The following is a 72089-nucleotide window of genomic DNA, read 5'->3' as shown; positions in this document are numbered from 1 at the left end:
TGGATGAGAATTGTTTTATTTATAGAATCTGATGATCAATATTTGTTAAATGTCTACATGCCACTATTATCTGCCTAATCACAGGGAAACTTGGGAGCTATTCTCTTTTACTTGTTGTGTTATTTCTTTCTAAATGAACCAACCCTTAAAAAATATTTTGTTTATTTTTAAAAGCTTTATATAGGTGTGTTTCCAATCCATTTGTTCCTTGTTTCTTTAGACAATTTTACTTTTATTTTCATTTTATATATACATATATGATCTTCTATGGTTATGTAAAATGTAGAATCCACAAATGAGAGAAAATATGATATTTGTCTATGACTAGCTTAATATTAGTATTATCATTATATCTATTTGCACATTTTTCCTGTAAACCAAATAACTTCTCAACAACTCTCATGTCTGTTTCTAGTGTTTCTGCCTTAGTTTTACATCATTTCATTACATATACTATCATCTGTACTGAAGACCTATTATGTTACTTCTGTTATCATAGCAGATTTTCTCACAGTATATTTTGAGGTGGTATTTTTTAAATTCCCATTTACCTTTACAGTTTATTCCATACAAGTCAGTGTTTAAATATATTAATTTAGTACAGATGTGACCATTATCAAATACCTTCTATATGACAAACAACATTATGGAGCATGTATTTATTGGTTATCATTATTGTATTGTGCAAAAGGGGAATCAAAGTCTCAAAGAGATTAGTTAACACTCAGATTCACATAGATAGTAAGAAAGGTAGGATTCAAGGCCAAGTTTGATTATCAGAGTCTCTGCTCTTTTTTACTATATCTTTATCTCTAATTATTATGACCTTTTTTTTCATCGTACCATTTGACTAGCTCTTTGTATGTTTTGAAATGTTTGCACACATTATTTCTTTAAATCTTATTTCAATGGTCTGAGACTCTGAAGCTCAGAGAGAAGTCTCTTGACTGAGGTCAAAGAGTAAGCTCAATAAAATCCAAAAACTGTTATTCCGTATCTTTTTCCGTTATGTCATGATGTCAGTATAAGTACTCTCAGGTAGGATTACCACTTCTTTTTCATATTCTTTATAGCACTGAGCGCACAATTGAGAAAAATAACTCCTTAATATGTTTATTATGTTTCTTGGTTTTAAAATGATTTAATAGAATATTCAGGGGGATTTGTTTTGTTTTGTTACAAATATGGCTTTCTGACAACCTGAATGATGATGCCTTTCTTTTCAGTTTCTCAGAAAATGGAAATTTTCTTGAATTAATGTATTCACTTGGTACATGGCCAGTATTTAATTACTTATTTCAAATCTTCAATAATTTAGCATCCAACAATCCTTTAAATGGGATCAATTATCTTACTTTATGCTACTGTTTCTAACCAACATCCTTTTATCTTTACTCTAACCTTCAATCTAAAGACAAGTTTTGAGAAATAGCAAAGAACTTTTTCATATACCAATGAATTAATTTCCAACGTTACCCTCCTTTACAATATTCTTATGTCCAAATACACAGTAAACTAAAGATACTTGTCTCAATTATTATATGTCACATGAAGATTTTCTTTTAACCTGTGAACAGTAATACAACTGTTATTGCTACAGACGAAGCAGTTCTGTGCAACAGAGGGAAGGGTTCAGTCTTAGGTGAAAGAGTATAGTGACAATGAGTCAGGAATTTGAAAATGACACACCCCCTGCCAGATTTGCTACAGAATCTCTTGGTGGAGAGCCCAAATCCCTTCCAGTAAGCTGCTCAAAATATTTGTTTTCATTTTTTATTTGGTTGCCAATTTATTAAGTGGTTAACCTTGGACTGCATCTACCAAACTTTTAATTAATTAAGGCCAATTTCGAATGCCTTTTAAGAGTCTTACTAATTTCAGTACACCAAGCTGGCACATTTATTTTAAAAAATCCAACAGTTGTTGAAATACTAAATCATCGCCACTAAGATGAAGTAGTTGCCAGCAGAACATTAATCAACTCAAGAATTAATTAAGATGAAAAAGTAAAAGCAATCCAATAGTTATCTCCCCTCTCCCAACAGTTTGAAGAATAAAAAGTGGTGAAAAGTATATTTTAATGGAATTCTCAGAGCCTATTTAACCTATTCTTATTGGAAAACAGGGAAACAGGATAGCAGCAAAGTTACTCCCTAGGGATCTAATACACAAGTGTCCTTCATTTCCAGAATGACTTTTATTTAGGGAAAATTTTAACCATAACTTCTACATGTGTACTGTGAATTCCAGGAAGGTGATGTCATCATGCCAGACATATTTTTTGACCCAAGTTCTTGCTATGTAGCACTGGTTGGCCTTGACCTAGCAATCATCTTGCTTCAGTCTTCCAAGTGTTAGGATTGAGATTGTACAAAACCACACCTGACTTAACCAGCATTTTCGCATCTCATAAAATAGTTCCAATTTGCATTACTATCTTATTCTGTTTCACATTAATGCAAAAATAATGTGGTTTTAAAAATTATTTTCTCAAATTATTTCTTTCTATTTAACTGATAAGCAATTATTTTCTTTACTATCTTTAGCTACCTACCATCCACGTGCTCCAGGCATCTAAAGTTCAGCTATGAATCATGATTAAATTACAAAACTGACTATAGAAATTGAAAATAATGATAACAATAGAAGGTTTATGAAAGTGCAATGACAAATAATTAATTCAAAACCAAACACATAATGAACCCAAGATTTTTCTGGTAGCACTTGCCCGTGTTACGTCACATGATTTTACTGCAACCTAGTTCTGAACAAACACACAACATGCATACTTTGTACTGCACTTGCCTCATCAAAAAACATGAGCAAATGCTTACTGAAACCCTTCAACTTAGATTCAAGAATATTGAGTTATAAATTTATGAGTTTTTTGGTTTGTGTAGGTTTTCTGTTCTTTTAGAAACATAGTGCTTTAATTATTGAAAAATATTTTAGGATTTTTCTACTATTATTATATAGCCAGTATCAAATTAGTATATTTGGATTAAATTGTATTCCAGCATATATTTTTTAAAAAAACATTTTATATGTTTAGCTATTGGAATTTGTACATAATTTCCATCAGTGTCTTTTTATTATTTTTAAGATTTATTTATATATAGTATTCTTCCTGCATGCATGCATGCCTGCAGGCCACAAGAATCATCAGATCTCATTACAGATAGGTGTAAGCCACCATGTGGTTGCTGGGAATTAAACTCAAGATCTTTAGAAAAGCAGGTGGTGCTCTTAACTACTGAGCCACCTCTCCAGCCCCTTTTAAAATTAATTTTAAAAGAATTTTTCACATACTAATCCCAGTTCCCTCTCTCTTCCCTCCTCCCGTTCCCCCGACCTTCCCCCATACTCCAAACCCCCATCCGTTTCTCAGAGAAGGTAAGGCCTCCCATAGTGAGTGAACAAAGTCTGTCGTATCACTTGAGACAGGACCAAGGCTCTTCTCCCTGTATCTAGGTTGAGCAAGGTGTCCCTCCATAGAGAATGTGTTCCAAAAAGCCTGTTTAGGCACTAGGGTTCCAAGGCCAATGACCCAACAAATGGCCCAAGTCACGCAACTGTCACCCACATTCAGAGGACCTAATTCGGTCCTATGCAGGTTCTCTCACTGTCAGTATGGAGTCAGTGAGCTCCCATTAGCTCAGGTTGGCTGTTTCTGTGGTTTTTCCCATCATGGTCTTTACCACTTTGCTTATATTATTACTCCTCATTCTCTACAACTGGAATCCAGGGGCTTAGCCCAGTGCTTAGGTGTGAATCTCTGCATCTGCTTCCCGCATTTACTGGATGAAGATTCTATGATGACAATTAAGGTAGTCATCAATCTGCTTTCAAGGAAAAGGAAGTTAAGACACTCTCTGTAGTATTGTTTAGATTCTTAGCTGGGGTCATTCCTATGGATTTCTGGGAATTTCCCTAGTACCAGGTTTCTCACTAACCTCATAATGTATCCCTCAATCAAGATATCTCTTTCCTTGCTCTCCCTTTCTGTCCTTCCCCCATCTTGACCTACCCAACCCCTCATATTCTCCTCCCCCTCCCCTTATCTCCTCTCCACTCCCCTTCTGCCCTCCCCACACACTCCTACTTTATTCAGGAGATCTTGTCTATTTCCCCTTCCCAGGGAGAATCCACGTATGTCTCTCATAGGGTCCTCCTTGTTTTCTGGCTTCTCTGTTGTTGTGGACTGTAGGTTGGCTATCCTTTGCTTTATATCTAATATCCACTCATGAGTGAGTACATACAATGTTTGTTTTTCTGTGTCTAGGTTACCCTGCTCAAGATGTTTTTTTTCTAGTTTCATCCATTTTCTTGCAAATTTCAAGGTGTCTTTTTTAGAGCTAAATAATACTCCATTGTGTAAATGCAACACATTTTCTTTATCCATTCTTCAGTTGAGTGGCATCTAGGTTGTTTCCAGATTCTGGCTATTATGAATAATGCTGTTATGAACATAGTTGAACAAATGTCTTTGTGGTATAAGTGTGCATCCTTTGAGTATATACCCAAGAGAGGTACTGCTGGGTCTTGAGGTAGATTGATTCCCAATTTTCTGAGAAATTGCCATATTGATTTCCAAAGTGACTATAAAAGTTTGCACTCCCATCAGCAATGGAGGAGTTCCCCTTACTCCATATCCTCTCCAGCATAAACTGCCATCAGTGTTTTTGGTCATGGCCATTCTGATAGGTGTAAGATGGTATATCAGAGTTGTTTTGATTTGCATTTCCCTAATGGCTAAGGATGTTGAGCAATTCCTTAAGTGCCTTTTAGCCATTTGAGATTCCTCTGTTTTGAATTCTCTAATTAGGTCTGTACCCCATTTTTAATTGGATTATTTGGTGGTATTTTGATGTCTAGTTTCTTGAATTCTTTGTATAGTCCTTCCTCTGATGTGGGGTTAGTGAAGATCTTTTCTCATTCTGTAGGCTACAATTTTGTCTTGTTGACTATGTCCTTTGTCTTACAGAAGCTTCTCAGTTTCAGGAGGTCCCATTTATTATCAATCTCAGTGTCTGTGCTACTGGTGTTATATTCAGGAAGCGGTCTCCTGTGCCAACGCATTCAAGGCTACTTCCCACTTTCTCTTCTATGAGGTTCAGTGTGACTGGATTTATGTTGAAGCCTTTCATCCATTTGGACTTGAGTTTTGTTCATGGCAGTAGATATGGATCTATTTACATTCTTCTACACGTTGATATCCAGTTATGCCAGCAACATTTGTTTAAGATGCTTTCTTTTTTCCATTGTATAATTTTAGCTACTTTGTCAAAAATCAGTGTTCATAGGTGTGTGCATTAATATCAGGGTCTTTGACTCAATGCCATTGATATACCTGTCTGCTTTTATGCCAATGTCAAGTTATTTTCATTACTACAGCTCTATAGTAGAACTTGAAGTCAAGGATGGTAATGCCTCTGGACGTTTCTTTATTGTACAGGTTTTTTTTTTTTGGCTATCCTGGTTTTTTTCCATATGAAGTTGAGTATTGTTCTTTCAAGGTCTGTAAAGAATTGTGCTGGGGTTATGATGGGGATTGCATTTCATCTGTAGATTGCTTTCAGTAAGATTGCCACTTTTACTGTGTTGAACCTACCTATGCAAGAGCATGGGAGATCTTTCCATTTTCTGGTATCTTCTTCAATTTCTTTCTTCAAAGACGTAAATTTCTTGTCATACAGGTCTTTCACATGTTTGGTTAGTGTTACCCCAAGATATTTTATGTTGTTTTTGGCTATTTGTGAAGGGTGGTGTTTCTCTGATTTCTTTCTTAGCACGTTTATCATCTGTGTACAGGAGAGTTACTGTTTCTTTTTTTTTTTGTAGTTGATCTTGTATCCTGCTACATGACTGAAGATTGTTATCAGATATAGGAGTTCCCTGGTAGTCTTTTCTTGTCACTTATGTATATTATCATATCATCTGCAAATAGTGAAATTTTTACTTCTTCCCTTCCAATTTCTATCCTCTTGATCTCCTTTTGTTGTCTTATTGCTCTAGCTGGAACTTCAAGTACTTTATTGAATAGCTATAGAGAGAGTGAATGGTCTTGACTTGTTCCTGATTTTAGTGGAATATCTTTGAGTTTCTCTCCATTTAGTTTGATGCTGGCTGTGGGCTTGCTGTATATTGCCTTTGTTATGTTTAGGTATGTTCCTTGTAACCCTGATCTCTCCAAAACCTTTATAATGAAGGGGTGTTAGATTGTGTTGAAGGCTTTTTCTGCATCTAATGAGATGATCGTGTGTTTTTTCTTTCAGTTTGTTTATATGGCGGATTATATTAACAGACTTTTATACGTTGAACCATTCCTGCATTTCTGATGAAACCTACTTGGTCAGGGTGAATGATTTTTCTGATGTGCTCTTTGTTTCAGTCTGCCAGTATTTTATTGAGTATTTTTGCATCAATGTTCATGAGGGAGATTGACCTGTAATTCTCTTCTTTAGTTGCATCTTCATGTGGCTTAGGTATCAGGGTAACTGTGGCCTCATAAAAAAAATTTGGCAGTGTTCCTTCTACTAGTGTGTATCAGTATTAGCTTTTCTATGAAGTTCTGATTGAAGCCAAAACCATCTGGTACTGGGCTTTTTTTTTTTTTGGATTGGGAGGCTTTTGAAGACTGTTTCTATTTCCTTAGGGGATATAGTTGTTTATCTGGTCTTGATTTAATTTTGCTGTATAGTACTTATCCAGAAAATGATCTGTTTCCTCTAAATTTTCCAATTTTGTGGAGTGTAGGTTTTTGAAGTATGATCTGATGATTCTCTATATTTCCTCAGTATCTGTTGTTCTGTGTAGTGGCATTTAAATTGTATTTTAATAAATAAAGCTTGTCTGGGGATAAGGAAAGTAAAACAGTCACACTGGTCAGTCTTACACCAGGCAGTGGTAACACACCTTTAATCCCAGTTGGCCACACTGGTTGCCATAGAAACTGGGTGGTGCATGCCTTTAATCCCTGTTGTGCATGCCTTTAATACCAGCCCTAGAGAGGATTATAAAATGGGAGGAAATAGCTCCCAGACAGTCTCATTCTGAGATTCCTGGAGGCAGGATCACCATTTTCAGACTGAGGTCAAGTTAAGAGACAGTGGCTGGCTGCTTTGCTTTTTGGATCTTTAAGTTGATCCCCATTTTCTCTCCCTGAGTTTTTATTGATTTTGCTTCAGTTATGTCCCCCTTTTCATTTCTGATTTTGCTAATTTGCATATTCTCTCTATCTTTTGGGAATTTGCATAAAGGTTTTTAATATCTTGTTGATTTTCTCAAAAAAATAACTCTTTATCTCATTGACTCTTTGTATTGTTTTCTTTGTTTCTGTTTTATAGATGTTCAGCCCTCAATTTGGTTATTTCCTTGCATCTACTCCTCCTGGATGAGTCTGCTTCATTTTTCGACAGCTTTCAGGTGCGCTGTTAAGTTGCTAGTGTGGGATTTCTCCAGGCTATTTATGTAGACTCTTAGTGTTATAAACTGTCCTTTTAGCATTGCTTTCAAAGTGTCCCATAAATTTGAGTATGTTGTGGATTAATTTTCATTGAATTCTAGGAGACTTCCTTGTCTTTATTTTTTCCATGACCCAGGTGTGATTCAGTTGAGCATTGTTCAATTTCAATGAGTTTGTGGGCTTTCTGCAATTAGTGTTATTTTTGAATTCTAAATTTAAGCCATGGTGATCTGATAAGATACAGGGGATTATTCCAATTATTTTGTGTCTGTTGAGGTTCACTTTGTTGCTGAGTATGTGGTCAATTTTTGAGAATGTTCCATGAAGTGTGAGAAGAAGGTATATTCTTTTCTGTTTGGGTGAAATGTTCTATAGATGTATGTTAAATTCATTTGAGTCATGACATCTGTTAGTTCTCTTATTTCTCTGTTAAGTTTCTGTCTGGTTGACCAGTCCATTGGTAAGAGTTGGGTGTTGAGGTCTCCTATGGGTTTTGATGTGTGATTTAAGCTTAAGTAATGTTTCTTTTACAAATGTAGATGGGTCCTGCAAACCCAGTCAAACAGTTCAGGCAAGAGCAATTTCTTGCCCAAATGGCTATCAAACTCCATGAGGACACTTCTCAATGCCCACCATCCTCTTGAAGTATATTGGTGCTGCCAGGAGCAGATGAGTCTCACTTTCATGAAAAGTCCTAAGGTCTTAAAACATTTTAAATGCCATATTCTGTTAGTCCTTGAAAGGTTTGAAGAATAAATATCCATCTGAAATACATCTAGAAAACCTAACTAACATGACTACAAGTTTGACTGTTATAGATGACTGTTAGTCTGTATTTTAAATTATACATTATTTTTTAAATAAGCTGCACAAACACAATACTTTAATCAAGAGCAGAAATATACATATAACAAAAATGACTTTAAATTTGTATCAAAAGACCAAGATCCACACCAATACAATGTATATCTCTATAGCACATCCCCATTTAAATGTAAATAAACATTTGTAAATAATATTTGGGAGTTTGGGCATAGTTCTCCTCAAACTGCTTCCTGCTTTTTGCTGGGTGAAGTAATTTGGGGGAGTTCACAGAAACTTTTTGGGGGATCTTGGTCCATCAAACCATATTATTCTAGAAGGAATCCACAGGTTCCATCCTCAGTGGAAACAAAAGAAGAACCTCTTTTCCAAAGTAACATATCCTTAGATCCAAATTTCAAAATCAAGATACCTTTAAAGTATATATTTTGGTTTAACTTAGCAGCCTGTACAATGAAATGTTTCTCTGTACTTAGCTCATTCACAGTCAAAAATTCAAAGAAAACACAGAATATACATAATCCAGACTCTCTCTCTATTCCATCTTTACATGGCTTATTTTTCTTTTCTCCTTTAATCTATGACTGTCTTACTATGTCTATTTAAAGATGTTGTTTTGTTTTTTAAACTATTTGCTTCCATTTATAACTGTCTATACTCTTTGTCTTCTCTCTCTCAAGCCAATGTATATTTTTTTAAAAACACTGTGACCTATTCAGAGGTTTATTTCTGTCTGAATCTGTCTTTATTTCATATCTGTAATTATTTTCTGACCAGGTGTGCTCATTTTTTAAAATGCTAAGAGATGTGGCTAGGATTAAGGCTCATTTGCTAGGTCCTTGGGCAGCAGAGGAGAGGGTGCCTGAACTGGCCTTGTCCCATAGCCACACTGATGAATATCTTTAATATCATCATAGAACCTTCATCCGGCGATGGATGGAGATAGAGACATAGGGAGAAGGTGGCCATCTACAGGCCAAGAAATACCTAGGAAAGACTTCTAGAGCAGATCCTTCCCTCGGATCTTCAAAAGAAGCTAATCAAGACCCTTATAAAATTCTTGGTGCTCAATCTATAAGTTAATCTAAAATAATTTTAAATTTTTCTTTAGAAAAATTGAGGCAAGTTGCAAACTCAGGAGAAAGTATTCAGAATACCAAAAATAATATGTAGAAAATATAAACAGTTATTACAATTAAATAAGACAAAACCCAATTAAATGCAAAGATTTAAGTAGATGCTTTCTCCAAACAAAGATATACAAATGGCACATATGAACATAAAAATATGCCCAATATCATTACCTTTAAAATGCAATTAAAACCACAATTAGGAGCTGGCAAAGGTGGTTCAGTCATCAAATGTACCTATTACCAAACCTGACAATCAGAATTTTATTCCTAGAACCTACATAGTAGAAGGAAAGAACCAACTCCTGATTGTTGTCCTTTGACTGCACATACACATACACTGCGACACACTGACAAACACAAACAAATGTAAAAAATCTAATTAGCCTACTAGAATGACTAAAATTAAAAATAATTGATCATGCAAGATGTTAGTGAGAACTTAGAGTGATTGCACTACTAGTCAAAATATTAAATGCTATAACCACTTTAGAATAAGGTGTGGCAATTTCTTAGAAGTTAATCTTATACTGATAATGTATAACCAGAAATTCCTCTTATAGATGTCTTATAGATATTTGATCAAGAGAAATAAAACTAATTTCCAAGGACATTTATGAAATATCAGAACCAACCCCATGCTCATATCACTTCATTGTAAACCTCAAGCACTACACACCTCAAATGTCCATTAAAGCATGGATGTGGAAAGTTCACAAGGCCTCAACCCTACACAAACATCTATAGACAACTAAGGAATGCTATGAATGGGAGAAATAGTCTTTCCCAGAGAAGAACATCACAACAATTATGTTATGCAATTGCAAATAATCAGCCCTTAAAGCACAAATGTATAATTAACATTATACAGACTCAACAGGTTGTATTATGTATTTAATAATATACATGAATACATATTAAATATATTTTTAATATATATAATACACATATATGTATGCAACAACAATTAATCAAAAGAGAGGTCATGAATTTGAAAGAAAACAAGGAAGTTATATGAGAGGGTTTGGACAGAAGAACTATAAGGGGGAAATTATGTAATTATATCATAATCTTAAAGAAATAAAAACTGACAGTAAGAAAACTATTTAACAGTTAGAATTAGGTTCAGTTTTACATAGTAGAAAATCTATACTTATAGGAGCTTGAATGAGACAGATGTTTTTATCTCATGTAACATATATCTACAGCTAGACAATAAAAACAACTTGATATCTATTGTTTCCCAGTCATCTTAGCTTGACATTTCAATCTTTCAAATCCTTTTATTAACTACTCTTACTTGCAGAATTCCCATCAATGAATCTGAACTACAAGAGGAAAAAATGTTGGAGAAAGGAATTTTTCAGTAAAGCAGGGGGGTTGTAGCCGCAGCTGTCCTGGAACTCACTGTGTAAACCAGACTGACCTCAAACTCATAGATAGCTGCTTGTCTCTGCCTCCTGAGTACTGTGAACAAAAGTGTTTCCCACCATACCTGGCCTGCCTAAAGCTTTTAAGCACAAAACTTATACAATACCTTTAATGAAACTTGAACTTAAGACTTCTTAAATCAAAAAAGCTTGAGAACAAAATTGCTCCTACCTAAAAAGTTCTGGTTATGTGCCAGAAATGTGCATTTAAAAAGTGGATGTCTGCTGCATCTCATCCTTTCTAGTTTTAATCTACAAGTGTCAAACCATTGTTTCTCAACTGAATTTCAGGGAAGGTAAGTGACTATTAATGGCAGAAACTAGTACTTTAAAAAGTACTAATTTGCAAGAATACCCTTGTTTCCTTAACATTGCACTTCCACTATTATACAATACATTCAATAAGAGTGAAGAACAGAAACGGTCAGGAACATGACAGTATCTAATATCACGCTCATTTATTCAAGTATTTCTTGCAAGCAAAATGCATTGCTTGGGCATTTGCTACATTTATCATCTCACACAATGATTAGAAAGCCTATGAATGGAATAGTGAAAAAGCAAGACGATCTGAATATCATATGGTAGCAATGTGAGTCATGTAACATACATTGATTGGAAATAGGACAGACTGTCTTAATCCCAAGTGCCTCTGATCTTTTGTTCTTGGATATGGCCGAAAGTTTAGTTGGTTCACTGAGGATTCTAAAGTCTTTGCTCTTTCCCCACAAAACTCTTTCCTATAATTTTCACTGTGTCAATTCATAAAACATCCCTGCTTGTCATGGTGAGTCCTCATTTGTGTTAAGTACTTTGTTAACTACTTTGATGTGTTATGCTACTGGAAAAGTTACATGTAAAACTCCCTGTGAGTTCGAGGCCAACCTGGACTACAAGAGCTAGTTAGGACAGGCTCCAAAGCTACAGATAAACCCTGTCTTGAAAAAAATAAAAAAAAGTTCAAGATATGGTTATTATAAAAATGTAGTATAGAAAAGACTATTGTCTGCAAGATCAATGTTTAGTGACTGATTATGATACAAATGACCTGTTGATCTAATTTTTACTCTGGACATTCCTAATTCTTTACATATAATAATTTTCTAATGCTTACACAAGCCTTGGGCAATGAAGAGAATATCTGTTCAACAAATATGCATGCTAACATATTTATTCAAGGTCACTGATAGCTGAAACATTGTTTTAAAAACAAGCATTGCTTTTGAAGAACTGTTTCTTATTATGTAACTTCAAAACTGGCTGTCTTCTTTCAAGAAAATCAGTATGCACACAGAAAATCCAGTTTACCCATTTATGTTCATTTTATTAACATCGTAAGTTTTCAGGAAAATATCAGTTTGTCCATTACCCATCCTTAAGTTAATAGAACTCATATTCCTAATACTTATAGACAGAGCTACTACAATCATAATTACAAAAAATTGATTCCATTTATTCAGTGAAGTAAAAAGAAAAAAATTTATATAAAACTAATATAACACTAACACGTACACAGAGGTGGTGGATAGCAAGAGTCCTCCCTCTTCTGAAGGACTTCACCCTTTCATATATAAAAGTATATAATTTGAAAAATTTTAAATAAAACTGTTGAATTTTTGTTGCTATATTTTTATCCAAATACTCTTTCTGTATTCTTTTAAACACTGGCTGGCCCATTGTCTTCAGCCCCTTATTAGCTAACTCTCACATATTAATTAACCCATTTTTAATAATCTGTATATCACCACAAGCCCGTGGCTTACCGGAAAGATTCAGCATGTCTGACCTAGCAGCTTCATGGCTGGCAGCTCTCCTGACTCTGCTTCTTTCTCCCACAAGCAACAGATAGATAGAAGACTCTCCTACATCACTTTCCTCATGTTATATTCACTCTTCCCTTTCCAAAACTAATATAGAAAAATGCAAAAATATTTCTTGTGTGCTGTCTCATTTTGCTTAATTTTTATTGAGTAGTAATTGTGGAAATTAGACTCCAACTTCTTTAGTCTCTTCAATGTAGATGCATACCAGTAACTCTATAGGGTGCTTCCAGACCCTTTACCTTTAGCCTGAAGTATGGTTGATATACTCAGTGAAACTTGATTAGAGAAAACTGATTTTTCTTTTCCCAGTATGTATAAATTGCAAATAGCTTCTTTGTTAGGGGTGGGACTTTGTATTCACTCTCCCTTACTAGTGATGGGATTTTTGTCTAATTTAAGCTTGTGTAGGTCTTGTGCATGATGGGCACCTCCATAGTACAATGAAGAAAATAAAAGGAGACATATAAAGAAAAGATAGATAATGGAGGGTCTTTGTATTTCCAATGAGATACTGTAGGTAATGTTATCCTCTGACTAGAATTATTATTCACTAATCATTGGCAATCCCTGAAAAATAATGAGAAAATCAAAGTTGTGTGAAATGAAATATTGAGTAGTTGAGTATGGTTGATGTTTAGCTATGAGTTATGAGGAAATGTATGTGTTCAAAGTCACACCTAACATTCTGGAGTGAACAACTGATTGGTTGTCCATTCATTGATTGTGACATTCACTGAGATGGGATTTAGAGGAGAGAGACAAACAGGTTAGGGAACGGGGAAAGTAAAATCTATTAGGTAGATTGGGAACTATTATTAAATTTTACGTACCCAAGATGTCCAGTTGATACTGGGACTCAGGAGTATTGTCTGGGCTTCCTGTATTATACATGAGAATCATCAAGATATGAATGACAGCAGTGTAATGTCGATAGCTGATAACACCAAGAAGTGTGTAAAGGATAAGAAAACAAAGTGCACCTCCCATCCTCTCTCCCTTTTTCGGGGCTTAAATTCCTCCATCTCAGCCAGGGTGGGCACCGCGGGCCGGGGCAGGCGGTGAGTGCAAAGGGACGGGAGTCCCTTTGTTCTGATAGCCGGCCTGCAGCAAGCTAAGACTGCAGGCAGGGAGTCTTCTGACCAGCGAGGGGCTCTGATCCTGTGGAGGGGTAAGTGGGTTGACCGCCATACAAGTCCGGTTAGGGAACACACAATATTCCCGCCATCCTTATCTCCCAGGCTACTCCAAAGGGGCAGCTTCCCCCAGCTAATCCCTCTCTCCTGATACACCATCCCAGCTTTCTGCCTGGAACCCCTCCCCTCCCCTCTCCCTTTTTTGGGGCTTAAATTCCTCCATCTCAGCCGGGGTGGGCACCGCGGGTCGGGACAGGTGGTGAGTGCAAAGGGAAGGAAGTCCCTTTGTTCTAATAGCCTACCTGCAGCAAGCTAAGGCTGCAGGCAAAGTGATTCCTGGATAGCAAGGGGCACTAATCCAGTAGAAGAAGACCCAGCGGAGGGAAGAGCCATTGGAGAGCATCTGAAGGAAGAGATGGGCAGGCGCCAAGGCAAGAATTCCTCCAACAATCTGAAAAACAACATGAAAACACCAGGTCCCAGCGATCTTACGACAGAAGGACTTGAACGCCCTATTCTGGAAGAAGTGGAAAACAGTGTCATTATGAAAGCAATAGAGTCTCTTAAACAGGGTATGAATAACTCACTTAAAGAAATAGAAGAGAAATATAACAAAAAGATGGAAGAAATGAGTAAAGAAATGGAAGACAAATATAACAAAAAGTTTGAAGAAATGAGTAAATTCGTAAATGATACTCTGGGAAACCAAGAAAAAACAATCAAACAGGTAATGGAATCAGTTCAAGAATTGAAAACTGAAATGGAGGCAGTGAAGAAAACACAAACCGAGGGCCGGCTGGATATGGAAAATCTAGGTAAACGAACGGAGACTACAGAATCAAGCATAACCAATAGAATACAAGAGATAGAAGAACGAATCTCAGATTATGAAGACACCATAGAGAAAATAAATGCCCTGAACAAAGAAAACATCAAATCCAACAAATTCTCATCACAAAACATTCAGGAAATATGGGACATAATAAAAAAACCAAATCTAAGAATAATAGGAGTAGAAGAAGGAGAAGAATTGCAGATCAAAGGTCCAGAAGATATATTCAACAAAATTATAGAAGAAAACTTTCCCATCCTAAAGAGGGATATTCCTATGAAGGTGCAAGAAGCATACAGAACACCGAATAGACTGGATCAGAAAAAAACATCCCCTCGCCATATAATAATCAAAACACAAAGCAGTTAGATTAAAGAAAGGATATTAAGAGCTGCAAAGGAAAAAGGTCAAGTAACCTATAAAGGTAAACCTATCAGACATACACCAGACTTCTCTATAGAAACCATGAAAGCCAGAAGGTCCTGGATAGAGGTACTGCAGAAATTAAGGGACCATAGATGCAAGCCCAGGCTACTTTACCCAGCCAAGCTTTCATTCACTATCAACGGAGAAAACAAAATATTCCAGGATAAAAACAAATTTAAACAATACGTAACTACTAATCCAGCCTTACAGAGAATATTAGAAGGAAAATTACATTCCAAGGAATCCAACATTGCCAACACTGACTACAATAATTCAGACATCTAGCGACCCTTCACTAGCACAATTCAAAGAAGGAAAACACATACACTCTATTACCCCCCCCCCCCCAAAAATGACTGGAGTCAACAACCAATGGTCATTAATATCTCTTAATATCAATGGACTCAATTCACCTATAAAGAGGCACAGACTTAGAGATTGGATATGAAAACAGGATCCAACATTCTGTTGTTTACAAGAAACACACCTCAACCGCAAAGACAGACACCTACTCAGAGTAAAGGGTTGGGAAAATGTTTTCCAAGCAAATGGACCTAAGAAACAAGCGGGTGTGGCCATTCTAATATCTAACAAAATTGACTTCAAACTAAAATCAATCAGAAGAGATGGAGATGGACATTTCATACACATAACAGGAACAACTCATCAGGAAGAAGTCTCAATCCTGAATATCTATGCCCCTAATGTAAAGGTACCCACATATGTAAAAGAAACTCTTCTAGAACTCAAGGCAGTCATCAAACCACACACGCTAATAGTAGGAGACTTCAACACTCCTCTCTCACCAATGGACAGGTCAATCAGACAGAAACCAAACAGAGAATTAAGAGATTTACTGGAAGTATTGAATCAAATGAACTTAACAGACATCTATAGAACACTCCACCCAAATAGGAAAGAATATACCTTCTTCTCTGCAGTTCATGGAACCTTCTCGAAGATTGACCACATACTCGGTAACAAAGCAAACTCCCACAGATACAAAAAAATATTAGTAACCACCTGTGTCTTGTCAGATCACCATGGATTAAAATTAGAATTCAACAACAATGCTACCCCCAGGAAGTCAACAAACTCATGGAAGTTGAACAGTCAACTACTAAATCACCCCTGGGTCAAGGATGAAATTAAGAAAGAAATTAAAGTCTTCCTTGAATTTAATGAAAACAAAGACACAACATACTCAAACCTATGGGACACTATGAAAACAGTGCTAAGAGGAAAGTTCATAGCAATAGGTGCCCAAATAAAGAAAAGGGAGAAAGCACACATTGGAGACCTAACAGCACACTTGAAAGCTCTAGAAAAAAAAGAAGCTGATTCACCCAGGAGGAGTAGAAGACTGGAAATAATCAAACTGAGGGCTGAAATCAACAAAATAGAAACAGAGAAAACAATCCAAAGAATCAATGAATCAAAAAGCTGGTTCTTGGAGAAAATCAACAAGATTGACAAACCCCTATCCAAACTAATCAAACGGCAGAGAGAGCACATGCAAATTAATAGGATCAGAAATGAAAAGGGGGATATAACCACAGACACAGTGGAAATTCAGAGAATCATTAGATCTTACTACGAAAGTTTATATGCCACAAAGTTGGAAAATGTACAAGAAATGGAGATTTTTTAGATAAGTACCATATACCAAAGTTGAACCAAGAACAGGTGAACAATCTAAATAGACCTGTTAGTCGTGAAGAATTAGAAGCTGTTACCAGAAATCTCCCTGCCAAAAAAAGCCCAGGACCAGATGGTTTCAATGCAGAATTCTACCAGAACTTCCAGGAAGAGCTAATACCTATACTCCTTAATGTATTCCATAATATAGAAACAGAAGAGTCATTGTCAAACTCCTTTTATGAAGCTACAGTTACCTTAATACCAAAACCACACAAAGACACAACCAAGAAAGAAAATTACAGGCCAATCTCACTCATGAACATTGACGCGAAAATTCTCAATAAAATCCTGGCAAACCGAATCCAGGAACACATTAGAAAAATTATCCATTATGATCAAGTAGGCTTCATCCCAGAGATGCAGGGCTGGTTCAACATACGCAAATCTATCAATGTAATCCATCATATAAATAAACTGAAAGAAAAAAACCATATGATCATTTCATTGGATGCTGAAAAAGCATTTGACAAAATTCAACACCCATTTATGATAAAGGTGTTGGAGAGACTGGGGATACAAGGATCATACCTAAATATAATAAAAGCAATATACAGCAAGCCAACAGCTAACATCAAATTGAATGGAGAGAAACTCAAAGCCTTTCCACTAAAATTAGGAACACGACAAGGCTGTCCACTCTCTCCATACCTCTTCAATATAGTGCTTGAAGTTCTAGCAATAGCAATAAGACAACATAAAGAGATCAAGGGGATTCGAATTGGAAAGGATGAAGTTAAACTTTTGTTATTTGCTGACGATATGATAGTGTACATAAGTGACCCCAAAAACTCTACCAAAGAACTCCTACAGCTGATAAACACCTTTAGTAATGTGGCAGGATACAAGATCAACTCCAAAAAATCAGTGGCCCTCCTATACACAAAGGATAAAGAAGCAGAGAGGGAAATCAGAGAAACATCACCTTTCACGATAGCCACATATAGCATAAAATATCTTGGGGTTACTCTAACCAAGGAAGTGAAAGACCTATTTGACAAGAACTTTAAGTCTTTGAAGAAAGAAATTGAGGAGGATACCAGAAAATGGAAAGATCTCCCTTGTTCTTGGATTGGGAGGATCAACATAGTAAAAATGGCAATTCTACCAAAAGCAATCTATAGATTCAATGCAATCCCCATCAAAATCCCATCAAACTTCTTCACAGACCTTGAGAGAACAATAATCAAGTTTATATGGCAAAACAAAAAACCCAAGATAGCCAAAACAATCTTATACAATAAAGGAACTTCTGGAGGCATTACCATCCCTGACTTCAAACTCTATTACAGAGCTACAGTATTGAAAACAGCTTGGTATTGGCATAAGAACAGAGAAATCGACCTTTGGAATCAAATAGAAGACCCGGATATTAACCCACAAACCTATGAGTACCTAATTTTTGACAAGGGAGCTAAAGGTATACAATGGAAGAAGGAAAGCATCTTTAACAAATGGTGCTGGCATAACTGGATGTCAACCTGTAGAAGGATGAAAGTAGATCCATACCTATCACCATGCACAAAACTCAAGTCCAAGTGAATTAAAGACATCAACATTAATCCGTCCACTTTGAACCTGATAGAAGAGAAAGTGGGAAGTAGTCTACAAGATATAGGCACAGGAGGCCTCTTCCTAAGTAGGACCCCAGCAGCACAGACAATAAGAGAAACAATGAATAAATGGGATCTACTGAAACTGAGAAGCTTCTGTAAAGCAAAGGACACTGTCAGTAAGACAAAAAGGTTGCCTTCTGACTGGGAGAAGATCTTCACCAATCCCTCATCAGACAAAGGTCTGATCTCCAAAATATACAAAGAACTCAAGAAACTAGGCACTAAAACTCTAATTAACCCAATTAAAAAATGGGGTACTGAACTGAACAGAGAATTCACAACCGATGACCTTCGAATGACCAGAAGACTCTTAAGGTCATGCTCAACCTCCTTAGCGATCAGGGAAATGCAAATCAAAACCCCTTTGAGATACCATCTTACACCTGTCAGAATAGCTAAAGTCAAAAACACCAATAATAGCCTATGCTGGAGAGGATGTGGGGTGAGGGGAACACTCATCCATTGTTGGTGGGAATGCAAACTTGTGCAGCCACTGTGGAAATCAGTGTGGCGGTTTCTCAGGAAACTGGGAGTCAACCTCCCTCAGGACCCAGCAATTCCACTCTTGGGAATATACCCTAGAGATTCCCTTGCATACTACAAAAGCATTTGTTCCACTATGCTCATAGCAGCAGTATTTGTAATAGCCAGAACCTGGAAACAGCCGAGGTGCCCCTCAATAGAAGAATGGTTAAAAAAGGTGTGGAACATATACACATTAGAGTTTTACTCAGAGGTAAAAAATAATGACATCTTGAATTTTGCATGCAAATGGATGGACATAGAAAACGCTTTACTGAGTGAGGTAAGCCAGACCCAAAAAGAGGAACACGGTATGTATTCACTCATAAGTGGATTCTAACCATAATTAAAGGTCTTTGAGCCTATTATTCGTGATCCTAGAGAAGCTAAATAAGAAGACGAACCTGATGAAGACTATTTAGCTATCCGCCAGGAGGTAGGAAATAGTCAAGAGTCCCAGGTAACCTTGGGTGCATGGGGGTGGGGTGGGAGGGTTGTTGGAAGGGGAGAGGGTTAGAGAGAAGGGAGTAGGGGAGGAATGGTGAAAGCTCGGTTGACCGGGATGGGGGGAAGGGAGGAAGGATGAATATGGGATCAGGGAAGAATATATTTCAACTAAGGGAGTCATTTTAGGGTTTACAGGAAACTTGATTATATATGGGATCCCAGGTCCAAGGAGAGATCCCCAGATTGTTCTCTGGACAGAGGAGAGGGTGCCTGAACCGGCCTTGGCCCATAACCATACTGATGAATATTTTGCTTATCACCATAGATCCTTCATCTGGCGATGGATGGCGATACAGATGGAGACCCACATTGGAGCACCGGACTGAGCCCCCCAAGGTCCAAATGAGGAGCAGAAGGACGAAGAAAATGACGAAGGACTGCGAGGGATGCTATCACCCTCTGATACAAGGGGTCGGATCTAATGAGAGTTTACCAAGGGCAGTTGGACTGCGACTGAAGGAGCACGTGATCCAACCAGATTCTCTGAATGTGGCTGGCCCGGAGTCTTTCTGAGAAGCCATTGACAATGACACTGGGACTAGTTTCCTCTGCATATACTGGATTTTTGGGATCCAGTCTCTTTGGATACTCACCTTCCTGGACCTGGAGAGAGGGGGGAGGAACTTGAACTTCCCACAGGGCTGGAAACCCTGACTGCCCTTAGGGACAAAGAGGGAGGAGAAGAGGGAGGGTGGGGAGTGGGAGGGTGTTGGGAAGAGGGGCGTAAATGGAAACTTTTATAATTTAATAAAATTAGTTTCAAAAAAAAAAAAAGAAAACAAAGTGCAGAGCAGAGGCCTATGCAACGTGTACGCTCCAAAAGTAAATGAGCTGGCATAGAGGTGGGACTCAAACCTGGTGAATGTAGTATCTTTGAAAGAACAGATTTTAGAAAAAAAGGGTTTAAAGGAGAGAAGATTCAGAATATGTGTCTTGCAGAGTTGAATTATAGCATTGGCTGAAAAGTGCTTAACAACATTGTTGAAAACTTTGTATGAAATGAAGAGTTGGAGAATGATCACTCACTTAAGTCCGTGTGTGGTGAGGAGGTTGGAAGTGTGGGGTTGAAAATGGTGCTTTTGGGTCTCTAAATGATGGTAATAGAGTCAGGAAGCAGGGACCTTGTCGGGGTAGTGACAGAGGTGGTGGTGGTAATGAGTAAGAAGAGTTCATCAAAGGAGAAAAAGGATATAGCATAGTATATTCAAATCACAGGGAACTATCTGCTGCTGATTACTGTTGCTGCTGCTACTACTGCTGTTTTTTTTTCTGCCAAAGTATGGGGAAAATGATTGATGAAGAACACAAGGAAGCTACATCTTTTTTTCATAGCTAAAGCAAAAGGGGTGCCTGCCAGAGGAATTCTGTTTTGTCTATAGCAGGCGACATTAACTCCTGAGACTCAGTTGGGAGATGGCGGGGGAAGTTCAACTCCTCATTTATCCTGCTGATTATACTGGCAGATTACTTGTGTTGTCTTGCATCCTCTCGTTTTCTGGGATTATATAGTACAGCGTTAGATGTTGTTGTTTACCAGCTGTTGAGCCTACCTAAGGCAGATGTGACGACATCGTACATCGGAACTACCACTCCCAGAGTGCAGTATAAGTCCTGGGAAATGCGGAGGGTAGGAAACGTCTCAGATCCCGCCCTCTAGCTTGCTCCCATTGGAGGAGAGATCAGGTTCCCAGGAGGCCACGCGTAGGCGGGGCCCTTTACACGGAAGCTTGGGGCGTCAGGTCCTGTCCTTCTTTCGTTTCCGGCAGTGGGCGACACTGGGAGGACCTGCTCCCCTTGGCCAGAAGGCCGAGTTCCCGCTAGAGGGTACCCAGACAGGTAAAAGGAGTGGGACATTTTTGCGGGAGGTGAGGAGACACTTCGGAGAGAGAGCGGAGGGGTGGTGTAAACTAGAAGGTGCTAGGGTGGAGCAAAAGGCAGGGCAAGTGTGACTTGGAGTTTTCTGTTGTCTACAATTCTAATTGTTGAACAGGTCCAGTTTGGACAGAGTATGTTTTACACTGCTGAAGAGGTCTCAGGTTAGTGTCAGAACGCGTCATTTAAGTTATAATTACAGGGTGGAAAATATTAAGTCTCCCTCAATTCGCGTTCTGCAGACTTTTCTATAGCCAAAAAACTCTTTCCACTTTCTGCTTCATATTTTTCCTCTATTCATGCTTCGTTGTGAGTTCCTAGCCTCCCCCTAACCTCCCCCCCCTCCGTACACTCTTAGCGGTATTGACATTGCACTTTCTCATTTCCAGTAGGCAGTAGATTCCCCACTCAAAACTATTGTTTGAGCGTATTACTGTTATTTTTATTGATGGCCAATATCTACCAAATTGATCATGTACTTGACTCGTTGGTTACTATGACTCTGACTCTCATAACCAATGAATTATCAAGTGTTTTTCTTGGGATTTTATTAATCACACTATGACATGTATCTTCATTCTCTTTTGAAAATTCTTTTCCTTTGAATAGCTATGGCTTGAAGCGGTGTACTTAACATATATTTATTAAAGGGTGAATACATATTAAATACTCCTTTAAGTGCATGGGATGCGTTGGTAGTAAACAAGACATAGGAGATGATTGCTATAGGAACTTGCATGTTTGGGGAACAGGGATAAGTAGGAATAGTAAATCAATATGGTGGTATGTGTTGATAAATGTAAAACTTTAAAGGTAGTTGGTTTGACAGTATAAAATTCTATCCTGAGAAAGTGAGAGGGATTTAGTTAGACTTCAAAACATTTTTGAGAAACAATAGTTGTGATAGCAAAAGGAATAATCTTTATCTGTAACTTGACTTTTCATAAACATCCCTTCTTTTTAGTTGTCTAGCTTGACAGTGTTCTTTCTTTGCTATCTGTTGCAAGGTTATCCTACAAATTGTAATATGCAACAACTTGTAGTTTTTCTGACATTGACTTATTTCTTGCTATGTCTCACACTGAAGAGTTGGTGACTGGATTATTATCAATAAACTGTCTTACCTGAATTACAGAGAGAGTTTGGTAGTAAAAAAAATACTCTTCTTGCCTGTTTCTATAGAATATAAAGTTATCTATTATTTGGAATATTTTAAGTACACCCAGTGTTCACTTAACTGTTCAATAAATATTCTGTGCTAGGGATTGTGCTGAGAATTGGGTAGATAAGGTAAAACAAACACTTTGACCTCTCTTTTAAGGAGAAATGTTAACAGTATATGAGGAAAATGCTGCTACATAGATTTGTAACTAGTCATTCTTTATCTTCACTGAAGATTAGAATCAAATAATTATATAGTCTTATTTTTAACAGTTTAAACAATTGTGGTTATTCTTAGGTTATTCATTCTCTACATCTTATTGTATTTATTTATGTCTGTCTCCCTTTGTATTATGATTCCCTTTGTAGTATAGGAGTTCTTTTTACCTTGGTTTCATAACTCCATTATCTACTGCTTTGACTGTCACATCCAGGCTGGCCTTGAACTCAGTATATTGCTGAGACTTACCCTGAACTCTTGATAGTCCTGCCTCTACTTCCCAAGTGCTACAATCAGAGGTATGCACAACCACATCCAGCTATAACATACTTTTCTAAGTCCAAACTATAGTAGATTGCCTCATAGCTATAAGGACAGGTCTCTAAAATCACTGAGGAAAAAGATGAGGTAATTGGTTTTAGAAGAAGAAGTGGCAATTTGGAAGGATGTAAATTATATGGAAAATGGAGAATAGGATTGATTTGAGAACACAGAGTTCTGTTAATTGTGTCTTCCATAAAGCTATGTTGAAGTCCTGACTTTTGACACCTGTGCCTGGTACCTTACTGCATATAGAATTTTGTAAATAAAGATGCCATATTGGAGTATAGTAGACACTTGACTAATATGATTGGTCTCAAAAGGATAGAAGAAACACAGAAACAATGTTATCTGAAGACAAGAGAGCACTATGTGACTAGTGTGGCAAAGATTAAAGTGTTGCAACTGCAAGTCAAAGAAGAATGCTATCAAATTGCCAGAAACTAGGCGAAACTAAAGATTCTTCCCTACAGATTTTGTAGGGAGCATGGTCCTACCAATGTCTTGATTTTTGCCCTCTGGCCTTTTAAGCTTTGAGGTGATAAATTTTTGTCAGTGGTAATCTCCTGGTTTTTGATAATTTTTATGGCTGTCACAGAAAACTAATTTAGAATTTTTAGCAAGATCTAAGTAGAATTGAGATAATGGCTATTGGCCTAAGTGAGAAATGTTTAAGAGAATTGGAAGAAGCAGCACTGAGGAAAATCTGGTATTTCTATTATTTTGCCTCTCTATCTGGCTTATTTGATGCTTTTTCTTTATGAATGTTACTTTATACAGCATTTCATGGTTTGTTAAATAATCACATAGTGCTTATAATTAGTTGAGCTAGGTTTCCTTATTTCAAATACAGTGAGTGTTCTTTCTGCTATGTTGTTTCTGTTGTCTCAACACTCATCAATATGTTAACACATTCAGTTGCAAAAGAGTTATAATGTGGTCGGGCAAGATTTGACTGTATGTGACGTTTTTTAGTAATATATGACATCATTAAAAAAATTCTTATTAGTGACATCTGGAAAGAAAATAAGATTTTTGTTGCTATATATGCAATATCTAACAGTTTAAATTTTAATTTGGAACTACTTTTATTGTGGGAAAAATTTCTATTTTATGCTATTTATTGCACTACTTCTCTGTAGCTTATATTGATTATTCCCAATTTTACTCTCAAAAGTGTGCTCTTTATTCCAATACATATACACTTTATATAAACTTAAAAGATGTTTTACATTCCCTTTTCTTTTTAAACTATCTTTAGTTTCTTAAGTCATCCCCTTTATAACATAATTTCCAAATTTCTCACATGTAGTCTCTCCCTTCCGTACAGTCGAGATACCCAGAACTAAATTCAGTGTTCTCTGTGCAGTATAACTAACATAGCATGGAATAATAATAGGACTTAAAGAGAGCAAATTGCCTCATATCCTAATACAATTTAAGATTATTTAAGCATTTTAAAGTTACTTCATGCCCTTGGTTCATAATTAGTCTTTTTTATGTTGTTGCAAATCTTGATTTTTTTTCTTGAAGTTGCAGAGTGACCAAAGCTGCCACTTTCATCTCTCTGTCTGGATGCTATATGAATTTTTATCTCTGTATCTCTGTGCTTTCATTTGTTCAACTATATGTCTCTTTGACCCTAGGCAATAGCTTCCTTCCTTTTGAAATTGAAGTCAATATTTTCTAGTCCTCATTCTTTGTATGAGACAATACATCCAGCCACTAAAACTTGTTCCTTTTCATTTTTTCTTTCCCTTTTGACCTCTGTTACACATTTACCCCACTTGGTTCTCTTGAGGGTTTTTTTGTGGGTCTCTACTCTTTTATATTTCCTTTAATTGTTGGTTATGTCTTGGGTTTATCATTGACCCTATTCTTTTCTATCTTTTATGAATTATATTTTAAATGTCAAATTCACATGAACTCATCTTTGATAGAAGGGTATAGAATCAGTTCCTTAAGGAATTCACCATTTAGTGGTGAGTTAGGGGTTGAAAAAGTCATCAAGAAGAAAGCCAGAGAAGTCAAATACATAGGAAAGTTTCAAGAATGAGAATCAGTTAGCATGTTGGTAGTTCTTGAGAAATGAATTAAGGTGAATATAGAAAAATGATCATTATTTTATAGTATAGAAGGAGGCTGTTTGTGATTTTAGGAATCATTATATTTTGGATTTTTAAGGGCAAAAGCCAGAGTATAGTAAGTTGAGGAGTTAAAAGGATGTAGAGAAGCAAAAATAATATATAGCCAAAAGTCTGAGAAATAGAATGATAAATGCAGAGTGGTGATACATGGTCAAGGAAGGCTTTTAGATCAAGGGAGATAAAAGTATGAGATGTTGGTTTGGAAAGTGTAACTTCCTACATATTTGTTCAGAAGAGTCTGGAAAGAAGACTGCTAAAGACATAACTCTAGGGAACAAATTTATTTAGGCATTAGGAATGAAGATGAGATCGTACTAGAAATTCAGCTTAAAAGATAGATGAATGAATACCTTTTGCTCTGTGTACTGCCCTTCAGTGCTGAGATTCTAATCAGTGCTCAGAAGACTCCTTGACCCCAAGTAGTTCATAGTTTTCTTCTTTATGTACTGAAGTATGGCTATGTTAATTATTTTCTTTTAGGCCCATCTAGGCCAGATTATTTAACTACAGTTTTCAGAATCTAACCTCTGACTTAAAATTCAGATTTTAAGAGATTATGTCAAGTGATTCATTCTGCTACCCAACATGATTTATAGTCTCATTATAGTTTGAGAACCACTGATATACTTGGTGAAAATAGTCGTGTTAAATTATATTATTTTGAAGGGTTACTTTTTTAATTTTTATAGCTTAAACCATGAAACAGATAAATCTGGCCTAATGTAGGAAGAAAAATAAGCATATCCATATCCAAATGTCAGGAAAGTTATTTTCAACTCATGCCATATTGTTTTGGTGATAATCATTCTTCTTTTGTGGAAGGTTTGTGTTAATTTCATTTGGTTGCTTTTATGAATAATGCTTTTCTATTAGAGGTAATTCTCATATAGGCATAAATTATATAATGTACATATTATTGGCTCTATACAGCCATATGGGTTCTAGAATCACAGTGTCTGGGTTTAAGTCATCCTATCACTGTAGCTTTATAATCTTGAGAAAAATAATTATGGTGTCAGTACCTCAGTTTCCTTATCTATAATAGCATCATAACTGTATATAATCCCATTGAGTTATGCAAATTAAATGAGCTGATATCTGTTCCAAGGTGAATACTCAATAAATATGGGTTGTTATTGTTATCATTGTGAATCTAGAGTCTAGTTTCTGCTAAACTATTTCCCTAAGATAAATTTTCAGGATGAGATTATTTCATTAAACTGTGATGACATCATGAACATCATGTCACTTTGCTGTCTATGACCATTACGTTTCAAAACAGTATCAAGTTTCTGCTATATAATTTATAAATACAGCCTGTGTATGCACTGATACGTAACTATAAGCAGTATAAGTCATAAGCTTATAGAAAACCTTAAGGTTTTTCTCTTTTTTCCTTATTGCTGAGGATCAAGCCCAGGGTTACAGGCATACTAAGCATATTTTATACCACTGAGCTGTGTCCCAGTTCCTATTAAATTTCATTGATTTTTATACTATAGTGCTTTGTTCAATACTATCTGTAGATGGATGTAGATAAATGATAAGTTTACTTTTTAAAGCTTATGCCTAAGTGCTGTGGGGTAATGGTCTTGTACCCTGTAAAGATTTGTCACTTGTATTGTTTTAATAAAATGCTGATTGGCCAGTAGCCAGGCAGGAAGTAAAGTTGTGGCAACCAGAACAGGAGAATTCTGGGAAGAGGAAAGGCTCAATCTGAAGTCATCACTGAGACACAAAGGAATCAAAATGAGAATGCCTCACTGATAAATGTACCAAGCCATGTGGCTGACATAGACAAGAATTATGGGTTGATGTAAGATATAAGAGTTAGTTAATAAGAAAGCCTGAGCTAATAGGCCAAACAGTTTATAATTAATGTTGACCTCTGTGTATTTCTTTGAGACTGAATGGCTGCGGGACCGGGTGGGACATAAGACTTCTGCCAACACCTAAGTAATATTCTAAATCTGTGTCCTTTTTTTACTTTTAATAGATTGAAGTCATGGCCATTCTTTTTGCTGTTGTTGCCAGGGGAACCACTATCCTTGCCAAACATGCTTGGTGTGGAGGAAACTTCCTGGAGGTGACAGAGCAGATTCTGGCTAAGATACCTTCTGAAAATAATAAACTAACTTACTCACATGGCAAGTGAGTTCTGATCTGCATGTGGTTGAGGGAAAGAAGGAATTTTATTGTAGTAAAAACAGTAGAAAGTTTTTAGGTAGATTAATTTGACAAAGCAATAATTTGACTAGCTTAGGAAATTTGTGGTACTAAGCTAGGCATGGTGGTAACTCATGCCTCTAATCCTACTACTTGATCCCACTGTGAGTTCAAGACCAGTCTAAACCACAGAATGAAACCCTACCTCAGAACAGTAAAAAAAAAAGTCTGGTTTTGTTATTTATTAACTTACGGTTATTTTATTCTATCATTGAAATTATATATTAAAGAAAGATATGGCAATGTTATATATAAAAATGGCTTTTCTATTAAGTTCTAAGATATGTAAAATGATACAGATAATATAAAAAGTATACTTTTTTCATTCTTTTAGTAAATATTAACACAGTACTTAGCTATTGATAGGCACTTTACCTGTTGAAAGTGCTATAACAAGAAATTTAGTATTTACCTTCATAAAGATTATAGCTTAATGATGAAATCTGTAGATAAGTATAGTAGAGACTAAAAATAGTGGCATTTTAGTTAGAAGGAACAGAGTTATACAGAGTATTTATGAAATTTTAAGTCATTCTCTGTGACGAGTACTCAGAATGATGATGATAAAACTAAAGAGATGGGTAGGAGAAAGTCATGCATGGCTTCATAGGGCATGTTAAGAGTTTAGGCTTACCAGTAGGCAGTGGAAAGGTACTGAAGGCTTTTAAGGTATGACAGGTTTTGCTGTAGAAATATCACTATGGTGTTGTATGAAAGAGGACATAGATGGTAAAGCATAGTAATCATGTTAAAAAGTGCGTTATTAATTTATAAAAATTTCCACTTCCTCCCCTCCTCCCAATGCCCTCCCACTCCCCCCACTCCCAATTAAAAGACTCTGTGGCAGAGAGGAAACACACACACACACACACACACACACACACACACAAAAGTGCATTAACTTTCCTCATTGATGCTTAAAATATTTTATTATTTAATTCTTATTTCCTTAGTTTTTTTTCCTTAGGTTTTAATGTCAGAAAATCCTTATTACTTTCTAGAATTAAGCCCCTTTACAGGTTAATTAAAGCTACTGTGAGAAAACACCATGATACAAAATTGACATATATGAAAGTAGTCTTGAAATGAGTAGTTCAGAGCCATCACTATTGAAAAAATACGGAATTCTTTTATTTGGAGGAAGGGACTATATCTTTCACTAATATTATTAGAGCCAGAATTTAGAAACATACCTACATCTAGCTACAAGGCAGCCTAAGAAATTTAACTACAATGTAAGTTTTAGAAGAAAATATTTTATACATGCTGTGATTTCTACCCAAATCTTCACCACTTTTCCCATGTTTGTTAGATGAGGTTTAATCACTGAGTTTTTTTTTTTTAAACTTATGGCCTGGTTTCAGTCATATAATGTTAGTCATCTCAATAAGGTAACTTTTACTAAATTGAATACTTTCACTAGATTTTCAGCTAGCTAAGCCTAAAACTTCAGAATCATATTTCACTTCTTCACCAAATATTTACCTTTCTTCTACAAGTTTGTCAGCCCATTTCTCTATTTCCATTTTTCTTCAGTGACCTTGTCTTCTACTACTTTAGTCCTCATTTTTGTTTTCTATCTACTTAACAACTTACTATTCAGTGCTAATTTCTTAGTTTCTTCATAACATTTGTGATAATTCTCTCCATTTATTGGTGTATGGTCACCATACTTATGTTTGTAAAAATCTGTTAAGGAAGACAAAAGCAGGTTTTAAAAATGTTAAGTATGATAGACAGTAGCATATGTAGGACTGAAGCTCAGGTGGTGGGTTACATACTGATTTTTGATATCATCAACTGTAATAACGTTACCTTCCCCAGGCAAAAAATGTTTTGAATATTTTCATTGTTCTCAAAGCAGTATGCAATGCAGTTTATAAAATCTTGTGTAATCTATTATGTACCTATTTTTGTACTGTCATCTGTCCAGGCAATTACACTTTTCCCTGAGTATTCTATACTTTTGTAATGTGAACTGATCTTACTCTTCTGTATCTGTATCTATTATGTGCTCTTTTTAATCTTCACATCCTTACACTGTGTAATTCTGTACTTTTGTCTATTCTTTGCTTACTGTTTGCATTCCTATCTATTACTTATTCTTTAGAATTCAGATCACATATCACTTTTACCCATTGGTAAATCTCCATTACCTCATTACTCTATACTACCCTCAACTTTGTTATCATCTTGTTTGCCATGCTGCTTTGTTAGTCTTTAACCTACAATTCCTAAAAAAACAGGGACTGATGGTTTTACATTCTGTATCCTTATTATCCTGCTGATTAACTTGATTAAAGTAGATGCTCAAATGTTATTGTTGAGAATTTGGTAGCAAAGGTGTTTGTATTTGTCATACCAGGAAAAAGCTAAATAAAAACAAAAACCCTGTCGCCCACTGGAGATAAATTTTAATTGTGTGTCCCTTCTAAGATACCATCTTTTCTTTAGGCCTTAGGAATCCAATTATGCTTTTGTAGCTAACATTTTAATGGTTAATGCATATGTTATTATATTTAGGAAAGAGAATTTATTTTCATATTTTATTCATTTCTGTCAGTTTAACTAGAGATAGAAATGTGTTGGGAAGAGGAGGATGAGAATATGTTGTATTTGTATCAGTATAGTGAAATTGGACATACTGAACTGGCTTATATATAGATAGAACTTAGAAGTGAAATAGATGATGCTTAAAACCACAATACGTTTTATATCTTTTATTCTACAGTTACTTGTTTCATTACATCTGCCAAGACAGGATTGTGTATCTTTGTATCACTGATGATGTAAGTAACTTGAAGATGTATTGCTTTTTAACTGTGTATACTAATACAGTCAATTATTAATTATCTTTACCTATAATGGGTAAAGGTGATAAAAAAATTGTACCTAGAAATGTTTTCTACAAGTTGCATTTGTTATAAAGAGCACCTTATGACAAAGTTTGATTCTTAAATATGTATTATTCAGCTCAGTTTTGATACTTTCCGCTTAATATCTCTAAACATTTATCACTATACAGTATGTTGAAATTGGTATTTGTGATTATGATTGTTGTTTGGTTTTGTTTTAAATCATTTTATGTATTTTTAAATTTTTTGTTTTCAATATACCCTGACTGTAGTTGCCCTTCCTTCTATTCCTCCCAGACCCCTAACTCCTCTCAGACTCCCACTTCTCCCTGCCCACCCCCATTTCCTCTCTTCCCCAGATCTAATCCTGCTCCATTTCTCTTTAGAAAAAAGCAGGCCTGCCAGGGCTATCCACTGAACATGGCATAATAAGATACAATATGACTAGGTACAACCCCTCATATCAAGGCTGGTAAAGGCAATCCAGTAGAAGGAAAAGGGTCCCAAGAACAGATGAAAGAGTCATTGTCACCCCCATTCCCACTGTTAGGAGTTCCACAAAAACACCAAGTTAACAACCATAATGTATATGCAGAGGACCTAGTGTGAACTCATGAAGACTCTGATTGCTGCTTCAGTCTCTATTAGCCCCCAATGAGCCCAACTTAGTTAATATCTGTGAACCATGTTCTCTTGGTATCCTTGACCCCTCTGGCACCTACATATAATTCTTTCTCCTTCTCTTTACATAGGGCTCTCCAAACTCCAAGGGGAGAGACCCAATGAAGATACTCATTTTGGCCTCTCACTTCCTAATGATTATTATTGTTATTAAAGCTTATCAAAATGTTGAAATTGAATATTAAATTAATTTCTTCAGTCAATATTAATGAAGTTTTATGTATTTATACTTTAGAAAAACAGTATCATAGTATGTATGTTATGATCAACTATGTTGTTAAATGTATTAAGTAGAATATACAGAAATCTAAACAAAATCAATTTTACTTAATATAACACTCAATATATTTTAAAGGATACACTAATGAATATACTTCTTTATAACATAATTGATAACATCTGGTCATCAGCCTAATAATAATACTTTTGAAATGTTGATGCATGTAGATTTCAAAATACCTGTAACTATGATAGCATATTAATAAATAATTTCTGGAGATGACTAAGCTATAGATACTGTTTAATACCCCCTTTGTTTTGTTAACTCCCATTCAAAATTGTAATTTAACCTAAAGAGTGATGAAAATAACTCTGTAATATTTCTATGTATCCTAATACAAGTGCCTCTAGAATTCTGACCATTGATCCCAGTTCAAGAATCCAGTGATTAAGAGTACTGTCTAGTCTTCCAGAAGACCCAGGTTTGATTCCTCATACCCACATGGCAGCTCACGAGCTTCCGTAACTCTGGCCTCAGGAGATCTATTACCCTCTTGTGGTCTCTGAGGCAATCCACTCACATGGTGCATAGGCAAAAATACCCCCACACATAAAATAATAAAGAATCCTTGGTTGAAGCTAAGTTGGAATGATGTCAAATTACATTGATCATCACAATGATTTTACCTCTGGTTTCACAATAAAGTCTATCTGTATCTAAAAGGACTGATGTGAAATACTTAAAATAGATAAGAGCTGTTATAGAATCTCAAATGGTCCAAATTGAGCATTAAAATTCTTAAGCTGTGATTTGTTGCATGTGCACGCACACATATATATACAACTTTTTGACTGGTTGGGCGTTGACAGGGTACAACACTTGACCTTTTCAGATATATCACTGTTATTGGAAAGTATTAATTCAAAAGCCATATCAATAGCATTATCTTTATAATGTACTCTTTTTAAAAATCTATCTTTTATTTTGTTTTGTGTTTTATTTTGTTTATGTGTATCTATGTATGGGAATGTCTACAGAGGTCAGAAGAGCTAGTCAGATTCCTTGGAACTGGAGTTGTAAACAGTTGTGAACTGCCCAACCTGGGTGCTGGGAACCAAACTTGGGCCCTCTCAAAGAGCAACAAGCACTCTTAACCACTGAGCCATCTCTCCAGCTTCCAAACTATACTATTTTTTATTGATTTATTGAGCATCTTCTTATGCTGGACCTTGTGATTGTGTGAAAGAACTGGAGGAATTGAAAATTAATTCCAGGTCATTGAGTTATTAATCTATATACCATTGCTTTTTTTAACTTTCTTTTTTGTTTTTAAAACAATTTTATTTTACGTGCCAATCCCAGTTCCCTTTCCCTCCTCTCCTCTTGCTCCCCTCAAGTTTCCTCACCCCACCCACATTCACTCCTCAGAGAGAGTGAGGCCTCCCATGGGGAATCAACAAGTATGTCACATCACTTTAGACCAATGCCGTCCCCCTTGTATCTAGGCTGAGCAAGGTATCCCACCATAGGGAATGAACTCCAAAGAGCTAGTTGATGCACTAGGGATAAATACTGGTTCCACAGTTGTAGTGACCCCCACAAACTGCCCAAGCCACACAACTGTCACCCACATTCACATGACCTAGTTTGGTCCTATGCAAATTCCCCAGCTGTCATTACAGAGTCAGTGAGCTCCCACTAGCTCAGGTCAACTGTTTCTGTGGGTTTCCCCATCATGGTCTTGGCTCCTTTGCTCATAATATCGCTCCTCCCTCTCTATGACTGGATTTCAGGGGTTCAGTCCAGTTCTCCGATATGGATCTCTGCATCTGCTTCCATCAGTTACTGAATGAAGGTTCTGTGATGACAATTAAGGTAGTCATCAATCTGATCACAGGGAAAGAGCAGTTAAGATAACCCTCTCCACTATTGGTTAGAATCTTAGCTAGAATCATCTTTGTGAGTTCCTGGGACTTTCCCTAGTGCTTGGTTTCTCACTAACCCCATATTGGCTCCCTCTTTCAAGGTATCTCTTTCCTTGTGTTCCCTCTTTGTCCTTCAACCAACTTGACCTTCCCAAACCCTCATGTTCTCTTCCCCGATTCCCTTCTCCCCTCCCCACTCCTCTACCAACCTCCCCACCAACTGCCAATATACTAAGGAGATCTTATCTACTTCCCCTTTTTTTGGGGGGGAGGATCCATGTATATCTCTCTTAGGGTTCTCCTTGTCTTTTATGGGGGTTTTGGGCTGTAGGCTGGTTATCATTTGCTGTGATAGTATGTCTAATATCCACTTATGAGTGAGTACATACCGTATTTGTTATGTACTGTGTCTGGGTTACCTCATTTAGGATTTTTTTTTCTTTTTAGTTTCATCCATTTACCTGCAAATTTCAAGATGTCATTTTTTACCACCATTAGTAGCACTTTATTCACAAACCTCATTTACGTGCAGGACCTCCTGCAAGAGCCAGAGCCATCCATGCTATCAGCACAAACCAGAAAGCCTTCCCTTAAAGCTGTGCAGTTTTTGCTGCTAATGCTGAGTCAGGAAGCCTTCCCTTAAAGGAGCCATACCTCTGCTTGCTGCCTGTAACAGCCTATCTGAAAAATGCGGCTACCAAGAAGCTACACTTGGCTCCCATTTTTGTGGGTCTAGAAGCCCCTCCTTTTTTTTTTTTTTTAAAAAAAAAGGAGACTATTCGTTCTTTTCCTGGCTGCCCAGACCCAAATAATCACACAAACTATATTAATTGCAACATTGTTTGACTGATGACTCAGGTGTATTTCTAGCTTACATCTTAAATTAACTCATTTCTATTATTCTGTATATCACCACAAGGCTGTGAAGGTTTTCCAGTGTCTTTCTCCTTCGGCAGCTACATGGCAGCTACGCTCTCTCTCTCTCTCTATAGCTCTTCCAGCCTGGTTATATTCTGCCCTGCCATAGACCAAAAAAGCTTTATTCATGAACCAAAAAGAGCAACACATATACAGAAGGATATCTCACATCAAGATTCTTTTCTTCTCTTATATTCTGTTGGTTATGCTTGCATCTATAATTCCTGATCTTTTACCCAGATTTTTCTTTTACAGAATTCCCTATATTTGTGTTTTCTATTGTCTCTATTTCAGTTTTTTCAAGTCTTGATCTGTTTCCTTCACCTGTTTGATTGTTTTTTCTTGACTTTCTTTGCGGAATTTGTTGATTTTTTTTTTTCCTACATACTGTTGATTTTAGTTTGGATTTTGTTCTCAGCTTTTTAATTTATTAGCTGTATGACAAATGGCAAGTTAGTTATCTTTTGGGAGCTTTTGTTCCTTATTTATGAAACAGGGTCAGTTCTACTTATTCTTAATAGAGTCATGAACCAGTAAACAGTATAGCTGTTATTGCTAATATGCCATTTGTAAATATGAGTTTACATATTTTTTGTAAATATGAGTACAATATGGGTCACTTTATAGGATTTTGAGCGTTCTCGAGCCTTCAGTTTTCTGAATGAAGTAAAGAAGAGGTTCCAGACTACTTATGGTTCCAGAGCACAGACTGCACTTCCATATGCTATGAACAGTGAGTTCTCGAGTGTTTTGGCTGCACAGCTGGTAAGATTTTTCTCAGGACATAGTGTTTTGATTTATATTTTCTTCTTTATTACCTTTAAATACCATGAATGTAGGGGCCCTGGCTATAGAACACTTTTATGATTGTGTTACTATAAGCCAACATAATAAAGTTTCCCTATTAAAAATGTAAAGGGGTCATTTTAGTGTAGAAAGCTGATTGGTGACATTCTCTATTACTAATAGTCAGCATTTCTCAGGATTTGGAAGAATGTTAAAGATAGACTGGTTTGACTACTCATTTATTATTTAGATCCACTAAACATGTGAACTGGCAATTTATCCCATGCATAAACCCTTTCCTTATCCACGATTTGTTTGATATTTGAATAGTTCAAATTAGACATGTGAAAATCTGTTCATCTGCCTAACTCCCTCATTCTCAACTGAATTGATGATGATGATGATGATGATGTGTGTGCAAATCTGAAATGCCACCCTAGTCAAGATAAAAAATTAAACCTTTCTATTAACCCTATACTTTCCCCCATGCCCCTTCTTAGTAAGCCATCTACCCAATACTATGTCCCAGCAAATTATTGATCTATTTTTTATCTCTATAGATTAGTTTTTTCTAGAATTTTTTATAAATGCACTCATAAAGTAAGCATTCTGATGTGTCTTGTTTGTTTTGCTCATTATAATACTTCTAGCCCTCATCCATGTTGAGTAAGTTAGCAGCATATTTTCGTTTTAGTTGACCAATACTGTATACATACTGTTTTACTCATTTATCTGTTGCTCGATGTTTGGGTTGCTGTTTGTTTTTAACTGTTACGAGTAAAGCTGCTGTGACTCTCTACATGTTTTTGTGTGGACATATGTTTTTATTTCTCTGGTAAATAAATACCTAGGAATGGAATTTCTGGGTCATATGGTAATATTTAATTTAAAAATCTATCACCTTATTTTTCCAAAATTAATATACCATTTTTAAATTCTCATTGGCAATTCCAGTGTTTTACATCCTTGCCAACATTTATTGTCTATCATTCATTTTAGCTATTCTAGTAGATATGCACTGGTATCTCATAGTGGTTTTAATCTGCATTTTCATGATATGAATGATGGTGATCACCTTTCAAAATGCTTTCTTTTTATTTTATCTGTAAAAGTATCTGGGTACAAAGACATATGGAAACTGTACATTTTAATCAGTTTTCACTTTTTCTATTTTAAAAAATACTTTAAGTAGCAGCAAAATTAACAACTATTTTGTTATTAGCTCCAGATTTGTGTGTGTGATCCTTTGAATTACTAATTTATTCCCTGTAGCAAATAGAAATGATGAAAATATCTATATCATAGAGTTTTGTAGTGGATTAAATAATATATTTCCTGAATTACTTTCCATAGTGAAATATCTGTAATATTGTGCATTAAGTACTTTATAGTTGTTCATCTTGGGTGATAATTTCAAAATATATACTATCATCAGTCTTTTAGATTCTAGATCTTAAGAGAAACCAATGAAAATAAGAGACATATTGTAATCCCAGCAGATAGATGGTCAGATATTAAAAGAACTGAGTGTGCCCCTATTCTGTCATATTCAAGAAGTAAGAAAAATCAAGAGAACTTTTATCCTATCCTGCCTTTCCTCATCCCAACTGTAGTCATCTTTAATTTGTTCCTTCCTTCCTGTATAAGCACAGATTACATATCCCCTCACCTCTGCCCTAAGAGTCTCAATTATTTCATATATTGTAATACATTGACTGAATTTTACTTAAAATAAGATGTTTTATACTAAAGTGCATTCTATATGAGAGCAGTTTTTATACTGCCAATAATTTTCTAAATATAATACTGTTTTTTCAGGTATATGTATCTTTTATATAATAGAACCATAATTGTATAGCATTCCTCAGTATAGGTTGTTACACTTTCTTTTTTTTAAATAATGTCTTAATATTTTAAGTTAAAACTTAATATCTTGTAGAAACATCACTCCGAAAATAAAGGGCAAGACAGAGTGATGGAGACTCAAGCACAAGTGGATGAACTAAAAGGAATCATGGTCAGAAACATAGGTACGTTTCAGTGGCATAGTTTCATTCATATGAACACAAATAACACTGGTTTACTAGATTGGAGACAGATTATTGTAGGGAGGCAGAAATAGTATTTCCTTGTTTTCACCATCTAGATTAGTGGTTCTTAACCTTCCTAATGCTGTGATCCTTTAATACAGTTCCTCATGTTGTAGTGATCCCCAACCATAAAATTATTTTCATTACTTTTTCATAAATGCAATTTTGCTTCTGTTATGAATTGTAATGTAAATATATGATATGCAAGATATCTGATATGCAATCCTTGTGAGGGTTGAGAGCCACTGATCTAGGTGCTGATACCTGGTCTTGCCTTTATTGGGTGGCTGTTTTGTCCCTTGGTTTCTGTTGCCCTCTCTGATTCATAGGTGGGCATGGTGATTGTATATTGCTTGATAGGGAATGCTTCTGCGATCCTGCTAAGTATGGCCAAGAGGCTTCCTAGTTCAGTGTATTTCTAGGTACTGGGAACTGATACTTAGAAATGGGAATGAGCTAGAAGAGAGGCTGGATGACTCCACAGGAGGGAGGAGAAGAAGGTGTTCTACCATAATCTGTTTAGTACCCTAGGAATGGAGGCAAAGAATCAGGAGAGGCCACAGAAGGTAGTTTGCTGTGGATCTGGGGATGAGACTTGTGTATTGATTTTGGAGGAAAGAAGGGGCAGTAAAGATCTGAAGCTCACCTACCTTCTTCACTGGCTTACTTGGTTCTCTGAATGGCTTTGCTGGTTGCTTCCCAGGGAATGCCTGCTAGAGTTGGGGTCTGAGACAAAGGTATGAGTGTGGAAGAATGTTGGAGAAGATCTGTATAATCCTCTGGAAATGGTGACTAAAAGGGAGGGCAGGCCGAAGCAGGTGGTCTGTTATAGAGCTGGGGGTAAGACTAGCGGATGGGATTGGAAGAAAGGAGGGAATGTTGAAGATCTGCAATTAGCTTGCTTCCCTGGCCTGTGTATCAGGTAGTATTTTGACTATGGTTACTAATGCTGTGAATAAAACACCATGACAAAAAGAAACTTGGGGAGGAAAAGGTTTATTTGGCTTACATTTCTACATCATAGTCCGTCAGTGAAGAAAGTCAGGACATGACTTCAAGCATGGCTGCAACCTGAAAACAGGAACTGATACAGAGGCCATAGAAGGGTGCTGCTTGTGGCTTGTTCTCTGTGGCTTGCTCTTATAGAAGCAGGACCACCAGCCTCTCTGTCTGTCTATCTCTCTGTCTCTGTCTCTGTCTCTGTCTCTCTCTCTCTCTCTGTGTGTGTGTGTGTGTGTGGTTGTTAGCCTATTTTCTCAATTTATGGTGTACTTTTCTTTTTGTGAGACAGTCTCATGTAAGACTGTGCTTAAACTTACTATTTAGTTGATGATGACCTTGAAATTCTGGTTTTCCTGTATTCTAGTATTCTTTCTATAATTTTAATAAAATATCCTGAGAAAAGCAACTTAGAGAAGAAAAGGTTTGCAACTTAGAAAAGAAGAGGTTTTAGTTTGCAAGGCCATCATAGCAGGGGAGTCACAAAGGCAATAGCTTGAAATAGCCAGATAAATCACATCTACATTTAAGAATACAGAAAAATAAATGCATGCATGCTTAGTGCTCATCTATCTTACTATACTCTTAAATGTCTCAGGGCCAAAAACTAGGGTATAGTACTACCTAAATTTTGGCTGGGTCTTGCATCAGTTAAGGTAAGCAAGGCAAATTCCTACAGATAAGCCTACAGGCAAATCTGATCTAGATAATTCGTTTTTAATTTGCTTTTTTTTGTTTTGCTTTGTTTTTTGTTTGTTTGTTTTTTGAGATGGGTTTTCTCTGTGTAGACTTGATTTTTCTAGAACTAGCTATATTGACCAGGATGGCCTCAAACTCAAGAGAGAGCTGCTTCTGCCTCCCAAGTGCTGGGATCAAAGGCATGTGTCACCACCACATGGCTTGATCTAGGCTATTTCATCCATACTGTCTTCCCAAGTGATTCTAAGTTTTATCAAATTGTCAATTATAACTAACCCTGATTTGATCTCCAAGGTATTGGTGTTGGCAGAGATTTCTGTCCTGCCGGGTCCCGCATCTGTTCAATTCCAAAAAAATACACGGAAATCTACATTAATTATAAACTGGTTGGCCTAGTAGCTCAGGCTTCTTATTAACTCTTATAACTTATATTAGCCCATAATTCTTGTCTGTGTTAGCCACGTGGCTTGGTACCTGTTATCAATGAGGCATTCTCATCTTGTTTTCTCTGTGTCTGGGTGATGGCTGCAGACTGACCTTTCCTCTTCCCAGAATTCCCCTGTTCTGGTTGCCCTGCCTATACTTCCTGCCTGGCTACTGGCCAATCAGCGTTTTCTTAAAAATAATACAGGATAAAAGACCATTGTCCCACAGTATATTGGGATTATAGATGTGTTCCAGTTTATGTAGCGCTAATGATTAAATCCAGGATTTATGCATGTTAGTAAAGAATTCTGCTAAGTGAGCCACATTCCCAGATCCTCTTGTGATGCCTTTGTTTGACTTTAATACCAAGATAATAATGAACACATTTAATACGTTAAGAAATTTTCCTTTCTTTTGTCTTTTTCAAGAAGTTTGTGAAAGGTGGTCAATGGTGGCACATGTCTTTAATCCCAGCACTCGGGAGGCAGAGGCAGGCAGATCTCTGTGAGTTCAAGGACAGCCTGGTCTACAGAGTGAGTTCAGGATAGGCTCCAAAGCTACACAGAGAAACCCTGTTTTAAAAAAAAGAAGTTTATGATAAAGTAGTGTGTAATTTTCTTGAAATATTTTATATAGAATTCATCTTTTAACCTATTGATTTTTTTATTCAAAGTTTTGAAATTGTTGGCTTAATCTCATATTGTTACATTCAGATTTTCATTTTTTAGTTATTTATGTATGGTAACTGGAATATGTCACTGTGTGGGTGTGAATGTCAGTGGACAACTCGGTTGAACCTGTTCTCTCTTATATATATGTGGGCTCTGGAGATTGTACTCATATTATCAGACTTGACAACAAACACCCTTACTTTTCTGGATTGTTTTGCTAACCTCAAAATTGCATATTTATTATAACGGTATGTAATAATTAAGTTTATAGGAAGAAATAAAAAAAGATAAGAAGTTAGATGACCTCAAACATCTAGAGTGGGCTTTTTTTTTAATGCTAAAGAGGTGCCATCCTGAGTACTAGCCTCACCATGATCAGAGCAAAGGACCCAGTCACTCAATGACCATAGTTCCAGAGAGCACAGTTCATGTTCTCCAAGATGGGAGTTTTGTAATGATAGTGAAATGGGAAAGCATTCATTAGTGGCAGAATAGGGAAGTTAGCTGTTTTCCTTAAATGAGCTATTTTTGAAAATGTAGAGTCTGTTGTCTCTATGCAACTATCAGTTGTCTTGAATTGGGGTCAGCTACTTTTCTTCTGAAAGTCAAATAGTTACTTCATGGAACTTTGAACTCAGTTTTAGGGCCCTTGGCTTTGGTGAATGGGTCCCTTTATTTCTAATATAAAACATCATTTCTATTTGTAAAAATATTTCCAGATTTGGTTGCTCAACGTGGAGAAAGATTGGAATTACTGATAGATAAAACAGAAAACCTTGTGGATTCAGTAAGTATAGAATATGATATTTCTTTCCAGGGTTTTAAAACAACTGCACTTATATCTGAGATATATGGAAATGCCTTAAATTTTATGCTGAGGTGTTTTGTTTCTCTGTTTCCTTTCTCGTATCTATTATATCATTATATTGTGATAAAAAGGGTAACAGTGAGACATACAAAACAATCTCTCAGCAGGCATCAATGAAGCTTTTTTTTTTTTTAGAAAATATACTCAATGTGTAGAAATAATTTCCTAAAAGTTTGGATTGAGGCAAAGTTTTTCAATTGATAAATAATTCATTATGTACCTTTGCTATAAGTTCTATTCTCACATTTCTTTATATTTTTCACTCTTCTCTCATATATTACATCCCTCCCTCCCCTCCCCCAGACTCCCTTCACCTCTCTTCTCCCCCAGTTTCATCCCCCTTCTGTCTCCCTTCAGAAAAGAGCAGACCTCCCAGGGCTATCAGTCAAACATGGCTTAATATGCTACAATAAAACCATGCACATGCCATCATATCAAAGCTGAACAAGGTAACCCAGTAGGAGGAAAAGGGTCAGAGACAGCCCCCACCTCCACTGTTAGGAATCCTACAAGAACACCAGGCGACTCTGCCATAACTTATTGTAGGGGATCTAGGTCAGACCCTTACAGGATCCCTGATCTCTGTAAGTCCCCATGAGTCCCAGTCAGTTGATTCTATGGGTTGTGTTCTTGTGGTGTCCTTGTCCTCTCTGGTTCCTCCTATCCTTCCTTCCCTCCTCCTCAGGACTCCCTGAGCTCTGCCTAATGTTTAACTGCTTCAGTCAATTACTGGTTTTAGCCTCTCTTTAATGATGATTCTGCTAGGCTCCGGTCTCAGAATACTCTGCAGGCAGGACAAGCTGTACATTGAAGGTTTTGTGGCTGTGTTGCTACCTCAATCCCTCCACTTGAGGCCTTGTCCTGCTATAAAAGATGAATGAGTCAGACTATGTGTCCCCCATTATTAGGAGTCTTTGCTAGGGTTACTCTTGTAAATTCCATGGAATTTCCATTGAACTAGGTTTTCACCTCACCGCCCAAGAGCTCCCTCCAATTCTCAGTATTTTCTCCTACATTCCAACTTGATCTCTTCTGTTCCGAACCCCACTCGCCCCTAGTCCATCCTCAAAAGCTGTTATATTACTCCTTCCCAGGGAGATCCTTGTGTTCCCCCTTAAGCCCTCCCTCCTTGTTACTTAGGCTCTCTGGGTCTGTGGACCTTAGTATGATTATCTTTTACTTTAAAGCTAATATCCATGCCTTGTTTGTCTTTCTGTGTCTGGGTTACTTCACTCAGGATGGTATTTTTCAAGTTCCATCCATTTGCCTGCAAATTTCATTATGTCATTGTTTTTAACAGCTAAGTAATAAATACTCTGTTATGTAAACGTGCCACATTTTCTTTATCCATTCTTCAGTTGAGAGACATCTAGGTTGCTTCCAGGTTCTGGTTATTACAAATAAACATGCTATGAACATAGTTGAGCAAGTGTCTTTGTGGTATGGTTGAGCATCTTTTGGGTATATGCCCAAGAGTAGTAGATCTCTTGACGTAGATCAATTCCCAATTTTCAAAGGAACTGCAATATTGATTTCCAAAGTGGCTCTACAAGCTTGCTCTCCCACCAGCAGTGGACGGAATGTTCCCCTTCTTCTACATCCTCTCCAGCATGAACTGTCGTTTGTATTTTTTATCTTAGCCATTCTAATAAGCATAATATGGAATCTTGGAGTCGTTTTGATTTTCACTTTCCTGATGGGTAATGATGTTGAACATTTCTTTGTTTCTTGACCATTTTGGTTTCCTCTGTTAAATTCTGCTTAGATCTGTAGTACAGCAGGACAGTGGTGGCACATGCCTTTAACCCTAGCTCTCAGGAGGCAAAGGTAGGAGGCAGGAGGATCTCTGTAAATTCAAGGCCAGTCTGGTCTACAGAGCTAGTTGCAGGACAACTATGGTTGTTACACAGAAAAATCCTATCTCAACAAAACAAAACAAAACAAAATAGGTCTATTCTCCATTTTTAAAATTGGTTTGTCGATGTCTAGTTTCTTGAGTTCTTTATATATTTTGGATATTAGCCCTCTGTCAAATGTGAAGCTGGTGAAAATCTTTTCTATGGGCTGCCGTTTTGTCCTATTGATGTTGTCCTTTGCTATATAGAAGCTTTTCAGTTTCATGAGGTTCCATTTATTAATTGTTGATCTTAGTGCCTACACTGTTGGTGTTCTGTTCAGGAAGTTGCCTTCTGTGCCAATAGTTCAAGGCTATTCCCCACTTTCTCTTCTATCAGGTTCAGTGTATCTGGTCTTAGGCTTGTCTTTGATTCATTTGGAGTTAATTTTTTGTGCAAGATGGTAAGTATGGATCTATTTGCTTTCTTCAACATACCAGCATCCAGTTGGACCAGTGCCATGTATTGAAGATGCCTTCCTTTTTCTGTTGTATATTTCTGTCTTGTTTATCAAAAATTAGGTGTCCATAGGTATGTGTATTTATGTCTGGGTCTTTGATTCAATTCCATTGATCAACATGTCCGTTGTTAGTACCATGTGGTTTATATTACTACAGCTCTGTAGTATAGCTTGAAATCATGGATGGTGATCCCTCCAGAAATTTATTATATAGGGTTGTTTTAACTGTCCTTGGTCTTTTATTCCATATGAAGTTGAGCATTAATTCTTTCAAGATCTATAAAGAATTTTGTTAGAATTTTGATGGAGATTGTGTTTAATCTGTATATAGCTTTTGGTAGGATGACTGTTTTTTAGTATGTTAATCCTACCAATCCATGAGCATGGGAAACTTTTGCATCTTCTGATATCTTCTTCAATTTCCTTCTTTGAAGACTTGAAATATTTATTATAAAGTCTTTCACTTGTTTGGTTATAGTTTAACCTCAAGATATTTTATATTATTGTGGCCATTGTAAAGGGTATTGTTTCCCTGAATTCTTTCTCATCCTGTTTGTCATTTGTATATAGGTGTGCTATTAATTTTTTAATTAACTGTATATCCAACCACATTGCTGAAGATATTTTTCAGTTGTAGGAGTCCCCTGGTAAAAAGTTTGGTATCACTTATGTGATAATTATCATATCATCTGCAAATAGCAACACTTTGACTTCTACCTTTCTAAACCTTTCTAACTTATATCCCCTTAATCTCCTTCTGTTGTCTTATTGCTCTAGCTAGAACTTTGAACACTATATTGAATACATATGAAGAGAGTGGACAGCCTTATCTTGTTCCTGATTTTAGTGAAATTGCTTTGAATTTCTCTTAGTTAATTTGATGTTGGTTGTTGGCTTGCTGTATATTGCCTTAATTATGTTTAGGTATGTTCCTTGTATCGCTGATCTCTCCAAGACCTTTATCATGAAGAAGTGTTAGATTTAGTCAAAGGTATCTTCAGTATATAATGAGATGATCATGTGGTTTTTTTTTTCTTTCAGCTTGTTTATATGGTGAATTACATTGACAGGTTTTTGTATGTTGAACCATGCCTGAATCTCTACAATGAAGCCTACTTATCATGGTGTATGATCTTTTTGATGTGTTCTTGAATTTGATTTGCCAGTATTTTATTGAGTATTTTTGCATAAATTTTTATGAGAGAAATTGGTCTGTAATTCTCTTTCTTTGTTGAATCTTTGTGTGGTTGAAAGTTTTTATTTTCTTTTTTCTTGATTTCTGCCTTGACACAGTAGTTGATTCATATGGAGTTGTTCAGTTTCCAATGAGTTTATAGGAAGTTTGCAGTTTCTGTTGTTGTTGATATCCAGATTTAATCTGTGGTGGTCTATTCTTTTGATTGGTATGACCTGCACCTGAGCATATATATTCAGAAATTTAGATAATTTATCACAGACATGCATACACATTTTCAAGGTGATTATAGATACTATAAAGATGACAAATATTACCAGATTAAAATATGGTAATCTACTCAGGGCCTTTTTACATAGACAAATAGGGAAACTTTTTCTTTACCTGTTACCATGAACATCTAAGATTTTAATAGTAAATTTCTATTTGGTGGTAGAAATGTGCTTCAGAACAGTTTCCCTTGCTTTGTTTCAGGTCATTAGTTTGGAATGTTTTATTATAGTTCTTCACTCTTAAGTTTTCCTATGTAGGACTGGAGAAATGGCTCAACAGTTAAGATTACTTACTGCTATTGTAGAGGACCTGGGTTCAATTCTCAGCACCCATATAGTGGCTCACAGCTGTCTCACCCTGTAGCCCTGGCTGGCCTGAAATTGACCATATAGACCAGGCTGGCCTCAAACCCAGAGATCCATCTGCCACTGTGACTTAAATGCTGGGATTAAAGGCATGTGCAAGGAAGTATACATCACTGGTGATGATTCTTGAGGTTGTCTCATCGTTAGACCTTTCCTGTCTCCCTTTCCCTTCTTGGACCATGAGGTAAATATTCTTTACCACACATTACCATCACCATACTGTTCTGGCAAAGCATAGAGCTAAGTTACTGGACTGAGCCCTCTGGAATCATGTGCTGAAAAAATATTTCTGGGGGCTAGAGAGATGGCTCAGTGGTTAAGATCATTGCCTGCTCTTCCAAAGGGTCCTGAGTTCAATTCCCGGCAACCACATGGTGGCTCACAACCATCTGTAATGAGGTCTGGTGCCCTCTTCTGGTCTGCAGACAGAATATTGTATACATAATAAGTAAATAAATAAATATAAAAAAATATTTCTAACCTTTAGGATGATCTTGGATATGTGCACACATTGTTGCACAAATCTGACTGATATAAGATAATTTTTAAGAGTTATTATTTTCTTATAAACTATATTAACTTTTTTCAGTTAAGAAGCATTTTTTCTGATCATTTACATATGTTACTTTTGTAGGCCCTTCTAATATGCCCTAGTTAGTGCACATATTTCTGGCATGAATGTTTTGGGCTTAATGTACTTAGTTTGTGCATGTAGTATATACTCATGTATCAGTTGAATTTGTGCATGGTATCCTTTTCATTCTGCACTAAATGAAACCCAGGCTGATACCTTGTTACCTGCAGCACTATAGATACTTTGTAGAGAAAGCAGTTAATTAAAATGCAGCAGCCATATTGAAAAGTATATTAACTGTAATTATACAACTTGTAATAATTTACTAATGTATGCAAATACATTCATTGAGCCAACATGAAGATTAAATTTAGAGTATGATCAAAACTCAGAGGTGCCTTTTTACCTTCTTCTATTGACTGCATCCTTTAGAGTATCCCATATATTAAAAAGCTATTGGACTGGAGCTGTAGCTCGATTGTAGAGTGCTTGCTTGGTGTGCACAAAGCCCTGAGCTTAATCTCCATCACTTCTATCTTAGTTTTACTATTGCTGTGATGAAACACCATGACCATAATCAACTTGGGAAGGAAAGGGTTTATTTTGCCTTACAATGGAACTTCATTGTTCATTGAAAGATTTCAGGGCAGGAACTAAAAAAGGGCAAAAATCTTGAAGTAGGACCTGATACATAGGCCATGAAGGAGTGCTGTCTACTGACTTGCTTCTTATAGCTTGCTCACCCTGTTTCTTATAGAACCTAGGACCACCAGCCAAGAAGTAGCACTACCTTCAATGGTATTAGCCCTCTCACATCAATCATTAATTTTAAAAATGCCCTAAAGGCTTGCCGACAGCCCAATCTTGTGGAGGCATTTTCTCAATGGAGGTTCCCTCCTCTCAGATATCTTTGGCTTGTATCAAGTTGACATAAAAAGTAGCCATCACAGTCACCTAAACCAGGCAAGGTGGTACATACCTATAAACCTAGCACTTTTGAAGTATAGCCAGGAAGATCAGGTCTTTAATGTCCTTACCTTCATAGCAAGTTCAAGACTAGTCAGTACTGCATATAACCATGTTTCCAAAAAATATAAAAAGAAGCTGTAACATTTACTCTGTTTTTCTTTATGTCAAAATTGTGACATTAATCCATGATATGTAGATTGACTACATAAATATATTAGTAAACTGTTTTAATTACTATATAATATTTCGTTGTGGTTTACTGATATTTTAGTAGTTTTCAGTTTTAGGTAGGAATAATAACCCAAACATTTTTTTGAACTTATATCTCTTTTGTATAATAATAGCTGGGTATTTAATACATTTTGTTATTTGCTTACCTATTTGTTTTAAATTGCTTGTGTTCTGGTGAAAATGCTTTAATATCTCCTGAGAAGATCACAATGCAAAAGAAAGTGGATAACTGAAGAAATGTGTTCCTGTGGGGTTTTGACATTTAACAAGTAAATACATATGTTTCTAGGAAAATCAAACAGATTTATATATATTGTTCAAAGCCGCAAAATCATATTGGATAGAATAAACTAATATGCTTGCATAGTGAATCTTTCTTATTAAAATTTTAAATTGGAAATTGTTTTCTCCTAAATAATCACTTGTTCATTCAACACTATGTACGTTGCTACATAGAGAAGGAAAAGAAGTGAAGCCTTGCCAGTGAGTTCATATTGCTTATTATAGGTTTCAGTGAACTCTGTTTTGTCTAACTACTGATTCTGAATGGCCAGTCTCTTTGAAAAGAGAAGGAAGGAAAAAAAAGGACATTTGAATTTAAACAAAATTAGTGTAAGTATGGCCCAGTAGGAGAGTACTTGTCTACCATGATCTAGGCCCTGGGTTCCATTCTTAGAACCGAAAAAGTAAGATAATTGATTAAAATAAAAGCATGCAGGTTGTTACTATGAATCATTCATATAGCCAGTGCCAAGAATAAAACAACTTACGATTGTGTTCTAGTCTGTAACTTTCAAAACTACCAGCAGAAATCTTGCTCGAGCCATGTGTATGAAGAATATCAAGCTTACTGTCATCATCATCATCGTATCCATTGTAAGTTTTTGTCTCTTTAGTATATGAGCTTATTTTTCACTCTTTAAGGTGATTCTTATGTATTTAAGGTTTCTTACATATTTATTGATATTCTGAAATGGGCTACATTCACCTTTTAATTGTAAAACACATGACTAGGAAATATCTTTTCTTGTGAAATCAGCATTAAGTATCATCTCCATTTAAACTCCTATTTTCCTGTAGAGAACTTTTGTACATAATGAGATAAGGAAAACTGTGGTTGAAGACATGGATTAGTGTTTAAAAGCACTTTTTCTGTAAGCAACAGGGTCCAAATCTCCAACAGCCAACTAAAAGACTGGGCATAGTCGTGCATGCCTGTAGCCCCAGCATGTGTAGTGTGTACATGTAGTTCCTGGTAGCTTGTTGACTAAGCAGCCTAACTGAAAAATTGAACTTCTAATATGCTTGCATAGTGAGAGACCTGATCTCAAAAAATAAATAGGAAAATAGTAGAGGAAGATACTGGAGATACTCTGGCTTTTGTATATACATTCACAGGTGTCCATACCCATGCACTACACACACACACACACACACACGCACACACACACACACACACCAAAAAAACACTTTTGTTATATAAAACTTGCAACTAGTTTCATCTATACACAGAATTATATAGGAATTAATATGTGATTTCATCTATTCTACAACCATTTGGTAGCTAGGTGGTGTGTGTTTTTGCATTGATCCAGACTCATGATTGAAGTTCAGTGTGTTCATACACTTGTGTGACAGGTATTAAATAATTCTGAAACTGTACACATCCCACCATATATTTTGAAGCCAGCATCTTTATAACAGAAAATAATAAAATCTTTCCTCACAAACAATACTTACATTTTCACTATTGGTTACATTAGTAAAGAACATTACTCTTCTAGTACCAGTAGTGTTTCTTTAATGTGTTCCTTGAACCTTGTGATAGAGTCATGTAAGTAAAATTGCCTTCTTTCTTCTTCCAGGTGTTCATCTATATCATTGTGTCACCTCTCTGTGGTGGGTTTACTTGGCCAAGCTGTGTAAAGAAATAAAAAGAAAACATTACCATTAACCAAGGATATAAGAGTGAAAGGAGATAAAGGCAATCCATGTGACTCAGGCTTTTCACTATTTTCAGAACTTATCTGCCAATTTCTTTAATCTTTTTTTTTTTGCTTTTTCTTGTTTTAATAGTATTATATGCCTCTAGATTTATCTTTGTCCTCTCATATTGTTTATTTTAACAAACTTTACTTTGAACCATTATATACAGGAATATCTTTGAAATGGTATTTGTTTCTTTTGTTTGTTAAGCATAAACTTCTACTTAGAAAGACATTTTTGTTTTTAACACACAAAGCTTTTGCCAAGGTGAAAACCACCAATCTTATAATCTGTCTGCTAAAACTGTCTATGAATTTTCTATGCTCACACAAAATTATTGGGAGATTGATTGTATTGCTAACATATCATTTTAGTCTCTTTTGTTATGGGAGAGTTTTAGGTGCTTCAAAATAATATAGATAATTTTGGGAATTGTAATGAATTGTTGGTGCTGCTTATATCCAGGAGCCCATACAAGTGGTGTATTTAGTGTTTTTATTTTAATAAGGTGGGAAACATTTTGACAGCCCATTAGAAGCACAAGAATTATCCTTGTCCTCCCAGCATTTACTTAATTAAATAAAGTTTAGTGCATTATTTATTCATACTGCAGATAGTTTAATATCTTCTGCTTCTCCATTACAAAGTCAAATTGAAAAAATGAATTAAATAAGTTTAGGATTATGGGTTTTACATATTATTTTTCTTATATGCATAATTGAGACAAACATTTTTAATAAAATTCATAACAGAGGAAAGGGGAGGCAAATATTTCTAACTCATCAAAGAAAAAGAAGGGAACCACAATAAAAGTGCAAGCATTTTAGCCTTACAAAATGCAGTCATGTGGGAAGTTTTTTTTTCCATTCTGGGAAAAGCCCAAAATGAATACAGTCAGAAGTCAACTCCAGGATTTGGATTTAACTTCTGTTGAATAATAGTTTGATCTTTCTTTGTGGTTTAACAAATTCTTTAATATAATTTTGAATAATTGTAAAGCTGAAAGAGAATAGACAGTATAATGATATAGTACAAAATATCTTAACATAAATTTATTATAGAATAAGAAACTCTGAATGTTATGCTGCTTCATCTACTCTGGCATCAGTAATTTAATAGTTGGTGTCTATCTGAAATCAAAACATTTTTGCCCTAGATGTAATTGCATTTATTTATCCATAGGTGAAATTAAATAGAAGTGATATTACATTTTACTCTTTCTCAATGAAACAATAAACTAGTGTTTTGGACTCAGCCAACTGTTTAGCCTAGTCATGTGCCTTGAATATGTATGTATGTGTCCTATAATCAAACTCTTGGTACCTCTTCTTCTATGTTCATGCTGTCTGTTTGATTTAGTTGATGCACCTAAAGCACACAGGAAATCTTTGGTTAATCATGCATAACACAGTTTTTCCAGACATTTTTATGAGCACTAATTCATAGTAATTATATAATTATTTCCTATTAGGAAATACATTCATTCTCCAAAAAAATATTTGACATTCCCAAGTAATAACTTAAAAGCTTAAAATTTATTTCCTTTTCTTATACACACTAGAATAAAATTAATGTGCATGTTATAGGGATTAATTACTTAAGTATTCCTTGCTCTATGTATAAGAATGCTTTTTACGACACATTTCTCATTGTAAATAATACACAAATTGAAAACATTAATAAAAGTTAATAATACATTGAGTTTCTTGTTTTAGAAGTTATTAATTTAGTAAAGACATCTAAACATGCTGTTTGGAGCAAAATAATTTTATTTATGTTGAAATACTGAGTGTAGCATGAATAATAAAATCCCAGAGACAGAAATTGGGGTTCAGCTTGAAGGTCAGAAAAGCAAAACATCCAGCCATTGGCTCTTACCTCTACCTCAGTTCAAAATGGCGATCCTGCCTCCAAGAATCTCAGAATGAGACTGTGTCTGTGAGTTGTCTCCTCTCATTTTATAATCCTCTTTAGGGCTATGATTAAAGGTGTGTGCCACTGGGATTAAAGGCATGCATTGCCTGGTTTCTACGGCAAACTGGTGTGGCTACTGGGATTCAAGGTATGTGTTGCCACTGCCAGGTCTATACGACTGACCAGTGGGGCTGTTTTACTCTCTGATCTTCAGGCAGACTTTATTTATTAAAATAAAAATGAAATATCACTACAACTGAGAAGTGTGACCTAATTCTTTTCTGTGAAGATTTAAAGCATAGAGTTTAATTCTGGAAACCATGAGATGAAAATAAAAATAACTAAAAAAAAAATGGTATGTAGCCCACCATGCTAAAAGTATCCAAAACTATCATCCTTAGCTGGGACAGTCTGTCATCCGTAGACTGAAACACACACACACACACACACACACTGCATGCCAAGTTGTAAATAGTATGTTGAATGATACAGAGGGAAAATGATACTTTTTTAATTGAGAGTTTGTTTATTAAACAATATAACAAAATGCTTGGTAAAGTTTACCATTACTCAGGGTTACTTAGGGTTAGGTATTAGAATTAGGGGTTTAGAGTGTTGGGTATAACAGTTAGGGTTGTTAGGGTTAGAGGTTTAGGGTTAGCAGAACTCAGCAGCAGCAAAAGGGGTTTGGGTTAGGGTTAAGGGTTAGAGAGTTAGGGTTTTGGGTTAGGGTTCAGTTTGGGTTAGGGTTAGGATTTAAACTTTGAGTTCAGGTTCAGGTTGGTTATGGGGTTAGGGTACTCAGGATTAGGCTAGGGTTAGGGTTAATTAGATGTTAGGGTTAGGTAACCATGGGCATGCCCAACAGCAAGGACCAGGGCTGCATGGGTCCATTCAAGGAGCCCTTGGATGCCTATCTGCCCAAACTGGGCTTGTATTAGAAATTGGTTGCAAAGAACGGGTTTACTTGTTCAGAGCTGTAGCTGAGCAGGTAATGCATTCTCAGTCTTGCCATGTGTAAGTTAGAATAGCTTGTGTTCACCACCTTTGAGAAGACAGAAATTTGAAGCGTTTATAGAGCGTCATTTGAAGAATATTTAAAATGTTTGGAAAACCCACAGGAAAGTGTAGGACAAGTGGAAATAAGTACCCTTTTTTTATGTACAGGAAAGATTTTGTAATATATCAGGAGCCAAATATTTCTCATTCACAAGTAACTGAAAATAATTTTTCTGAAAAGATGTTACTGTGTTTTTCAAATGGAAATTATGATATTGTCTATCCTATAACAAACATAAAAATCGTTCTGCTATGTGTCAGTCTCTCCTTTATGAATTGCTGTATGAAAACTGATGCTAGTAAAATCATGATGGGACTAGAAACATCTGAAGTGGCTGTTGAAAGCAATAGTGAAATGTGAGATTCTGAGGATGACAGCTGCAAGAGTAAGAGTACTGCTGCTACTGATGTGAATGGATTTAGGTCTTGCGGCAATGAGAACTCAGAAAAAAATGGGAACGTGGCTGACCTTCCTCTGTCCAGAAAGGTTCTTCTTAAGTGGTTCAACCCAGCAGTCTATATAAATGAAATTTGGCTGAAGTCCAAACAAGCTCAAAAGAAACGTGATTATTTGATTGCTGTTGCATTACAATATGAAGCTGGAGATAAATGCCATATTAGATTGGATCATAACGAAAATTTTTCTAATGCAGACATTCATAGCTTTCACTCTGAGAATGGGGAAAAAAAACATATACCAAGGAACCTCAAGACACCTCCCCCAGAAATCTGGAACATAGTGCCAGGAAAGAAGGCGGAAAAAAAAAATCTCAATTCAGATATGGATTACAGAGTGCCAAAGCAGGACTGGCCAAGCCCAGGAGAGCCAGACAAGGGAAGATGTGCCCGCTCTTCCACAGCTGACCTCCACTGTGTCAGTAAGCCTTGGTCTGCTGTTTTCCTGGGGTGCTAGGCCAGGGAATATGCACTGCCTCATCCAGGACCGGCCTCACCAGGGACAACCAGATGTGACCCCTCTTCCAGGGCTCCCAAGCCAGGGAAGCTGCACCCCACTCTTCAATGGCTGGCCTCCCCGTGGCAGGCCCTGGGGTTCCCCCTCTTCCATAGCTGTACCCCCTCTTCCATAGCTGACATCCCTGGGCTGTCAAGGCCCTGGGGTACCAGGCCGGGGAAGATTCTCCCCCTCTTCCACGGTCAGCCTTCCCAGGGTCAGCCTGTCCCTGGAGTCCCATTCGGGGAAGATATGCCCCCTCTTCCACGGCATCTCCTCTTCCATTACTGGCCTCCCTCGGCAGGCCAGGCACTGGAGTCCCAGGCCAGGGAAGATGTGCACTATTTTACACAGCCAGCCTCCCCAGGCAGGCCAGTCGCTGTGGTGCCAGGCCAGGGAAGCTGCGCCTCCTTTTCCACAGCTGGCTTCCCCAGGGCAGATCAGGCCCTGGGTTGGAGGGCTGGAAAGCTGTGCCCCCTCATCCTCGACTGGCCTCCCTAGGTTAGGCCAAGCCCTGGTTTGCCAGGGCGGGGAAGCTGCTCCTCATCATCTACAGCTGGCCTCCCCAGGGCAATCCAGTCCCTGGAGTGCCAGGCCTGGGAAGCTGTGCCCTCTGTCCACAAACTACCTTCCCAGGCCCTGCAGTGACATGCTGAGGAAGTTGGGCCCACTCGTCCACGGTTGGCCTCCCCAGGCTGTGGAGGCAAGGTTGTGGCACAACCTTGGCTGTGTTGTGCCAGGCCTGGGAAGATGCACACCTCATCCAGGGCTTCCACGTCCAGAGATGCCAGGCTGGGGAAGCAGCGCCCTTTCCTCCATGGCTGGACTCCACAGGATAGGCTCTGGGGTGCCAGGCCAGGGATGCTGTGCCACCTCATCCATGGCTGCCAGGCTAGGTAAACTGTACCCCCTCTTCCACGACTGTCCTGCCCAGACCAGGCCTGGGCATTGGGTGCCATGATGAAATACTGTGTCCCCCTCTTCCACGGATGCCAGCCTGTGGAAGCAATGTCTCCTCTTCCACACCCACTAGGCTGAGGAAACTGTACCTACTCTTCCACGGTTGGCCTCCCCAGAACATGCCAGGCCCTTGGGTAACAGGCTGGGGAATCTGTGCACCCTCATCCAGGGATGCCAAGCCAGGGACACTGCACCCTCTCTTCAATGACTGGCTTCCCCATGGGAGACCCTGGGGTGCCAGGCTGGGGAAATGTAATGGGAGCCTTAAAGTTCTAGTCTTCAAGACTTCTGTGCAGGGTTCAATTAAAGACACCACGATAAGCTAAAAGGGGACTAAAAATCTGAGGGTAAAGAAATCTATTCACAACAGGAATTATCTGTCCATGTTTCTTTATTCTTCTCTCTTTTTCACTTTGTTCTTGTTCTGCCTTGTTCTATAACGTGTAGAACCAATGTTCCCAGTCATTTATAATTTTTAAACCAGCAATTCCCCAGCCCTAGCAGGCTTCAGGGCAAAAATTCTTTTGCCAAGCTGGCGAGGTTGTGTCCTCCTTCACGGTCTGCATCCCCAGGGTCAGTCAAGCTCTGGTATGCCAGGCCAGGAAGATGTACCCTCTCTTCCATGGCTGACCTCCACAGGTCCTGCCAAACCCTGGGGTGCCAGGCCAGGGAAGATGCAGCAGCCTTCCCAGACAGGCCATGCGCTCAAGTGCTAGGCTCAGAAAGCTTCACCCATTCTTCCACAGCTCCTAGGCAGCAGAAATGTGACTCCTCTTCCACGGCTGACCTCCCCTTGGCTGGCTAGGTGCTGGGATGCCAAGCCAAGGAAACTGAGCCCCACTCTTCCATTCCGGCCTATCTAGGTCCAGACAGGCCCTGGAGGTCAGGCCAGTAAACTGTGCCCCCCTCTTCCACGACTGCCCCCCCCAAGGCCAGATAGGCCCTAGGTGGCCAGGCTAGAAAACTGTGCCCACTCTTCCATGGCTTCCAAGCAGGGGAACTGTGCCCCATCTTCCACGGTTGACCTACCCTGCGCTGGTCAGTCCCTTGGATGCCAGGCTGGTTAAGCTGTGTTTCCTATTCCTTGACTGGACTATGGGGTGCCAGGCTGGGGAAGATGCACCCACTCTTCCACAGCCTCCCCAGGGCTAGCAAGGCCTTGGGGAGCCTGGATGGGGGAAGTTGAACCTCCTCACCCACAGCTGCTTGCACAGGGAAGCTGTGACCCATCTTCCATGGCTGGCCTTCCCAGAGCAGGCCAGACCCTGGGTTACCAGGCTGGGGGAGCTGCTCCCCCTCATCCATGGCTGGCCTTCCCAGGGCAGGACAGTCCCTACAGTTTCAGACTGGGGAAGCTGTGACCCTCTCCACAGCCACTAGGCCCTAGAATGCTAGTCCGGGAAAGCTGTGTGCCCTCATCCAGGGCTGCCATGCCGGGAAAGCTCTGCCCCCTCTTCAATGACTGGCTTCCCTATGACAGGTCCCGGTGTGTCAGGCTTGGGGACATGCACCCCGCTCTTCCAGGGCCAGCCTCCCCTGGGTCAGCCAGACACTGGGGATCCAGGCCAGGGACACTGTGCCCCCCTCTTCCACAACAAGCCTACCCAGGGCAGGGCTGGCCCTGGAAAGCCAGGCCAGGGAAGATCGGCCATACTTCCACAGCTGTCCTCCCTGGGCAGGCCAGGCTATGGGGTGCCAGATCAGAGAAGATGCACCCAGTCTTCCACAGCAGATCTTCCCAGGGCCTACCAGGCCCTGAGTAGCCAGGCTGGGGAAGATGTGGCCAATATTCCACTGCTGCCAGGCCAGGGAAATTGTACTCCCTCTTCCATGGCAGGCATCCCCAGGGCCAGCCAGGCCCTCAGTAGCAGGCAAGTGATACTGCGCCCCCTCTTCCACAGCCAGCCTCCCCAAGGTGGTGATGGTTAAGCTGTACCTCCTCATCCACAGCTGCCAGGCCTGAAAGCTGGGGCCCTCTTCTACAGATGCCAGTCTCGGGGAGATGTTCCCCTCTTCAATGGCTGACCTCCCCAGGGCAGACCCTGGTTTGACAAGCCAGAGAAGTTGTGCCCACTCTTCCATGGCTGCCAGGCAGTGAAACTGTACCCACACTTCCACAGCCAGCCTCCCCAGGGCATGGTCAGCCCTGTGTAGCCAGGCCTGGGTCTCTGTTTCCCCCTTCCCCAGTCAGCATCCCCAGGGCCTGCCAAGACCTGGGAAGCAATGTCAGGGAACCAGTCTAGGGAAGAGGCACCCCCTCTTCCAGGGCCAGCCTCCCTAGGCAGGCCAGGCCCTGGGATGCTAGGCCAGGAAAGATCTGCCCACTGTTCCATGGATGACAGGCAGGACAACTGCACCCTGTCTTCTACAGCTGACCTCTCACCTTGCCAGACCCTGGGATGCCAGGTCAGTGAAGTTGTGCCCCACTTTTCCACAGCCAGCCACCCCAGGGCCAGACAGGGCCTGGTGTGCCAGGCCAGGGAAGATGCATGCTCTTTCACCTTTGGTCTCGCCAGGCCATCCATGCCCTCTTCTTCAGATGCCAGACCAGGGAAACTGTGCCTCCTCTTCCATGGTTGGCCTCTCCAGACCCTGAGGTGCCAGGCCAGGAAATTTGTGCCCCCTCTTTCAAGGCTTCCATGCTGGGGAATCTGTGCTCCCTCTTCCACAGTGGCCAGGCTGTGGAAGCTGCACCGCCTCTTCAGCTGCTGTCCTCCCCATGGCAGGACCTAGGCTGGACAGAACCTGGTTAGGTGTGCTGGGCCGCTGGGCCACTGTCTTCCATGGCTGGACTCCTTGGTCAGGCCATAGGGTACTGTGGAGTCCCAAATATGTGAGCCTATTTCCACATTGTTTGAAAGAAGGTCAGAGAGTTTCAGCTTGCTCAGAGTTGTTACCACTCCACCCTGAGCGAAGGTCATAGAATTGGAATTTACTTCTGTTCCTTCAAGGTTATTGTCTGTTTCTACCTCAGATAAAGGTCCCACCTAGGTGTAGATCAGAGAGTTCTGCTCTCTCAAAGTTATTGTCAACAGGTGTGGCTAATATCCAGACCCTTTATTTCAGTTATTGAGAAGTAGATCTGTTACTACCTCAAACAAAAGTCTAAGAATTCAACAAAGTTCCTACACCCTTAGGGAGATAATGATGGATTATACCCAGGGAGTGGTTTGTCTCTGTAGACAATGTTTTGGTCTAGGGTGTGAGTGTTACTTATCTTGTTCTGGCAACAGAATGTTTAACTAAGAATGACTAATCAGTTCATTCCTCATATCATGTGAATTCAGTTTTTTATCTTACTACTACCAGTTGGGGTTGGGGTATTTAAGCAAATGGAATTAAACACAGGTGATTTCAATATTTACTGGAACTCCCTCTCAGGGCATCTCTTGTTAGCCAGGCCAGGGAGGATGCACTCACCATTCCACATCTGCCAGAAACTGCACCCCATAACCCATGGCTATCCTCCCCTGGTGTAGGCAGGTCTTGGGATGCCAGGCCTATAAAGATGTGACACTTCATCCTACAGCTGGCCTCCCCAGGTCAGGACAGACTCTGGGCTGCCAGGCCAGAGAAGATGCACACCTCATCCAGGTCTGGCCTCCCTAGGACAGGACAGACCCTGGGATACCAGGCTGGGAAAACAGAACCCCCTCCTCCACAGTTGGACTCCTCAGGGCAGGGCAGGCCAGGCCAGGGAAGCTGTGCCCCCCTTTCCATGGTGACCTTCCCAGGACCAGCCAAGAGTGGGGTGCCAGACCTGATGTCTCACATATGGGCAACATCTTTTAACAAGAAGAAAATATTAGTGAGATTTGTCTAAATAACGTTATAGACTTACATTAACGTCTATAGAGTGTGATCCCTTGTGTTGTTACCAATTCTCTTAGTCTTTGATAAAGACTTCTTTTTGAGTATTGAAGAGCAATGCAGGTGACAAAAATTAATCTTTCTTTCTGTGTCGTCAAGGCCAGTTGAGCAACTAGTCCTCAGAAGTCGCATGTGCTTGGAAGGAATCTCAGACTCTTCAAGTCTCTCTTTTATCATTTGTCCATCAATGTGGGAATAATGCAAAGGCTTTGCTTTATGTACTGTGGCTTCCTTTGAAGCCTTGAGAAAATCTCTCCCACATTGATCCTCCTTTTGTAGACTTGATAATGTTCAGATTCATTGAATGGGTTCTCCCTGGCCTCCGTGAACTTTGTGCCTAGGGAGCTCACTGACCTTGTATGGAAAGGGAGAAATATTCCCCTTTCAGTCCCTCTAACGACATAGAATAGTCTCTAAGAATGATTATTAAACACCTAGAAGATCAGTTTTACACCAGTTTTGTACTTTTAACTGCTTTGTAATATTTCAATAGCCAGATACAACACAATAAACTTTGTCTGACATACATTTTAGCCAGTCCTAGAAATAGTTGAAATCTGACCTTACCAACTTCAATAAATATATGATCTCTAAATCTCATGCTCTATGATCCTTAAACAACTTACTCAGACCTTCATAGCTTGTAAAACCTTTCCAGTCTCCTTTATCCTGGAGCAGTCCAGTCATTGTGTTCATATATCTAAGTCATTTTTTTTAAAACTAAGGTCATTTACAAATTTATATTTTTCTAACATGTTCTTTTATGTACTGATTCCTTTTTCTAGTACCATGAGAAATAGGAACATTAACAACTATGTTTATGATCTGTTGTGAGAATTTTCTCCCCCATGGACAGGGAGGAAGCAATGTCTATCCCATAACCATAAGTCCCAATGAAGATGCAAAGTACAGTTTCACCAAAGTTCCTCCTGGGAAATCAATGAGTTTATTGAGCTTACTTACTGAGCATGGTTGAAAAGATCCTTACAAGGATTTGGATTTTGTGGTTGTTTGAATCAAAATGACCCCCAATGTGCCATGGAGAGTGGCACTATTAGGAGGTGTAGCCTTGTTGGAGGAAGTATGTCATAGTCACTTTCTGCTGCTTGTTGATCTGGATGTAGAACTCTCAGCTCTTTCTCCAGCACTGTGTCTGCCTGTATCCACCATGCATTCTGCCATGATGACAATGGACTAAACCACTGAAGCTGTCAACCAGCTCCAATCAAATATTTTTCTTTATCGGTGTTGCTGTAGTCATGGTGTCTCTTCATAGCAATAGAAGTTCTAACTAAGATACCCAAAAGCAGCCTCACAGAAATGTTTCCACCCAGTGTGTACAATGGCTCTCCCATAGCTGCATATGTGGAGCTTACCTTCTCTCTACACTTCCACTGCCCATGTACTCTCCATTACAATACATTTCTCAGTGGACATAGGATGTAAGCCTGATAGCACTCAAGGTAAATTCCCACTTGTAAAGATGGCTTTCTCATAGGTGCATACACAGAATTTACGTCTTTTCCAGGCTATGTACTCTGCTCATCCCTAAAACTACAAGGTCACATATTATTAGGGATGAATTGCATATAGTTGCCTGGAAAAGAGGCTGTGTACGCAGATGGAGGGGATACCTTCTATTATGATGGGATATCAACAGTCAGCAAACCTGGTGGTGGTCATCTTTTGTAAGCAGGCATAGCTGATCACAGGAAGGTACCAATTGTTTGTCTTAAGATAGTGCTGAGCAATAACAATTAAATGAAAGAAATCTGAATAGAAACTATATAAGATAATGTAATAAATTGTTGTTTTCTGTGTACAAACTGTTCAACTAAACCTTGGATAAAACACAATACATTCTTCATATGATACATGGCATCACTACTATAACCATGCTTTTGGATTTTAATGCATGTATGTAGTTGATACCAAGAAACAGCAAATACACAACAAAACATCATGGAATTGATGTTTACAGCATCCAGCACAACACAACTAAGAAATTCCTCTTAAAACTATGATGCTCTCTAGCTTATTCTAGAGAGTTCTTTACACAGGGGTTTCTCTATCCTCTCTACAGATAAGCGTCTCATTTGTTGAAGGCGTAAGTCACAGACAATCCCACACCAGTTTGGAATTATGATTAATAGAATGGTTATTTATTCAAAGGGGAAAAAACTTACAGATTACCGTCCCAGACAACAGCCCCTCCACGCGAACAGGAAAGGAGTCCAGGGGCCGGAAACGGAGCCGGAAGACAAAGACAGAGTGGAGGACAGCCGCTGCTTTTTTTAAAGGGAGAGAGACCACGCCCCAATGGGCTGGTAACTCAGCGGCGATTGGCTGAAGGAGCTGAAGGAACTCCCACAGCATCTCCCCCTTTTGTTTAAGTAAGAGAGTTCTAAGCCTACTACGCAATTATATACAATAAGTACAAACCTATGAAATTATATACAATAAATACAAATATCCTATTCTAACTAGCTTAAGTCTTGTATAACAAATAACTTGGCCAAGTCATGAAAGGAAAGTAACTACATTTATATAATCTTCAATCCCATCGAAGATCTGAGAAGGGAAATAATGTTATCTGAGTAATTAGGAAGTGCAATCAAACAACTTCCAGAACATATAACAAATCGCAGAGACAACTGGCTACCTGGACAAACACCCAAAGTCACATTTGCAGCGTTGAAGCAACCAACTTTGGCTAAGGCCTGATGTAACTGACATACCATTTTCAAAGGCAAGAAACTTCAAAACTATCTTACCCTGTCTTGGCAGGATATGACAGTCTTGTTTTATCCATTTATGGATACTCTGTAACTCTGTCAGTAGTTGAGGTATGGGCATTTCTTTACCCCAAGGCCAGTTCTGCCAAGAAGAAAGGCTCCAGGTGGAGTGTTTTTGGTGCTCAACATTCTCTCGGGAATAGATCGGTGTTGCCAGGAGCAATTGTGTCTCCCTACCACAGAACTCTGAATTAGATTAAAGGCCATTTTCTACAGCTCTTTGAAGAGGTTGAAGATTAGCTATCTATACTGAATATAATCTCTATATATCTAAAGAACCTGATTAGTCTAATTATAAATGACAAACTTAGATGACTGTTGATCTATATAATTCTCAATATCTGTCTAACTTAAAGACTGAGATAATAAACAACTGTGCAATAAATGAGGACAATGTGACCTCCAAATATAAACAATGTGCAAGTATACATTACAATATGGTAAATATATATATCAATACATAAACAATATATAAGTATCTTAATCAGAGGTAGAAGTGTACAATGCAATATGGTAAATATACATATATCAATACAATATATATATACAAATACATAAAAATGTTTTAAACAGAGGTAGAAGCATGAAGCATGCATGCATAAAATAGTCAACATAATTTAACTTTGTATCAATATATAAGAATCAATACCAATATGTTTGTCTAAAAGCAATAACTCACAAGTACAAATCTATTTATCCCATAATCCAATTATCCCTCTTTTTTTTTTTAAGATTCCTGTGCTTATAAAATTCCTCCCCCAACCCTCAACCGTATACTAATTATAACCAACCTCTAAATGATGTCCCTAAACCCAAGGACAAACTTTATTGGGAGAGGGGACGTCGTTCTCTAGAATTACTTCCAGCTGTCATGGGGGTGACGTTCTTTCTGGGGGATCCTGTGAAAGTAAAAGGATGGTTAAATTTCAAGATCAATGTCTTTTAAAATTGCAAATAGTCTCTGAGTATTTTGTGGAGGTCTGGCCAGAATGTTGTACAAGATGTGCACCATTTCAGCACGTTGGAACCGTCTTGTGCAGCTGGTACCCAAAACAGGTCTTGTAGTAGCGCTATCAGTATCATGACGTCATATCAACTGGGTGGAGTTGTTGTTATGGGGCCCCATCTTCTTCCTGGAAACTTCAAATGTCACTGTAGGAAAAACTCATTGTTCATTGTGGAAAACTTAAACATTAATTATATAGACATATACATGAATACCTATATTCAATGAGAGACATGATAGATATATTTAATGAAGGTATGATAGATATGAAGAAAAGTAAAAATGTTTTCTAAACTCATATTTCTTTCTGTCCCATATCATGGCTCTTGACATGAGATAGAAACTCCAGAAACTCTGGGTTTTTCTTTAAACAACAGGCTTGGAATTAGAGAGGGACTGAGCCAGAGTCCAACTCTAAAACCAGCTCTATAAATTTAGAAATATGATTTAGTATGGTACTTACAGAACCTATTCAGTTTTCTTGATAGTCCCTATTGGGCCGTTATTTTCCATCTGTCAGTATTCAAATATCCAGGGTCCCTTGAACTTTTCAAAGATCAGTGTTTTCCTGTGGAGATAAGAACAGAACCCTGCCCCCATTCTATATGCTTTTCTTACCACCTGTATGGTTATCATCATTGTAGATGCTGTCATTTCTCCTTTCCAAGAGGTTTCTCCTCTTCAAATCGAACCTTTATTAATTTTGATGGTATCCACAATTTTTCTTCTCCTGTGGAAACAAGAGCAAAACCCCTTCCCCAACGTAGCACATCTCCTGGCTTCCATTGAGAGGTCAGCACGTCTTTGAAATAAACAGGTTGGTTTAGTTCAGAAGTTTTTTCCATTATCCAATGCCTCTCTGCTGCTGTTGTTCCTTTCTCATTAGCATTAAGAAAATTCAAGGTTAATAAAGCATTATGCAATCTATTTCTGGGGGTATCTTTCGTCCCTTTCTGTTTGTTTAGCATATCCTTTATAGTACGATTTGATCTTTCTATAACTGCCTGACCTGTAGGATTATTTGGTATACCTGTAACGTGTTTTATATTATAATAAGCAAAGAAGCGTTTCATTTTCTTAGATACATATGCTGGACCATTGTCTGTCTTTATTTGTGCAGGTATACCCATGATGGCCATAACTTCCAATAAATGTGTGATTACCGAATCAGCCTTTTCTGAGCTCAGGGCAGTTGCCCATTGAAAACCTGAATACGTGTCTATGGTGTGGTGTATATATTTTAATTTACCAAATTCCATAAAGTGGAACACATCCATCTGCCAGATTTCATTCCTTTGAGTACCCTTTGGGTTACTCCCTGCAGGCAACGGTGTTTGATTATAGAAAGAACAAGTAGGACATCTCTTTATAATGTCCTTAGCTTGTTGCCATGTAATGGAAAACTCTTTCTTTAAGCCTTTACTATTGACATGATGTTTTTTATGAAATTCTGAGGCCTGCAGAACGCTTCCAATCAATAATTGGTCAATTTCAGCGTTACCTTGTGCTAGAGGCCCAGGCAGACCGGTATGGGACCGGATGTGTGTTATGTACATTGGACAAAGCCTATTCCTAATTATGTCCTGTACCTCGATAAACAATGAAGTCAACTCTGTGTCATCTGGTATGAATTCAGCGGTTTCAATATGCAAGATAACTCTTTCTGCATATTGTGAATCTGTAACTATATTAAGAGGTTCTTTAAAATCCCTTAGCACCATAAGAATGGCATATAATTCTGCCTTCTGGACAGAATTATAAGGGCTTTGTTCCACCTTACTCAATTCTTCCGATTTATAACCTGCTTTCCCTGATTTATTTGCATCGGTATAAAATGTCCGAGCTCCAGTTATTGGAGCATCACGTACAATTCTAGGAAGAATCCAAGAAGTTCTCTTTATGAGGTTAAGTCTATCACTTTTGGGATAGTTGCTGCTAATTTCTCCCAAAAAATTAGCACAAGCTCTTTGCCATGGTTCATTATCTTCCCATAACTTTCTTATTTCCTCAGTAGTAAAAGGCACTATAATTTCTGCTGGGTCTATACCTGCTAGTTGACGAAGTCTCAGTTTACCTTTTATAATTAATTCTGAAACCTTTTCTACATAAGTTTTTAATTTTTTACTTGGTTTATGAGGTATAAATATCCACTCTAAAATAATATCTTCCCTCTGCATTAAAATCCCTGTAGGAGAAATTCTGGAAGGCAGTATGACTAGGATGGAACTAAGATTCGGGTTGACCCTATCCACATGTGCCTCCTGTAATTTTTCCTCAATCATTGTCAGTTCCTTTTCTGCTTCAACTGTCAATTTTCTGGGACTATTCAAATCCTTATCACCATCTAAGGTTTTGTTTAAATGAACTATTAGATCAGGTGTTATCCCAACAGCTGGTCGTAGACTGGAAATATCTCCTAACAATCTTTGGAAGTCATTAAGAGTCCGTAACCAGTCTCTCCTAATTTGTGCCTTTTGTGTTCGAATTTTTTCTAACCCTATTCTGTAGCCTAGGTAATTAATAGAATCTCCTCTTTGAATCTTTTCAGGGGCAATTTGTAATCCCCACCTAGGCAAGACTTTCTTTACTTCTTCAAACATACTTTCCAAAATATCTTTATTTGAATCAGATAATAAAATGTCATCCAGGTAATGATAAATTATGGACTTGGGAAATTGCTTACGAATTATTTCCAGTGGCTTATTAACAAAATATTGACACAATGTGGGACTATTGAGCATCCCCTGTGGGAGGACAGTCCATTGATATCTCCTAGTAGGCTGAGAATTATTATAAGTAGGCACTGTGAAGGCAAATTTTTCTCTATCCATTTTTTGCAAAGGTATAGTGAAAAAACAATCTTTCAAATCAATAACTATAAGAGGCCATCCTCTCGGTAATAGAGAAGGCAAAGGAATTCCAGATTGTAGTGGACCCATAGGCTGAATTACCTTGTTGACAGCTCTTAGATCTGTCACCATTCTCCATTTACCAGATTTCTTTTTTACAACAAACACAGGAGAATTCCAAGGGCTGGTTGATTCTTCAATATGGTTAGCATCTAGTTGCTCTTGTACCAGCTGTTCCAAAGCCTGTAACTTATCTTCAGCTAGAGGCCACTGCTTGATCCATATTGGCTTCTCAGTTAGCCATTTTAAAGGTAGGGCTGTTGGTACCTCTAAAGGTTTGCTATTGGCTGTGTGTTCTTGTACAGCCTGAATGGCTGGTGACCTTTTTCCATAATACCTCATTATATCCTTCCCAGAATTGTGAGTTCCTGGAACTACAGGAATGTTAATCTGGGTATTCCATTGCTGTAGCAGGTCACGGCCCCATAAATTTATTGCAATATTTGCTATATATGGCCTTAATCTTCCTATTTGCCCTTCAGGCCCTATGCATTCCACCCATCTTGTGCTTTGTTTTACACGAGATAGGGTTCCAATTCCCAGGAACTGAACATCTACCTCATGAAGAGGCCAATTCGGATGCCAGGATTCTGGAGTAATTATACTTACATCCGCACCTGTGTCTAATAAGCCTTCAATAAAAATGCCATTTATACAGACTCTTAGCTTTGGTCTTTGATCGTTAATATACGTTTGCCAAAATATACGTTTACTCTGTCCTCCTGAATTTTTTGACTCATTCTCCACATGTAATTCATCATTTAGACCAGTATTACTTTTTACGGCAGACATTGGAGTTTTTAATTTTCTTGGTGAGACACATTTTCGACTGTAACTGGGAATGACTGGGCCACTTTTGGCTTGGGAGCCTGCGAGAGGCCCCTCAAGGAGTTTCCCGACGGTATCGGGTTGCCTTGTCTGTCTGTTGTTGACCTGCATTCGTTGGACCAATGTCGGCCTTTACCGCATCTCCTGCATATACCTGAAGGCTGAGATCTCCTACTTTTGTCATTCCCAGAGGAGATATTATTCCTAGGATTTCTTTGCCTGCAATCCCTTTTCAGATGTCCTAATTTACCACAATTAAAACACCTGGTAGTTTGATGTCTCCTCATAGCTTTGGAAATCGCTTCTCCTACCCAGGATTCATCATTATAGCTAAACATCTCAACATTCATTGTATGCTGTATCCATTCTTCCATTGGTGCTGATCTAGATCTTAAAGGCCCAATTATCTTTTTACATTCAGTATTTGCATTTTCAAAAGCTAGAGATTCAAGAAGTATTCGTCTAGCTTCTGGGTCTGTTACCCCTATGTCCAGAGCCTTAATTAATCTTTGCACAAAGTCAGTAAAGGGTTCTCTCTGTCCCTGCCTAACCCTGGTATATGATTCGACCCTTTTTGCTGGATCTTGTATTCTATTCAAAGCATTCAAGGCTGCTTTGTGACATAAGGACAGCACTTCTTCATCATAAAGAGCTTGGACCTGTGGATCAGCATATGCTCCTACACCAAGAATTTGATCTTGGGAAACCTCCACACCTTTTGCTCTTCCTTGCTGTTCCATATGTTTGGATTCTTCTCTGAAATAAATTCCAAACATCAAGGAAGGCCCATCATCTAAAACTGCAGACACTAGCTGAGAGAAATCATGGGGGGTAGCTCTGACATTAGAAGCCCAAGTCCTTATCATTTCCTTAACAAATGCAGAGTGCAAGCCAAAATTAACGACAGCTTGCTTAATTTCTTTTAAATCATTCATTGCTATTGGTGTCCATCTAGCTTCTTTAACTCCCTTTGAGCCTTTGGAAGTTAACCCTTTGTCAGAATAAATTACAGGGTATGTTGTTAGGACCCTGGGTAAGCCAGTTCTAACAGCTGGTGGTGGCATTGTATCCTGTCCTTGTGCCTTCTTACTCTGTTCACCAGCTCCAATAGTTTCTTCAATCATTTCTAATCTTTTTATCATTGTATCCCTTAAATCCTGAATCTCCTGACCTACCCGTGTTTCTAGTAATTTCACTAAGGTATCAGTTTTTTGGTTCCCATTCTGGAGGTTCATTCTATCTGTTACCTTATCAAAACTTTGTGGTAACATCTGAACGTCAAATTCAACAGCCTGTACCCTTTCAGGTAACTTCCTAGTACCCTTGGACATGGAGTCAATTTTGTCTATCATAGTATCCACTTGTTCAGATAACCCCTGATTTTCAATAATTTTAATCCTTTCAACTAGTTGTTCAATATTAGTCCGTAAAAATCGTATCTTTCTTAATGATAAAATATTGAAAAGAAAACTGAAACCTAGTAACAAGTAAATTAATATATTCCCATAGTCATATAAACCTTGCATGACATAATCCATTGTATTAATAAAGAAAACAGTAAAATTGGCGTTGGAAACAAAAACTGCCATATTACCTCTTGTCTAGTTGGCGGCGCTGTTGCCAAGTTGCGACTAGAACCACTGCAAAGGTGACTTAAACAGGTCCTGTTTCAGTGTCTGCCTTAGTATTTGTTAAAAACTAGGAAATATAAGTTGCTCAAGAAAGAAAGCTTAATTAAATCAATTCCATGCACGGAACCAGAAACCCAGAATCCAGGGGTAGAAAAGAGCAACCCGGAAGCCGCGTATGCCTCCACGTGACCGAGTCGTTCTGATTCACGCCACTAAAGCACCGCACTTACAAGGGAAATTTAAAAACAACTCAGAAAAGAGCAAACCAGGCTTGCAGAGACTGTCCCGAGCCTGTGGAGCTTGGGAGGCGTGGGGTTTAATTGAACTGCTGGCTCCACATACAGGGCACAGGCCGCAGCTGAGGGAGGTCTCGTGACTAGCCGAGCTGGTAGCAAGCAGTTGAATGGGGGGAAAGGGGGGGTTCTACAACCAAACGTGGGGCGCCAGATGAAGGCGTAAGTCACAGACAATCCCACACCAGTTTGGAATTATGATTAATAGAATGGTTATTTATTCAAAGGGGAAAAAACTTACAGATTACCGTCCCAGACAACAGCCCCTCCACGCGAACAGGAAAGGAGTCCAGGGGCCGGAAACGGAGCCGGAAGACAAAGACAGAGTGGAGGACAGCCGCTGCTTTTTTTAAAGGGAGAAAGACCACGCCCCAATGGGCTGGTAACTCAGCGGCGATTGGCTGAAGGAGCTGAAGGAACTCCCACAGCAATTTGTTGTTTTCACCACAGAGGTAAACAAACATTTACATCTTAGCATCCAAATCTCTAACAGTCCTGATTAACATACTACTTGTCTTTGGGGTATTTCAGAGGCAGCCCTCCCTCAGCTAAATTCTACTTTGTGTGACTTACTTTCTCCTAAGCATTGGTCAATCATTTATATGACCAATTCTATTCTACATTGTGACTTAGTAGTGGAGTACTACACTATAGCTGAGATGCCGTTTACGACTTCTACAAATTAACTCCAAATGGACCTTACACTATTTACACATATTACACATATTTACACATTTACATATATTACACATAGACGTCAAATGCCAAGTGCAGAACTTCTAGAAGACACCTGAGAGTAGGCCTCTCTGAATTTGCAACCCGCCTAGGCTTTGGGAGGTTTCTCTAAGGCCCTGATGTATAGAGCAATAACAGAGCTCTGTCTCTAATCTCAGTTATACACTGGGGAGAGCTGGTAAAGATGTGGGACAGGGCCTTAGGGAAAGGGTTGTTTCACATTCTCAGAACCCAGGACTTTTCACAGAAGGGCAAAAACTGTGGTTATCCGTCCTAACACAACTGTGGACTTTGTTTATAATGTTCTTGAGTTACCCAATGTTCCTCTTGTGCAACATTGATTAACCTCTTTCTGAATTTGTATACTTCCTTTTAAAACTGATTTACATTCTCAAGAGATTTGCTTCTGAATTATGATTAGCAGCCAGTGCTGGGAACCTTCTGCTCACCTGGTTCTGTCACTCAGACCTCACTAACCAATCAGAGCCTCCAGGAGACCCACCAGTCAAATGGAGGGTTCTTCTGGGAGCCAGGCTTCCGGTTTACCTCTTTCCAAAGAAATCATAGTTTCTCTCATGCTCTGTGCCTTGTGGGGAGAGAGCGTGTCAGCTGGGCAGCTGCACCATGGTGAGTGAGGGATTGCTCTCCACAGACAGAAGGAACTGTGGGCCAACGTGAGTAAGGGGCCAATGTCCCCAGGCGGGGAGGAGTGGCTGGCCTTGGAGGGGTTGCTGTCCCCACGTGTGGAGGGAGTGGCTGGGCTTGGTGAGTGAGGGGCCGCTCTCCCCAAACTAGGTGTAGCAGCCTGCTGAGGTTCGGGGCTGGTATGGTGGGTCCTCCCCTGGCTGGGTGGGAGCCTGTGGACAAACACAGAGTTTAGTGAGTTCCTGCCTCGTCCTGCCTCATCCTAAGTATTCCTAAGTGATTCTTGCAACTCCCTGCTGGCAGCCTCTGAATAACTGCCTGGCTGTGTCTGCACATTTTGGAGCCGCAAATGGTGTTTCGGTGCCTCTAGTGCTTATATTGTCGCATGTGGAGAGATATCACCAAATATGCCAAACTTGGAGACTATTGATCTTTCAGTATCTTCAGAAATTCTTCGCTTTTCACATTTAGGTTTAGGATCCATCTGTAGTTAATTTTGTGGGTCTTGTAAAAGGCTTCTCCTGTGTAGAGTAGCACTCCGCTGCTAAACTGTGGTGTAGAAGAGTAGAATTGATAATAAAATTAATGGCATAATGATTTACCAGTTCTTAGGAGACATTAAGTAACAAAAAGTAGAATTTAAGTAAGGGAGGACCACATCCCAAATACCCCAAAGATAAGTAGTATGCAAACCATGTTGGTTAGAGATTAGTATCATGAAATGCAAATGTTTGTTCACCAGGATTAATCAGCCATTAAAGGTACATTCCTATAACAAATGAGACAACCATGATTTACAACCAGCCAAAAGACCCACTTCCCGATCAAAGGCTCTGACCTGCAGCTAGGGGGTCATTACGGGGTCACAACCTCTGTGCCATGAAAGTATAATAATTCTAGAACAGCTGCATTTTTCACCTTTTAGAAAAGCAGTTTAGAATCAATGTCTCCTATACTGATTGAGGTGGACTTGTATCCTGTCTGTATCCCCACAGGGCATTACTCTTGTTGCACCACAGAGATCTAAAATTACCAGTTTGAGTCATATAGTGGGGCATCCATTGCAATAACAATAAAAGAATTTGTATGTGGAGCATGGCTTCTACCTTCTGATCAGAAAAGTAAAAATGGTGTACTGTGTACACTGGAGGGGGTAAACACACTGGACAATAGCTAGATCACAGACTAGTAGGAGACTTCAACACACCTCTCTCACCAATGGACAGGTCAATCAGACAGAAACCTAACAGAGAAATAAGAGAATTATTGGAGGTATTGAATCAAATGGACTTAACAGACATCTATAGAACATTCCACCCAAATAGGAAAGAATATACCTTCTTCTCTGCAGCTCATGGAACCTTCTCGAAAATTGACCAAATACTCGGTAACAAAGCAAACTTCCACAGATACAAAAAAATTAGTAACAACCTGTGTCTTGTCAGATCACCATGGATTAAAGTTAGAATTCAATAACAATGCTACCCCCAGGAAGCCAACAAACTCATGGAAGCTGAACAGTCAACTACTGAATCACCCCTGGGTCAAGGAACAAATAAAGAAATTAAAGTCTTTCTTGAATTTAATGAAAATAAAGACATAACATACTCAAATTTATGGGACACTATGAAAGCAGTGCTAAGAGGAAAGTTCATAGCACTAAGTGCCCAATTAAAGAAAACGGAGAAAGCACACATTGGAGACTTAACAGCACACTTGAAAGCACTAGAAAAAAAAAGAAGCTGATTCACCCAGGAGGAGTAGAAGACTGGAAATAATCAGACTGAGGGCTGAAATCAACAAAATAGAAACACAGAAAACAATGCAAAGAATCAATGAAACAAAAAGCTGGTTCCTGGAGAAAATCAACAAGATTGACAAACCCCTATCCAAACTAATCAAACGGCAGAGAGAGAACATGCAAATTAATGAGATCAGAAATGAAAAGGGGGACATAACCACAGACACAGAAGAAATTCAGAGACTCATTACATCTTACTACAAAAGCCTGTATGCCACAAAATTGGAAAATGTACAAGAAATGGACATTTTTTTAGATAAGTACCATATACCAAAGTTGAACAAAGAACAGGTGAACAATCTAAATAGACCTGTTAGTCGCGAAGAATTAGAAGCAGTTATCAAAAAATCTCCCAACCAAAAAAGCCCAGGACCAGATGGTTTCAATGCAGAATTCTACCAGAACTTCCAGGAAGAGCTAATACCTATTCTCCTTAATGTATTTCACAATATAGAAACAGAAGAGTCATTGCCAAACTCCTTTTATGAAACTACAGTTACTCTGATACCAAAACCACACAAAGACACAACCAAGAAAGAGAATTACAGACCAATCTCACTCATGAACATCGACATGAAAATTCTCAATAAAATACTGGCAAACCGAATTCAAGAACACATTAGAAAAATTATCCATTATGATCAAGTAGGCTTCATCCAAGAGATGCAGGGCTGGTTCAACATACGCAAATCTATCAATGTAATCCATCATATAAATAAATTGAAAGAAAAAAACCATATGATCATCTCGTTAGGTGCTGAAAAAGCATTTGACAAAATCCAACATCCCTTTATGATAAAGGTGTTGAAGAGATTGGGATACAAGGATCATACCTAAATATAATAAAAGCTATATACAGCAAGCCAACAGCTAACACCAAATTAAATGAAGAGAAACTAAAAGCCATTCCACTAAAATCAGGAACACGACAAGGCTGTCCACTCTCTCCAGACCTCTTCAATACAGTGCTTGAAGTTCTAGCAATAACAATAAGACAACATAAGGGGATTAAGGGGATTCGAATTGGAAAGGATGAAGTTAAACTTTGGTTTTTTGCAGATGATATGATAGTGTACATAAGCGACCCCAAAAACTCTGCCAAAGAACTCCTCCAGCTGATTACCTTCAGTAATGTGGCAGGATACAAAATCCACTCCAAAAATCGGTTGCCCTCTTATACATAAAGGATAAAGAAGCAGAGAGGGAAATCAGAGAACCATCACCTTTCACGATAGCCACAAATAGCATAAAATATCTTGGGGTAACTCTAACCAAGGAAGTGAAAAACGTATTTGACAAGAACTTTAAGTCTTTGAAGAAAGAAATTGAGGAGGATACCAGAAAATAGAAAGATCTCCCTTGTTCTTGGATTGGGAGGATCAACATAGTAAAAATGGCAATTCTATCAAAGCAATCTATAGATTCAATGCAATCCCTATCAAAATCCCATCAAACTTCTTCACAGACCTTGAGAGAACAATAATCAAGTTTATATGGCAAAACAGAAAACCCAGGATAGCCAAAACAATCTTATACAATAAAGGAACCTCTGGAGGCATTACCATCCCTGACTTCAAACTCTATTACAGAGCTACAGTATTGAAAACAGCTTGGTATTGGCATAAGAACAGAGAAGTCGACCTATGGAATCGAATAGAAGACCCAGATATTAGCCCACAAACCTATGAACACCTAATTTTCAACAAGGGAGCTAAAGGTATACAATGGAAGAAAGAATCTTTAACAAATGGTGCTGGCATAACTGGATGACAACCTGCAGAAGAATGAAAGTAGATCCATACCTATCACCATGCACAAAACTCAAGTCCAAATGGATTAAAGACATCAATATTAATCTGACCACTTTGAACCTGATAGAATAGAAAGTGGGAAGTAGTCTACAAGACATAGGCACAGGAGACAACTTCCTAGGTAGAACCCCAGTAGCACAGACAATAAGAGAATCAATGAATAAATGGGATCTACTGAAACTGAGAAGCTTCTGTAAAGCAAAGGACACTGTCAGTAAGACAAAAAGGCTACCTTCTGACTGGGAGAAGATCTTCACCAACCCCTCATCAGACAAAGGTCAGATCTCCAAAATATACAAAGAACTCAAGAAACTAGACATGACAACTCTAATTAACCCAATTAAAAAATGGGGTACTGAACTGAACAGAGAATTCACAACAGATGAACTTCGAATGGCGGAAAGACACTTAAGGAAATGCTCAACTTCCTTAGCGATCAGGGA

General features: G+C 38.3%; 1 protein-coding gene across 5 annotated transcripts; it reads left to right on the top strand.

Annotated features, from left to right (window-relative positions):
• The first annotated feature begins 21100 nt into the window (after positions 1-21100).
• On the top strand, positions 21101-49691 carry Vamp7 (vesicle associated membrane protein 7). 5 transcript variants are annotated; one of them, XM_085684886.2, is made up of 9 exons: positions 21133-21240; positions 21395-21440; positions 27122-27211; positions 30083-30140; positions 34578-34715; positions 36676-36766; positions 40341-40408; positions 47235-47327; positions 48317-49691. In XM_085684886.2, exons 3-9 carry the CDS (start codon positions 27183-27185, stop codon positions 48383-48385), a joined length of 546 nt encoding a protein of 181 aa, XP_085541012.1. In that variant the 5' UTR covers positions 21133-21240; positions 21395-21440; positions 27122-27182; the 3' UTR covers positions 48386-49691. The 5 variants fall into 5 exon arrangements, with proteins under 5 accessions (XP_048283566.1, XP_048283564.1, XP_048283567.1 ...); XM_048427608.3 differs by having other exon boundaries at positions 27122-27276; XM_048427609.3 differs by lacking the exon at positions 21395-21440 and having other exon boundaries at positions 21101-21240.
• Positions 49692-72089: the final 22398 nt, after the last annotated feature.

Source organism: Myodes glareolus, chromosome X (assembly GCF_982192425.1).
Source record: "Myodes glareolus chromosome X, mMyoGla1.1, whole genome shotgun sequence".
NCBI classification, from domain to species: domain Eukaryota; kingdom Metazoa; phylum Chordata; class Mammalia; order Rodentia; family Cricetidae; genus Myodes; species Myodes glareolus.
The sequence above is the reverse complement of the archived record's forward strand: the minus strand, read 5'-3'. Positions and strand labels throughout refer to the sequence as shown.

Coding starts and splice junctions, on each gene's coding strand:
- Vamp7 (XM_048427607.3), top strand. CDS start 27,131: ATGGCCATTCTTTTTGCTGTTGTTGCCAGGGGAACCACTATCCTTGCC. Junction 34,716..36,675: donor GTGTTTTGGCTGCACAGCTG/GTAAGATTTTTC, acceptor AATATCTTGTAG/AAACATCACTCCGAAAATAA. Junction 40,409..47,234: donor CAGAAAACCTTGTGGATTCA/GTAAGTATAGAA, acceptor ATTGTGTTCTAG/TCTGTAACTTTCAAAACTAC.